This window comes from Narcine bancroftii, chromosome 1 (assembly GCF_036971445.1).
Source record: "Narcine bancroftii isolate sNarBan1 chromosome 1, sNarBan1.hap1, whole genome shotgun sequence".
NCBI lineage: Eukaryota > Metazoa > Chordata > Chondrichthyes > Torpediniformes > Narcinidae > Narcine > Narcine bancroftii.
This window is the reverse complement of record NC_091469.1, coordinates 410570218-410642306: the sequence shown is the minus strand read 5'-3', so window position 1 is coordinate 410642306 and position 72089 is coordinate 410570218. Positions and strand designations below refer to the sequence as shown.

At 38.9% G+C, this 72089-nt stretch overlaps 1 protein-coding gene across 4 annotated transcripts; it reads left to right on the top strand.

The window, feature by feature from the left end:
- The first annotated feature begins 21343 nt into the window (after window positions 1–21343).
- On the top strand, window positions 21344–71265 carry fam133b (family with sequence similarity 133 member B). Of its 4 annotated transcripts, XR_011350034.1 has the most exons (12): window positions 21344–21446; window positions 41910–42007; window positions 45544–45625; window positions 49169–49240; window positions 50557–50586; window positions 50720–50791; window positions 52623–52721; window positions 52807–52860; window positions 53337–53411; window positions 53613–53727; window positions 59973–60020; window positions 70658–70693. XR_011350034.1 is itself a non-coding variant. In XM_069913946.1 (11 exons), exons 1-11 carry the CDS (start codon window positions 21423–21425, stop codon window positions 70733–70735), a joined length of 732 nt encoding a protein of 243 aa, XP_069770047.1. In that variant the 5' UTR covers window positions 21344–21422; the 3' UTR covers window positions 70736–71265. The 4 variants fall into 4 exon arrangements, 3 of the variants coding, with proteins under 3 accessions (XP_069770047.1, XP_069770046.1, XP_069770048.1); XM_069913946.1 differs by lacking the exon at window positions 53613–53727 and having other exon boundaries at window positions 70658–71265; XM_069913945.1 differs by lacking the exons at window positions 53613–53727; window positions 70658–70693 and adding an exon at window positions 60383–60504.
- Window positions 71266–72089: the final 824 nt, after the last annotated feature.

Here is a 72089-nt window from a genome sequence, read left to right as displayed (position 1 = left end):
CTGCCTATGGGACTGTGCTCTTTCCCCTGCCCCTCACCCCCTCCCCATCATTTTGTTCGGATGCCTGTCGACATTTTGCTCATACCTTGATGAAGGGCTCAAGCCTGAAAACATTGGTTATGTATCTTTATCTTTGCCATATAAAGCACACATCTTTTTATTATCCCCTCTTTTCCTGTTATAGCCCTACCCTTGTTCTTTTCTTCCTCTCAAATAGACAAGATATGCTGATAAAGAGAAAAACAAGATGTAAGTTAAGGTGAAGAAATACCATGAATTCGACACAGCCACAGAATAGGTAATGACGGTGACCCACTTTCAGTTTTGTTGAAATCATTTACAAAGGCCAAGGTTGTTGGGCTGAGCTACATTTTAAATGTCCTGAAAATCTTTATGTTCCTCCTAATGTTCTTTATCTCATCAGAAAATTACATGTTTTGTGAGTTTTTTTGCCTTTATTATTTGGAAGCTGTTTCCTGGACTTAGGCTGCAAACAAGAAAGCATTAAAGAGCCATTGTCATTTATGTGGCTGATTTAGATTTGCCTTTATTTAGATAAGCACTGGATAACTGATTTAGAACAAAATATTTTTTTAACATCTAGTAAGTCTTCCTTTGAAATCGTGATGCAAAATCAGAAACATCATCCATTATGTGCAAGTATTACAGCACATGACATTGCTTCTCTTCCCTATTAAGGATTGTTTTATTTGTTGTTCATGTGGAGTGGATAGCCTGACCATTTTTTACTGCACATCCCTAATTGCCCTCAATGAAACCATTTCAATTCAGAGGGTCTCACATCTAAATGAAATGGACTTTTCTAATAATCCAGTGGTTTCTTGTTACCATGAATGATTGTAGAGATAGAATTGTTTGATTAACTCTGTGGTGTGCTGTCGGTCAGAAGTAAACACAAAACCAAAAGACTGTACAACAGGCTTTATTCGATGTAAACTTCCACAGAGCCAGCTGAGAGATTATGCTCAGGCTTATAACCCAAAGGGTGATTGACACCTGATTGGGCGGGGCTTGAGCTATTCAGGTCGCCAGATTGGCAGCCGGCCAGGTGTTGTCTTGTCCCCATGCTCTTCTGCAGGTACAGAGGTTGCCCCCTACAGTAGGCCAGTGGTGCACCACCACAAACTCAGAAGAATTAACCAAACAAGATCAAAGATGTATTACTAGTGAAATTTCTCTCCACAGTTGCTGCTTAATCTGAATGAGTGAATGATGTTATATTCAAATCCAACTTCCTAGGTACTTTAAACATGCTAATAATGTCTTGTACTTTCTGTTTTTATTTCAGATTTCCACCATCTGAAATGTATTTATCATTACGTTATGAATCATTTAACCTTTACAGTACCATCTCAGCTAGAAAGTTTATCAAATTTTTCAAATTGGACAACAATAAGTAACTTCTGGAATAGATTTTGTTAGTCTATAGCAATTTCAGCTACATTTATTTTTCAAAATGATTTGAAAAAAGATAGCGAAGAGTTTCAAAATATTGATGAGTGGCCTGGTATATTATTGTTCTGCTCTATCGCTATATCCTATGGTTTGGTCTGTTGATTGTTTGACAATTTAGCTTTGAGAACTCCCATTCTCACCCATCTATCCTGTTGTTTCTTTTGCCTCCACTACCTGCTTAATCATACTTACAATCTGGGCAAAAACTGTTCCCGTTTCCAGTCAATATTTCAGCATTTTTAAATTTGACAACCTATGATAATTCGCCATCATCTCCACTGAATCATCACTACCAGAATATCCAAAATGAAAAAGCTATTTTAGCAGATACTGCACTGCAATTGAGAAGGAAGCATAAAACACTGGTCAACAATTTTTTTCAGAAGACTTGCTTCCTGGGGAAAAAAATCAACTTCAAGCTAAACACAAATATAATTTTAGGTTTGATGGATCACATAAGAAGTTGGAGAAACATTAAATTAACTTTTATTGAATTGATCATGTTTAATTGTATAATGATACTGACACATTGGATAAGTTCAATTGACCTTAAAATGTTTTGTCACTGATTTCCATTTGCACTTAGCATCTGATGCCTCTCGTGTCAGTGTTGAACAATAGTCGGCCAGCATCGATATGGATCCCATTGCCCTGATAGCACTTTTCCATGGTTGCAATGACCTGGCGAATCCTTTCACCATGTTCGTCACTGATTGCACCAAGATCATCAGGGAAGAGGTTCAAAAGCAAATGCAGAAAATGAATTTTTAATGACATATTGCACATTATAGTTTTGAATGCTTAAAACATGTTGTCAATCAGCTGTATGTAGTTTGGTGCTCTGTAGTTGCCAAGAAAATTCTCAATAACATCGTTAAATGCCTTCCAAGCATGCCCAGGTTTAAGACATTTGCCTGCACTTGCACTGAGTGCTTGGACTGACCAAAACAGCTTGCTTTGTTAGGAATATAAAAGACTTAAAATATGACAGGAAATCACAAAAATTGGTTATATCTAAAAAGAAACAGGATGTGATAGGAAAATTTTAAGTGGATTTTCATGATCAGCAACCCAAAATTCATAAAATGCACCCAAAAATATTCAGGAAGCAAAATCTTCATTGTCCAGTGAAATTAGCATTTGAAACTTTTCACTATGATGTACTGCATTTCCCTTATGTTTGCAAAGCTCTTCTTACAGTAAGGAAAGGTGGTAAAGTTATAAATGGACTCGGTGACAACAATGCATAATTTTTGATAAATGTCTCTAAATACAGTGGAGAATTGGATGGTGAGGGCAGAGTAAGACTGCTGAGCCTTTCCTCTAATTACACTCTGTAACATTTGTTTCTTGGCCATTTCAAATCTCAGCAACTTTCTCAAAATGTTGAAAATATTTATCAATATCATCCTCATTAAATGGAGGAACTAATTTCACCTCTAGTAATCATAAACCTCTCATGAGGATGAGAAGATTGATATTCTCCTTCTCTCCTGCCTCTGCTTTTTAGCTTCCTCTCTTTGTAATCTAAATTTTTCTCTCTCTAGCTCGTGTTGTCTACTGTTGTTCTCTCTCTCACGCTCAATTCTAATTTTTTCAAACTCCATCTCTCTCAGCTGTAACTGCTGCTCAAGAGATTTACTCTCAGGAAACTGTTTTAACACCTCCTCTTCAAAATATTCACTTTTACATAATAGTCAGTCATAATTCTTAGGATCTCAATTTTCCTCATTGACACTTTTAACTCAGTAAGTTTCCATTCTTCAGTGATAAACAACAACTCCCCCTTTTTTGCCCTTTTCAAATCTGAAAAGTTTGGTGATTCCAAAAACTTTTTAATATCGACTGCTGTTGTTTATCCACACACACATTAAGCCTTTTAATTTTGGTAAAATCATGGATGATCCCCCTATTTATGTTACAAGCTTACAAAACCTTGCTGGTACTAACACAGGAACAACAATGGAAGATTCACCAGACAATGGGAAATTCAAAATAACAGTTTTTATTAAACTATTAATAATATAACAATCTTACTTATCTCTAAACTTAATGTACCATTCCTGGATGGTTGTGGTGCAGTTCTGATAACATGGTAGTTTGCCATTTGGATGGAATAATTGTACAGGTACCCGATAGTAAACATCCTTCTTCGACTGATAGTCCATGGTTTTAGATCTTCTGAAATGACTTCAGATTCAGGCCACCCATTAACAGTGAAGTATTAGATCTTGCTTAATGCTGCCTCTTTTCGGGTTTCCTTTACAATCATCTGGGCTGTAATGGGCAGTTATTGAAGTTGTTTTTGGATGATGGCTGTGTGGTGGTACATCACCGGCCTACTGCAGGGGGCAACACCTGCAGCAGAGTAAGGGGACAGGACAACATCTGACCGACTGTCAATCAGTCGGCCTGAATGGATCAAGCCCCACCCGGTCGGGTGTCAATCACCCTCTGGGATATAAGCCTGCGCTGGCCTCCCGAGGCCTCACTCAGAGTTGCTGCAGCCACAGCCAGCCTGGCTCTGTGGAAGTCTTTCTGGATTAAAGCCTGTTGTAGTCTTTATCTTTGTGTGTGTCTGATTCTGGCTAACAGTGCACCACAGGCTGCTGCCTCTGCTGTCCATTTAATAATTTCTTCTCGTTGTTCTGTCTCGGGCAGTAGCATGGCTGTTGAGTGTTCCTGGTTTATGTTCTATATCATAATTAAATGCTGCTAGTAGCATGGCCCATCTTTGAATTCTGGCTGCAGCTAATACTGGTATACCTTTGTGTTTCCCCAGGATTAAACTAAGAGGCTTGTTCTCTGTGATCAGGGTGAATTTTTTTTCTGTAAAGATATTGGAATTTTTTACACCAAAAATTATTGCCTATCCTTTTTCTAGTTTTTTTTTTAAACTTTATTTATTCATTAAAAAAAAACAAATAATATGACATATGCAGCAGTTAAACATGAACATGAACGTTTTTTTACATATAGAAAAAAAAGAAAAGGAACCCCCCCCCCCTTCAGCCAACTCTCCTAAGGAGAGCCATAAAAAAAAAGAAAGAATATTCAAAAAAGTTAAATATACATATTGAAATCTAGTCAATATAAATTGAAATGTAAATATTCTGAGTATAACAGCCACTTATTAATAAAAAAATTATAATAATCATGTGAAACATATGTATTTTTTCCATTATTAAACAATATTTCATCTCATTATGCCATCTATTGATACTAATCATATTTGTATCTTTCCACGTACTAGCAATACATTTTTTTGCTACGGATAAAGCTAAATATACAAAAGCAAGCTGGAACTTATCTAATCTCAAACCTTTCAAGGTTGCAAACTACCCAATAAAAATACTGTTGGATCTAAAACTATTTTAATCTTATACAGGTATTCTAAAAATGATTGAATTTTCTTCCAAAAAGATTGTATATGTATACATAACCAAACAGTATGAAAAAAAGTTCCAACCATATCACCACATCTAAAACACAAATCTGATTCATTAAAACCATATTTTTAAAATTTTTCAGGTGTCAAATATAATTGATGTAAAAAATTGTAATTAATCATTGCATAACATGCATTTATCAATCTAGTTACACTATCATAACAGATATCTAACCAATTATCTTCAGAAAAAATAAAACCAATATCCTCTTCCCATTTAATTTTAGAATTATCCCAACCCTTTTTATCCATACCATCCTGTAATATTTGATACATAGATGAAAATTAACCCTTCTCTGGTACCTTCATAAGAGAAGTCTCAAATTTAGTCATTTTAGGTAAAATCCTATCTCTACCAAACATACATTTTACCAAAGATCGAATTTGATAATAAAGAAATAAAGAGATCTTATCAGTACCAAAATCTTCCCTCATCTGATTAAAAGATAAAAACTTACCCTCTTTAAAACAATTCCCAAATTTTTCACACCTTTAAATCTCCAATGCAATAAACTTTGATTATATATTGAAAAAGAAATAAGTTGATTATTATACAATGGAGTCAAAGCCAATAATTTACCCCTAGAGCCTATCATTTTATTTTTCTTTATTCATAACTTAATTAAATGTTTTAGTATAGGCACATTATATTGTTGTAACAAATTTATATTCCACCTAAACAAAAATTGATGTATTTCAAATTCAAAAATACTTGCCATCTCAATTTTAGCCCAACTCAGAGGCCATACCAATGAACTAATAAATTTAAGTTGGGCTGCTTCATAATAATTTTGAAAATGTGGTAAACATAGTCCCCATAACTCATATTTCCAAGTTAATTTATTCAAAGCTACTCTCAAAAATTTACCCCTCCATAAAAACTCCCTAACCATTTTAGTCAGATTTCGAAAAAAAAAAATTTATCAAGTAAATATAGAATAGATTGAAACAAATATTGTACACGCGGAAAGATATTCATCTTAATTGTATTTATCCTTCCCATTAAATTAATAGGTAAATCTTTCCATTTAATCAAATCAGTTTTAATTTTTTTCATTAACTGAGCATAATTTAATTTATATAAAGATTGATAATTAACATTCAAAATTATACCCAGATATTTAATTCAATCAGTCCACTTCAAATTAATAATATTCTTATAAACTGAATAATTTCCTTCACTTACCGGTAATATTTCACTTTTTTCCCAATTAACTTTATATCCAGAAAGACATCCATATTATATTAAACATTCCTTCAAATGCAAAAGTGACTGAGCTGGATTAGTTAAATACACCAATACATCATCAGCAAATAAATTAATTTTATACTCCTCGTCTAAAACTTTCATACCTTGTATCTGTGTATTTTGTCTTATCAACTGTGCTAAAGGTTCAATCACTAACACAAACAAAGCTGGTGATAAAGGACAACCTTGACGAGTTGATCGAGTTAACTTAAAAGATTCCGAAATCAAACCATTTGTCAATACTCTAGCTACCGGTTTACTATATAGAGCCCTAATCCAACCAATAAAAGAAGGACCAAACTTAAATTTCTCCAAAACGTTAAACAAAAAATACCATTCAACTCTATCAAATGCTTTTTCTGCATCTAAGGATATCACCATCGGGTGTTCTGAAGATTGTCAAAATCTATTAATCAAACTAATCACACGCAAAATGTTATCTGAAGCATATCTATTCTTTATAAAACCTGTTTGATCAATATGAATCAACTTTGGTAAAAATTTAGCCAATCTATTCACTAATATTTTAGCTATTATTTTATAATCTACATTTAACAACGAAATTGGTCTATATGAAGATACTTTCAAAGGATCTCTATCTTTTTTAGGAATTACTGTAATTAAAGCACTAGAGCAAGACTCAGGTAATTCATAATGTTCTCCAACTTGATGTAATACATCCCCAAACACTGTAGATAAATCATCATTAAAAAATTTATAAAATTCAACCGAAAATCCATCATCACCAGGCGATTTACCGTTTGGCATTTCCAACATAGCCATTTTAATTTCTGAATCAGTAAATAGTTCTTCTAACTCCTGTATATCTCCATCCACTAATATCGGTAAATTCAACTGTGATTAAAAAAAAGATCAATCGATCAGATGTATATAACTTTTTATAAAATGAATAAAATTCATCATTAATCTCACAAGGTTTATAAGTAATAAGAGAATTTTGTCTAACAGCATTAATAATCCTTGATATCTGTTCTTTCTTTAATTCCCACGCTAATACCTTATGTGCTTTCTCTCTCTATTCATAATACCGTTGTTTAGTCCTATTAATCACACATTCAAATTGATAAGATTGCAAAGTATTATATTTTAATTTCAGCCTAGATAATTCTATTTTCTGATCTTCTGTAGCACCTTTCTGAAATTCATTTTCTAACTCATCGATCTGTTTCTCTAATTCAAGACGTGATTTAATTGATTCCTTTTTATTTTAGAAGTATAACTAATTATTTGTCCTCTCAAATAGTCTTTCATAGCATCCCATAATACAAATTTACTTTGAACAGAATAGGAATTTTCGTTCAAAAAAATTAATTTGTTTTTTCAAAAAATCAATAAATTCCATATTTTTTAACAACATTGTATTAAATATCCAACGATAAGCTATTTGAGTTTTCTCAGAAGTTTCATATGTAAAATATAATAGAAAATGATCTGAAATTACCCTACTTTTATATTCCACTTGTTGTATTTTCCCTTGTAAATGTGCCGATAATAAAAAGAAGTCAATCCTTGAAAAAGATTCATGTCTAAATGAATAAAAGGAAAAATATTTTTCTGTTGGATTATGATGTTTCCAAATATCTACTCAATTAAGATCTTTCATCAACGCTTGGACCTGAATTGCAATCTTGGATTTTTTAACTTTCTTCGGAGATTTATTAATAAAGGTTCCAAAACACAATTAAAATCACCACCAACTAAAATATTATCATTAGCCTGACCCGAACATAAAAATGCATCTGAAATAAATATTTCATCATCTGCATTCGGGGCATAAATATTAAGTAAAGTCCAAAATTCACTAAAAATCTTACAATTCAATTTAAGAATACATCCTGCCTTTTCCTCCATTGATTGTAATTCAAAAGATAAATTTTTATGTATCAAAATTGCTACACCTTTAGCTCTAGAATTAAATGAAGAAGAATATACATGCCTAACCCAGTCCCTTTTTAATTTCATGCTTTCCTTCACATTCAAATGTGTTTCTTGTAAAAAGGCAATATCAATTTTCATTTTCTTAATATACGCCAAGACTCGCTTACGCTTAATCGTACTATTTAATCCTCGAACATTAAAAGTAGCAAACCTCAACTTTGACATATCTACTATTATTACTAAATATCAATAATATATTTATATAAAAACTCAAATCAATGTATATAGGACCTCCAATAGAAAAAAATCACAAATTAAAAAATAATAAATAAATAAAAAAAAGAAACCCCCCTGCAAAAAAAAACTACCAGAAGGTAGTAATCCCCTAAACAAAAATTGGGTGTGGGTCACCCACCAGTGGCTGATGACTAGTAAAGAACCTAGTGCAAATCTCTCCCTCCCCAGCCAAACTGTCAATAACATCAAAATATCATAATAACAAAAGAAATAAATAGAATAAGAAAATTCTTCTTTTCATCCAGAAGATTCCAATCTCGAAGATCCCATTTCAGAAGGAGGTAGACTCTTTCCATTTCCCGTTTTTCCCATTTCTTCCGTTTCCAGAGCAACCAGATTTTTCTTTAGGAGATAATGGTGGACTACATCTTTGTCCTCTTATAGATATAAGAGGACAATAATGAATCAGCAAAAATCATTACTTCACGATCAGTTTCAAAAAACTGAAATTGATAGTCTCCATAAAGCACCTTCAACACTGCAGAGTAATAACCATATAACCATTTAACCATATAACCAGTTACAGCACAGAACAAGCCAGTTCGGCCCTACTAGTCCATGCCGTAGCAAATCCCCACCCTCCTAGTCCCACTGACCAGCACCCGGTCCATACCCCTCTAGTCCCCTCCTATCCATGTAACGATCCAGTCTTTCCTTAAATGTAACCAATGAGATGAGTTATCGTTCGCACCGCTGTAAGCTGCTAAGGATGGCTGAAAGTAGGTAGAAAGATCAGTCAGGTGAGTGGAAGGAGAGGTGATTTTAGGCAGAAAGGCCGATGCATCATTTGGTTTAGTCTTCTGCATTCTGGTTTTCTGTGATTGGCAAATGTCTAAGGTAGCATGCCTAGGGGGAACAGACATCAAGGTTTGTAGTTATTATGTTCAAAGGAGCACAAGGCACTGAGAGTGAACAGGAAGCTGCAGCAGAGAAATGGGAAGGGAAATGTTAAAATGGCCTTTATTAAAAGAGAATAAGAGTACAATTATACAGGATTTGTTAAGACCACATCTGGAGTATTGTGCTGGTGGTTCCCACGTCACAAAGGCACTAAAGATCCTGGAAATTCAGATCTGGAGCTCTGGCTGCTGATGGTTTGGACTGGATTCTGTGTGGCAGCAGGGTCTGGAGGAGCGCTGGAGGCAAATACATGGACACACGGTAACTCTGAAGGGACTCTTGCTTCTCTTTCTCTGTAAGAGACGCTTCAGGCAATTTCTGCTGATAGCAAATTTGCCTGCCTTAAGCCAGATGAAAACAAATTTCATGTAATATTGCACTGTCTTTATTACTTGACAATAATTTTAATTTTGAGATTTTATGACATAATTTAAATGGCTACCAGATGGTGAAATGTGGTGAATTGTATTCTCTCATTTTTTATTGTCATTTATTTGGTCCAATGTTATAAGTTGAATTGTTACATGCAAATCCAAATTTCTCTTGCTTTCCTTGCTATTAGTTGTATGTTATTGATTTGATATCTTTGCACACATTTCTCTTCCTAATCTTTGGTTGCTCCAGATGTGCTTAACTTCATCTGTGCATTTCATGACTACTCATCTACTTCTTTGCCCAATCTCATTTGTTACTGTTTTGGTCCAGGTCTTCGTCCCTCCCTCTCACCACATCTGCAAGTTCATTAATTGAGTAAAAGGCATGAGATCTGAGAGACATCAACAGAAGCCTATGCTTCCATCCCACTTCTAGCCGTAAGGTTTCACCTTCAGGTGTATTAATCTATCTCTTCTAACCACCATCAGTTTATTTGACAGTGAATAAGGAGACAAGGGAATGAGTGAACAAGATGAAATTCATGGAATGATGGAGGGTATCATTTCAGATAAGCCTCACATTGTACTTGACAGACTTGAAAGAGAAGGGTATAGAATTACAGAATGGAAAGCCAATTTTTTCCCCACTTTTTCTTCAGAATGAGGTGAACAATGACACCCTGCTCCTGAATACATGGGGAAAATAGTTGTGGGGAATGGAACTCAGATGCAAGCTGACATTTTTTTTCTTCATTCAAAGAAAACTAATTGATTTATTTTGAAAAAAATGCCTGGAAGCATTATAATTTCTGAACTTGTCATTGAACTAGAATATGTATTGAATTAAATTTTGTGATGCATTGTGATGGGAAGGCAGTTAAATTTCAAGCAATGATCCAAGAGTAGCTATCATAACTATTAAAAAAATGCAAATTCAAAACAATATTGATGTAATCTGCAGTAAGCAAGAAATCTACAGATGCTCTGGCCTCGCGCAGTGCACAAGTGTGCTGGAGAAACTCAGCAGGTTGTGTTGCATCTATACAAAACAAAAGTCAGTTGAAGTTTTGGGGCTCAGCATTTTGCAATTTGTTAAGAGTGGAAAACTTCATGTGTAAATGTGAGAAAATATTTTGAACTCAGAAATAATTTTGAAATCAAAATAAAGCCAATCACTCAACACTTGGTAATTTGGAATAGGTAATGAGGAAATTGTTTGAATGGTTCCTATACGTCATATCCCTTCAGCCAGTCTCCAGCAATCCGCACTAGGCAGTGCTGCTGTTCCAACAGCTCTGGCAGCACCACTATTTTTGGAGATTTAACCTCCATTCAAACCATAACCATATAACCAGTTACAGCACAGAACAGGCCAGTTCGGCCCTACTAGTCCATGCCGTAGCAAATCCCCACCCTCCTAGTCCCACTGACCAGCACCCGGTCCATACCCCTCTAATCCCCTCCTATCCATGTAACGATCCAGTTTTTCCTTAAATGTAACCAATGATCCCACCTCGACCACGTCTGCCGGAAGCTCATTCCACATCCCCACCACCCTCTGCGTAAAGAAATTTCCCCTCATGTTCCCCTTATAATTTTTCCCCTTCAATCTTAAACCATGTCCTCTATTTTGAATCTCCCCCTTTCTTAATTGAAAAAGCCTATCCACATTTACTCTTGTCTGTCCCTTTTAAAATCTTAAACACCTCTATCAAGTCCCCTCTCAATCTTCTATGCTCCAGAGAAAAAAGCCCCAGTCTGCACAACCTTTCCCTGTAACTCAGACCCTGAAATCCTGTCAACATTCTCGTGAACCTTCTCTGCACTCTCTCTATTTTGTTTATATCTTTCCTATAATTTGGTGACCAAAACTGTACACAAAACTCCAAATTTGGCCTCACCAATGCCTTGTACAATTTCATCATAACTTCCCTACTCTTGAATTCAATACTCCGATTTATGAAGGCCAACATTCCAAATGCCTTCTTCACCACACCATCTACCTGAGTATCAGCCTTGAGGGTACTATTTACCATAACTCCTAAATCCCTTTGTTGCTCTGCACTCCTCAATTGTCTACCATTCAATGTATATGACCTATTTAAATTTGCCTTTCCAAAATGTAGCACCTCACATTTATCTGTATTAAATTCCATCAGCCATTTCTCAGCCCACTCCTCCAGCCTTCCTAAATCACCTTTTAATCTATGGTAATCTACCTCACTGTCCACAACACCACCAATCTTTGTGTCATCCGCAAACTTGCTTATCCAATTTTCCACCCCTACTTCCAGATCGTTAATAACAAACAATAGTGGACCCAGGACCGATCCCTGAGGAACTCCACTAGTCACCGGCCTCCAATTAGACAAACAATTTTCTACCACTACTCTCTGACACCTCCCATCCAACCATTGCTGAATCCATTTCACTACCTCCTCATTTATACCTAATGCCTCCACCTTTTTTCCTAACCTCCTGTGGGGAACTTTGTCAAAAGCTTTACTAAAGTCCAAATAGACAACATCCACAGCTTTCCCTTCATCAACCTTTTTTGTAACCCCCTCGAAAAACTCAATCAGGTTTGTCAAGCATGATCTACCCCTAACAAAACCATGCTGATTACTCCCTGTACCTCCAAATATTTGTACCTCCAAATATTTGTAAATACCATCCCTCAGAACACTTTCCATCAACTTACCCACCACAGACGTTAGACTCACGGGCCTATAATCCCAGGTTTACATTTGGACCCTTTCTTAAACAGCGGAACCACATGCGCCACCCTCCAATCCTTTGGCACTACCCCCATGACCAGTGACATTCTAAATATCTCTGTTAATGGCCCCACTATCTGTCCACAAGCCTCCCTGAGTGTCCTTAGGAATATTTTGTCCAGTCCCGGAGATTTATCTACCTTTATCTTTTTCAACACAGCCATCACTACCTCCTCGGTTATCCTTATATGCTTCGTGACCTCCCCACTATTTTTCTTTATTTCAACTGGTTCAACAATTTTTTCCCTAGTGAATACCAAGGCAAAGAAATCATTCAAAATTTCCCCCATTTCCTCAGACTTCTCACTCAGCCTACCCTCGCTATCTACAAGGGGTCCAATTTTATCTCTCACTAATCTTTTATTTTTAATGTACTTATAGAAACCCTTTGGATTTATTTTTACTCCGTCAGCCAAAGCCTCTTCATGCCTTTTTTTGGCCTTTCTAATTTCTTTCTTAAGATTCCTTCTACACTCCTTGTAGTCCTCCTTCAACTTCTCAGCTCCCTGCTCTTTATACCTCTTGTACACCTCCCTTTTTTTCCTAACCAAATTTCAAATATTCCTCGAAAACCAAGCCTCCCTATGACTTCCAGCCTTTCCTTTGATCCACACTGGGACATAACTACTCTGTACCCTCAAAATTTCTTTTTTGAATATCCTCCATTTTTCATTAACATCCTTACCTGAAAATATCCTGTCCCACTCAATAATCCCCAAATCCCTTCTTATTCCTTCGAAATTTGCTCTTTTCCAATCCAGAACCTCAACTTTAGGCCTCTCCTTGCTCTTCCCTAAAACTACCCTAAAACTAATAGAATTATGATCACTGGACCCAATTGATTCTCCAACATTAATGTCCGCTACCTGACCTAGCTTGTTCCCTAACAGGAGATCAGTATTACACCGTCCCAAGTTGGTTCTTCTACTAACTGATTTAGAAAACAATCCTGAGCACATTTAACGAACTCCAGCCCATCCGGCCCTCTAACCGTATGGGTATCCCAATCAATGTGTGGGAAGTTAAAATCTCCAATGATCACTACCTTATGATTTTCACACATATACGTTATCTCCCTACAAATTTGTTCCTCTAATTTTCTTGATCCATTTGGTGGTCTGTAATACACCCCTATTAGCACCCTCTTGCCTCCTCCACCCCTCAATTCCACCCAAACAGCCTCACTAGTCGATCCCTCCATACCATCCTACCACCTCACGGCAGTAACGTCCTCCTTAACAAGCAGAGCAACTCCTCCTCCTTTTTTACCCCCTGATCTATCACATCTAAAACAAATGTATCCTGGAATATTAAGTTGCCAGTCCTGCCCCTCCTGTAGCCAGGTCTCACTAATTGCCACAATATCGTGACCCCAAGTATCTATCCATGCTCTCAGCTCATCTATCTTGTTCACTACGTTTCTTGCATTAAAATATATGCATTTCAGAGAATGACCCTCACATATATTCTCTTTTTTAACCTTCTACCCTAATCTCCATCCTACCTTTGTTATCTTTTTTATTCCTATCTAGGTGGCCATACTCCCTAATGAAAAGTATACTTATAACCTTTATGCCACAAAACTTATTTAACTGGATTGAATCGACATCGACGTTGAATGACCTCTTGACTCAAATCAGGATAAAAAAAAAGACTCTGCTATTCTGAATCAATAATGGGGTTTGTCGTTGTCTCGCATTATGTACTGCAAGTCAAAGTATTGCTTCTTTGTCCAAATAATTCAAACATTGAATTATTATGGTCTCGATGGTTGACCAGCTAAGGGTGTTCATCTTAAAGCTCTATGGGCTCTTTCCAGTACCAATCCCCCAGAGAAAAATTCTTGCCCTAATATTTGCAGAATCCAGTCTTTAAAGAAACGAAGAAGATCTTGTCCTTCTATTCTTTCTTTGGCTTGGCTTCGCGGACGAAGATTTATGGAGGGGGTAAAAGTCCACGTCAGCTGCAGGCTCGTTTGTGGCTGACAAGTCCGATGCGGGACAGGCAGACACGGTTGCAGCGGCTGCAGGGGAAAATTGGTTGGTTGGGGTTGGGTGTTGGGTTTTTCCTCCTTTGCCTTTTGTCAGTGAGGTGGGCTCTGCGGTCTTCTTCAAAGGAGGTTGCTGCCCGCCGAACTGTGTGGCGCCAAGATGCACGGTTTGAGGCGATATCAGCCCACTGGCGGTGGTCAATGTGGCAGGCACCAAGAGATTTCTTTAGGCAGTCCTTGTACCTTTTCTTTGGTGCACCTCTGTCACGGTGGCCAGTGGAGAGCTCGCCATATAACACGATCTTGGGAAGGCGATGGTCCTCCATTCTGGAGACGTGACCCACCCAGCGCAGATGAATCTTCAGCAGCGTAGACTCAATGCTGTCGACCTCTGCCATCTCGAGTACTTCGACGTTAGGGATGAAAGCGCTCCAATGGATGTTGAGGATGGAGCGGAGACAACGCTGGTGGAAGCGTTCTAGGAGCCGTAGGTGATGCCGGTAGTGGACCCATGATTCGGAGCCGAACAGGAGTGTGGGTATGACAACGGCTCTGTATACGCTTATCTTTGTGAGGTTTTTCAGTTGGTTGTTTTTCCAGACTCTTTTGTGTAGTCTTCCAAAGGCGCTATTTGCCTTGGCGAGTCTGTTGTCTATCTCATTGTCGATCCTTGCATCTGATGAAATGGTGCAGCCGAGATAGGTAAACTGGTTGACCGTTTTGAGTTTTGTGTGCCCGATGGAGATGTGGAGGGTCTGGTAGTCATGGTGGGGAGCTGGCTGATGGAGGACCTCCGTTTTCTTCAGGCTGACTTCCAGGCCAAACTTCCTGTCCTTCTATACCTTCTGGCAAACCAACAATTTTCACATTATTCCTTCTGCTTTGATTCTCCAAGTAATCTATTTTTCTTTCTAGCTCCTTCTCACATTCTCCTAGTTATATGATTGATTTTTCCACCTTCAACACTTTTTCTGTGTTAGAAGTCACTTGTTGTTTACAGTCCAAAAAAGCAGTCTGAAATTTTTTTAATTCTTCAGAAGATGCATCCACACGTGCCTTAACCCTATTTAATTCTGAACTCATACCAGCATTCATTTGAACCATTTCATTCATTTGAAATGTCAACAAATCCATTCCAGGTTTTATAACAGCTTGAACAATAGCATTCAATTGCATACATTGTGATTCAGTAAAGCTCAGCTCTGCTCTCTCTGACATAGTGGCAGAACAAAGTAACTGCAGCTCCTGCTGCAACTCAACAGAAGGCATTTAAAATGTTTTACTGCGGGTCTGGACTCCCAGTGACGGCACCCCGACTTCCTCAGGGGGTCGCCGCTGGTCTCCCCCCGCATCTCGTTGTTTTTTCATAAATTTGCTGCCTGATGCATTTCCAACAATGGAGTCGTCTTCCTGCGTGCTCCCTCCGTTGAAATCGAAAGGCTTTCCAAATCGAGATCCAATTCTTGTTAACACGCACTTTCTTCCGGAGAACGGGTAATTCCAGTGCCATCCTTCATTTGGTGAGCACTAGAGTTTTTTCTTCAGCCCCCACAGGTGTTCTTTGGGGTTTAGACAATGAAGAGATTGAGCCTGGGGCTGTATCAAGTCATCTAGGCCCCAAATCTTCAGCACTTCGAAAATGTAACTTCTTCTGAACTTGAGGTTTAGTCTTTTTACCATTAGTGGCCATAATATTTCCTTAATACTTAAACTAAAATTTAAAAAGTTTAAACTTGAAAACAAAGGGTTAAAAAACAGGTATTTAAAAGTCTGGCCAGAGAGGTCGAAATTACATGTCTAGACTCTACGCCATCTTGCCACGCCCCCCTTCTTTTTCTAGTTGGGCATAATTGCATTTGCTTGTGGTTAATGTTCATGAAGCCTACACTTGGTTGCTCACCTTTTTCTGTGATTTGGGATAGTACCATTCCTAGATCCACTGGTGAAGCATCCACATCTTATGTAACTTCTTTACTAGGGTCGTAGTGGATCATCACCTTATTTGTTGACATTAGTATTTCCTTTAGTTTTTAGTTCCTGTGTTCCAATACCATATTTGATCTTTCTTGAGTAATTGGTTCAGTGGACTGCATAGTGTAGACATATTAGGGATATGTTTTTGGTAATGATTAACAAGTCCTAGAAAGGACTGGCTGTCTAATGTTTCACATGGAATAAGGGAAACAGAAAGAAACTATGCGGTGACCTGAAAGAAAGAGGTTATCATCTGGAGAACCCTGACGGAGCAAGTTTCGTCAGCAAGATACTGAGGTGACTGATAGAAGTACATCAATTGTGGATGTCCTGGAACAACACACCTCTCTCTGAAAATGAACAAGAACCTTCCTGAGTGGTAACCATTTACATTTCAAGCACCAAAGCCTGGTGAACTTAATAAATGTTAAATTCTGTGCACAGTATAAGAATTGCCTGCAACCAGTGAACTTGGAGGAATGAGAAGTGAGATTGGACTGTGAACCAAAGAACTTTACTGAATTTACACACACATCACATACATGTGTGCTTAGAGTTAGAAGGGGGTTAAATTAGGTTGTTAAGTTAATAATAGATAAGTTAAAGCTTGATTCTGTTTTCATGTTTAAAGATAAGTAAAATCAACTTTTGTTTAAGTAACCTTCTGTCTTGGTGAATATCTACTGCTGCTGGGTTTATGGGTCCTCTGGGCTCCTAACAGTAACAAATCTAGTTTTGTAAATTTTTGCCCTCCATTTAGTGCTTGGAACAATTTGTCTGCCTTGGGTATTGGGTGTTCGGATATTTTGAGTGATGGATTGATGGTGATTTTGTAATCACTGTTTGCTTTTCGTATGGGTACAATGGGCACTGCCCAATCACTGTATTGTATTGGTTCTAATATGCCTTCATGTTTTAGTCTGTTTAATTCAGCCTCAATTTTTCCTTTCATAGCAAATGGGAATATTTTGACTTTGAAGAATTTTGGTTCTGCGATATCTTTTTATTGCAGTTTGGTTCAAACACCTTTGATTTTTCCCAATTCTTGTTGGAAAACCATTGCGTGGTTGTGGAGGATTTGGTTGAGTTCTGGCTGGGAGTTATCTGTGTGGTTTACATTTAGTATTGAACCGATTTCCAGCCAGTCGTGGGGAATGTGTCGTAGCCAGTTTCTTCTGAAGAGTGCTTGTCCCTGGGTATCTACAATGTAGAGAGAGAGTGTTTTTGGTTGCTGTTGTTTGTATTGTACTTGGACCGTACTTTTTCCAAACACTTTGATTCTGTCTCCTGTAAAAGATCTCAGAATTATTTCAGTTGTTTTTATTGAGAGGCACGGTAGCAAGCGTCCCTTTACATGTAACAGAATTAGGGACACCTCTGCCCCTGTGTCTAACTTCATCTTCAGGGGGCTGTCCGTTTATTTTTAGCTGTATAAAGATTCCTGTGTTTCCTCCATTTATTCCTCAGATGTGTAATATCTCAGGAGCTGAAATTTCAGGAGTTTGAAGGTCAGCCGTTGGGCTGTTATCATTGTCATTGCTAGGTTGCCTCTCTCTTTCTGCAATTGTTTTGACTTTAGCTGCCTGTTTATTTGCAGGCTGCCTGTGCTTTAGAAGCAGACATTTAGCTTTGATATGTCCTTCCCTTTAGATTTGTAATGGTTGCATTTAGATTTTTAGAAGAAATAGTTTTCTGGTCAGTGATTGTATTTCCCACAATGGAAGCATTGTTGGCAGGAAGACCTCCTGACTAGTAGGTCTGGTTGACCCAAATCCAAGCTTTTATCTGCCATTTCAGAGCTGCAGGCAGTTCTGTATGCAATCTGTAACATTAACGTCTTGATCCATTCCTAATAATTTTTGCCTTGCTTGGCGATTTGCCAGACCCATCATTAATCTGTCTCGCAGTGCCTAATTTAGAAACTGTTTGAAATGACAGTGCTCCGCCAGTTTGGCAATGATGCCAGATATTTACTTATTGTTTCTCCTGGTCCTTGTCTCCTTTCATAGAATCGTTGCCTTTCTTCCATAACTGGTGGTTTAGGGCTTAAGTGATTCTTTAGAGCTGTGCATAATTTGTTGAATGTCTTTGTGCCTGGATCCTCTGGGGACAGCAAGGTCTTAAAGAGGTTGAATATTTTTCTGCCCATTATAATGAGGAAGAGGGCACATTTGTGATTTACTGGACCTTCCACAATATTGAGGGCTACTCAGTAGTGGTTAAATCATTCTACGTAGTTATCCCAACTCTCTTCTATTTCATTGAATTCCCTGAACTTTCCCTCTGCCATCTTGGTGGGCTTTCATCTTGATCTTTTGGAGGAATTTTTTTGGGGTTGTTAAGTAGTTGTTTTCTACCTTTCTTCTGTTGTTTTCTTTCTCACCGTTGGTGCATGGAATATGTGTAGGGTTCGTTTCATTCCTCGTCGCCAATGTTGTGTAGGCACTCACACAATTAAGACTCGGAGACGTGATGCTTTCTCATCCTTTACTTCTATTAGACTAACCAGGCTACTGACACACAGGGTTATATATTTGGAAGGGTGACATCATGACATTGGCATCATGTTGTCCAGCAGAGGGCAACACATATTACCTGGTGAAACATAAGGTGAGTAAACTGTGTCCTCATTACTGCCAATTGTTACTTGGGAACCACTGAAAGTAGGAAGTCATCAGAACGTACATTGGGTGGGGAACTTCATATTGATCACCTAGGTGGTAGGGTGAGCTCCAGGATAACAGTACAGAACTTCCTCATGAGGGTATACCAGGGCTAGCTATAGAAAACAGAAATTATGTGCATTCAGTCCTTCAAGCCTGCTATAACATTCAGTACATTGAATACCATATTCTCACTCTCTCCCAAACACTCTCAATGTTTTTATGTTGAAGTATCTATGTCCTTCATAAAAGCATTTAGTAACTTGGTCTGCATAGCTTTCCAGAATAGAGAAATTCCACAGATTAATCTGCCTCCAAAAGAGCTATCTCCTTCCTTTCATCTTAAATCTTGCCCTACTTGTGATTCATCATTTTAGACAAACTTAGCCAGGATAACTATCCTCCCACATCCAGTCTATAGCCCTATCAAAATGTTATATGTTTCAATGAGATTTCATTTTAAATTGATCAGACTTTCTGCAAGGTGGTTGATTCTTCTAACATGTGAGCCTGTGTCCTTACAGACAGTGCCAGATTCAAACCCGGATCTCTGGCACTCAAATAGCATTGCACTAACTGCTATGCCAACAATGCTGCATTTTTCTATTTACAAATGGTTCATCAATAACCATTCCATAAAAAGATCAGCAAAGGAGCAACCCATCACTGCATACGGCAAGACCTAGAGAACATAAATCAGGAGTGGCCAATATATGGCTCGCGAGTCACATGTGGCTCTGACATATAATGTGCAGCTCTCAGAAATATGTTGGCTGAGATAGGAAACATATGAGCCAGTGCTCTCACCTAGGCCCTGGCCACCTGCCAATCCCAACTCCTGTTGCCCCAGCCACCTTCCCAACTGATATCTCAACACCTTAAACACTGACTTACCACCCAATTCCTCCCACCCTTTCAAAATCTCCAGACTTGCCACCTGGTCCCAACGGCCACCCACTCATCCAAGCTCCCGATCCCCAAATTGTGCAGGTACTTAACACAGTCAAAAATAGTAGGCATGTAATAGTCAACCCCTAAATTTTACTCTAAAAATTTGTCCACAAAATTCAACTATTACATGTGTCTAAATGGTATATGTACTTTTTAATTATTGAAATGAATACAAATTAGCAATTTAAAAACTACATGCATGAATAAATAAATCATGTACATATATGTTGTAATATTCAAATAAAATATTTGTAACAAAATGTCCATATAAGGGTAAAAAAACTTCATAATTACTTCTGAAGAACAGAGCACCAAACTACATACAGCAGATTGACAACATGTTTTAAGCATTTAAAACTATAAAGATCAAGTTCAACAGGATGTTTGAAACTGGGCTTTAAAATGGACTTTTCAGACTCGAGCTTAAACTATAAATGTTTGGACTTTAACACGCACAATAGACAGAGACATTGAAACAACAGTAAGAGAATGCAAAGTATGTCAGTCAATGCAGCCAAAAATGCCACTAACCAAAGCTAACCCAAGGAAATAGCCATCAGAATGTGAAGTCAATGAGGACACCAAAAGCTACCATTGTGCTGCCATCAAAGGTGGCCTACTCTGTCAATTAAACAAAGTGTACTCGGAGATTATAGTGGAGGAGCCAGACATGCTGTCTGCAAGGTATTATTATTTAAGTCTGAGAATTATAATCCTGCACATTATTATTCAGCGACCTTTGCCAGCAAATATTGTCATTCATTTAACACCTGGGAACTAAACATTATGCAGAAGTGTCTGCAGCATTTAGATTTCAAAAGTAATCCATATTTTGTGGAGCATTTGGAATGCCTAGAGGATGTGGTTTTAATTTTTCTCCTTGGTAAATCGATGAAGCTATTTACATCGAATTAGTCTGCGGGGAGGAAATTAAGGGTCGACTTTTTCGAATCCCAAACGCTCCCGAAACTTTACAGTCGAGGGTGAGGAATAACAAATGCAAAACCAGTGAACTGTCAGACACTGAGTCGGGCAATGAGAATTTCACTCTATATCCGAAGTGCCCAACAAATCAAATCACTTGGACGCGAGTGGATAATGGTGCATTGACAGTAACAACTAACTCCGGAAATTCAAGCTGGGAACGGGAAGGCGTCGCGAGACTGGCAGCATCCCATCTGCTCGCGCGAAAAGGCAAACGCCACGCAGGCGCACGACACGGGGAGGAGAACGAATTGGGGGCACTGCGCAGGCGCGCGACACGGGGAGGAGAAACAATTGGGGGAATCGCGCAGGCGCGTTAGCGTTGATTCTGACGGCCGGTTCCTCCCCCCCCCCAAAAAGAGATTGGACTTGTTCGCGCATGCGCGTGAGGTCAAGCCGGGTTGTCTGGGAGCTGAAGTGGTGCGTGTGTGGCTGCGGGTATGGGGAAACGGGATAATCGAGTGGTGAGTATCGACGAGTTCTGGCCTCCCAGTGCCTTCTGAATGGACGGCCACGGTGCAATACAGTGGATGATGCGGAGGGACTGGTCGTGCCGCCCGCTGCTGCTGGGCCCGCAGGAGCCCACCTGAATTCAGCCAGTCTCTGCAAATATAATAGGGTTAATGTTTCCCAATTCTGACTCTAAATTGTTGTCGGTCTTAGAATTGATATCAGTAGTCGACCTGAAATTATAGGGGAAGAGGCATTATTCTCTTAAGATTAGTGATGACCGTGAATCTTCTGGTGAGAATGGCCCGAACAGAGATAATAGAATGGCTTCGTTGTTTAGACAGAGAGGGGAAAAGCACTATGTTAGTAGTGCATTTGTTATTAGGGATTGGGGGAAACAAGTGGACATTTCTGCTGATGCAGGATTTAATTTTGGGATTTGTGCTGCTTCCCTGGGATGTTACTGAATGACGAGTTCACTATTTACATCCAGTCATATTTGACAGGAATATCAGCCAGCACCACCAGGCTGTGAACAGCTTCTTCCCCTGGGCAGTGAGAATGCTGAACATCCAAAGGAACTGCTCTCACTAACCATCACACTTACCAACTCCCATTTTCATGAAAGACTATTTATTTATTTGTATAGATGAAATACTTGTCCTACATAAGTATTGTTTGTCTCTGTGTGTTATTTCTGGTTGCATGTCTGCACGTTTTATATCAAGGATTGGAGAAGGTTATTTTGTCGGGTTGTCCATGTACAATCAGATGATAATAAACTTGACACCAGTGCTAATTGGGAAGCCCCGAAATCCTGAAAACAGATTCTATACCTCAGAAGAATGTTCTTAAAGATCTGTAAAGGCCCATGATTACTACTGGATTAAAAAGATTAAAGATGCAGACTGATGGAAAGTATTCAAAGTGAAATATGAAAATGATGGAAACACTTAACTTTGGTTACAGTTGCTCGTGAATACAGGAGAAAAGTAATGTGAATAAATACATTGCTAGAATAATGTTGGTGGGAGAGAGCATTTGTTCTTGGGATATTAGAGTGAAACAGGATATTAGAAGCACTTCTGTGAGAGGTTGGACATGTGTGGATAGATCAGAGAAAGAAGAATGGCAAGGTTAGTGTAGCAGTTAGTGCAAAACTATTACAACGCCGGTGACCTGGGTTTGAATCTGGCGCTGTCTGTAAGGAGTTTATGCATTCTTCCCATGATCTGTATGGTTTCATCTGGGTGCTTGTTTCCTTCCACCCTCAAATATGCAAATGGGTTGGTAGGTTAATTTGTTGTAATTAGGTGTCATGGGCTGGAAAGGCCTTCTTCTCTGCTGTATCTTTAAAATTAAAGAAAAAGAATTGAGGGAAAAAATCCACAAAATCATGAATGGCGCAGACAGAATAGTTGAAGAGAATCTGTTCTGATTGAAGAATGGTGGGAGGGGTCAAATACAGAGGGATGATACATAGAATGGAAGAGGAAAAGAAACCCAAAGTCATATGAGGAGGGGGGAAAATACACAGCAAGTGGTTAGGATCAGCAATGCATTGCCAGAGGTTGTAGTGGAACCAGATTAAATTCTAATATTCAAGAAGGGCACTGGCTAAGTCATTGCATGGAGGACAAATAGCTTGGCTAAAGGATGAGATGGATCGCTCTTACAAAGAGTAGGACAGGCCAAATAGTCTCCTGCCATGCTGTATTTATTCTGCAATTTAAGCACAGAGATGAAGCTGCAGCACTAAATATTCACATGATTCCAGGTGTGGGGCCTTCTAGGACACAAAGATGAAATGCTGTGATGGTTTTTGTCCAGCATGTTCATGATTACTTCCTTTCTGAGCCCTTTGGTATTTTCAGTTCAAATTCTACTAATATTTGAAGGGCTTTGTATCCTATATTAATCACTCTATGTATGCCATTCTGGTTCTGTACTTGGGCAATTAAAAAAATGTGTGGCAGGTTTTGGTTTGCCTATAATTAGTAGAACACATCTACATTTATTGCAGGATACTTGTATCATAGGTAAGGTGCTTAAACAATTTCTTTTGAGAATGTGGTGCTGAACTATAATCTTGAACGACACTAGTCTAACTCTTTGATTCCAAGGTCATTTCTTAGAACAGTGAAAAGTGAACAATATTGGTCAGAGGGAGACGTGGCCATGCTGAGGATCTAGACAGACAGGTTGGAAGAGCTCTCTGTGATGATTGATTAAAAGACCGATTTTAAAGTTGTCAAAATAAAAATTTCTTATGTTTAAAAACATAAACTTGATGGGTAAGAAGAACAAGACCCAAAAAAATAAAACTTAAGAAGCTGAAAAGTCGCTGAGATTGACTGAAAGCCAACAAGGGAGTGGTGAAGAAGGTGTAGTCACAATGTTGACACAAACCCAAGGAAGTGGGGCATCGACAAAGGAATTTCAAAAAATGATGGATGGAGATTCTGAGTGGGAGATTCTGAATGGAAGATTCTCCAAGCTGGAAAATGTACTAAAGAAGTTGGCAGAAAATATAACAGTGTTGGTAATGGCTATTGATGACCTGAACAATAGGGTGGGCCATGTTGAAAACAACCTGACAATGACTCAAGAACATCTAAAAACCCTGAAGGAAGATACAAAGAAGTGGAGAGCAGAGGGTATGAGACGTGAATTGATTAAGTTAGAATGGCAAATGTTACTTAAAGGATTAACTGTAGAAAGGCAATGGCAAGCATTTAAGGATCATCTGGATGAAATACAGCATTTGTTCATCCCGGTTTGGAAAAAGAATAACTCAAGGAGGGTAGTACATCCTTGGATAACAAGGGAAATCAGGGAGAGTATCAAGTGTAAAGACTAGCCAGGAAAGACAGAATACCAGAGGATTGGGAGAAATTCAGAGTTCTACAGAGGAAGACAAAGGGATTAATCAGGAAAGGCAAAAGAGATTATGAGAGAAAGTTGGCAGGGAATGTAAAAAATGACTGTAAAAGTTTTTATAGATATGTGAAGAGAAAGAGACTAGTAAAGACAAATGTAGGTCCCCTGCAGTCAGAAACAGGTGAATTGGTCATGGGGAAAAAGGACATGGCAGACCAATTAAATAACTAGTTCGGTCTTCACTAGGGAAAATATGAATAATCTTTAGGAAATAATAGGGGACCATGGGGCTAATGTGACAGAAGGACTGGGGAAAATAAGTGCAAGTTATGAGGTTGTGTTGGATAAATTGAAGGGATTAAAGGCAGACAAGTCCCCAGGGCCAGATGGTCTGTATCCCAGAGGGCTAAAGGAAGTAGCCAATGAAATAGTGGATGCATGTTTCAAAACTCTTTAGATTCTGGAGTAGTTCCTGAGGACTGGAGGGTGGCTAATGTAACTCCACTTTTTAAAAAGGGAGGGAAAGAGAAATCAGGGAATTATAGACCAGTTAGCTTGACATCGGTAGTGGGGAAAATGTTAGAGTCAGTTATTAAAGATGTGATTGCGGCACATCTGGAATGAGATGAATTCATTGGTCAGAGCAGCATGGTTTTATGAAGGGAAAATCGTGTCTGACTAATCTTACTGAATTTTTTGAGGATGTAACTAGTAGAGTGGATAGGGGAGAACCAGTAGGTGTGATTTACCTGGATTTTCAGAAGGCTTTTGATGAGGTCCCACACAGGAGATTACTATACAAACTTAAGGTACACGGTATAGGGGATATGGTGTTGAGGTGGATAGAGAATTGGTTGACAGATAGGAAGCAAAGAGTAGGAATAAACGGGTACTTTTCGGAATGGCAGTCACTTACTAGTGGGGTACCACAAGGCTCAGTGCTCGGACCCCAGTTATTTACGATATAGATTAATGATTTAGATGAGGAAATAGAAAACAGCACTTCCAAGTTTGCAGACGACACGAAGCTGGGTGGGATTGTAAGCTGTGTAGAGGCTGTTAAGAGTGTGCAGGGTGACTTGGACATGTTGGGTGAGTGGGCAAATGCATGGCAGATGCAATATAATGTGGATAAGTGTGTGGTTATCCACTTTGGAGGAAAGAATGGGAGGGCTGAGTACTATCTTAATGGTATCCAATTAGGAAAAGGGGAGATGCAAAGAGACCTGGGTGTTGTTGTGCATCAGTCATTAAAAGTGGGCATGCAGGTGCAGCAAGCAGTAAAAAAGGTGAATGGTATGTTGGCATTTATATCAAGAGGATTCGAGGACAGGAGCAGAGAGGTATTGACGCAGTTGTATAGGGCCTTGGTGAGACCTCACCTGGAGTATTGTGTTCAGTTTTGGTCTCCTTATCTGAGGAAGGACACCATTGCCATGGAGAGAGTGCAGAAAAGGTTGACCAGATTGATATCAGGGATGGTGGGGCTTGCATATGAAGAAAGACTAGAATGACTGGGCTTGTACTCGCTGGAGTTTAGATGATTAAGAGAAGTATTAATAGAAACATTCAAAATTCTTAAGGGATTTGACAGGCGAGATGCAGGAAGATTGTTCCCAATGTTGAACAAGTCTAGAACCAGGGGGTCACAGTTTAAGGATAAAGGGGAAGTCCTTTAGGATTGAGATGAGGAAGAATTTTTTCACTCAGAGGGTGGTGCATTTATGGAATTCTCTGCCACAGGAAGTGATTGAGGAAGAGAGAGTTAATTTAGTACTTGTGACTAGGGGGATCAGGGGGTATGGAGAGAGAGCTGGAACAGGGTACTGAGTGAATGATCAGCCATGATCAAAATGAATGGTGGCGTAGGCTTGAAGGGCCAAACGGCCTACTCCTACACCTATTTTCTATGTTTTTAGATAAACAATTGCTGCTGGATAAAATTGACCACATGGAAAATTTTAGCAGGAGTAATAATGCCCAATTTGTTGGGCAGAAAGAAGGGACAGAGGGGAATGACCCAGTAAAATCCTTTGAAGATTGAATTCCAGAAGTGTTCTGAGGTGGAAAATTCAAGGAAAAATTACTTATAAGAAGAGCCCATTAGATCCTCAGCCCCAGGAGAGCGAATGACCAAAGACCACGACTGGTCCTGGTAAGATTTTTAAGTTACTGGGGTTGGGAGGCAACATTGAGAGCAGCAGTGGAGTATGCCATGATAAAATGTGACCCAGTTGAGAAGGAAGGAGGAAAGGTACTTTTTTTTTTCAGGTCCTAAGTGCTACTTTGGTAAAACGAAAAAAAAGGATTTGACTAAGTAAAAAGACTATTAAGAATACAGAGTATAAAATATGCAATGTTGTACCCAGCGAAGATTTTGTAAAACTAAAAGAAGTAGAACAATTTTTACAAAATTGGTGAAGGGGACCCAAAAGAAAAATCAGAAAGATCAAGAATAAAGATAAAGTGAACTGTAAATGATTAAAAAAAGATAAAAAGTAAAATGATAGTTATATTTTTGAAGTATCTTTTGCCAGTTATTTAAAGTAATATTGAAAGGTATATGGAGAGCCCAACAGAGAGTAAATACTTGGTGGGGTAGTAGCAGGGGAATTCTTTCTTTGGCTTGGCTTCGCGGACGAAGATTTATGGAGGGGGTAAATGTCCACGTCAGCTGCAGGCTCGTATGTGGCTGACAAGTCCGATGCGGGATAGGAAGACACGGTTGCAGGGGAAAATTGGTTGGTTGGGTGCTGGGTTTTTCCTCCTTTTGTCTTTTATCAGTGAGGTGGGCGCTGCGGTCTTCTTCAAAGGAGGTTGCTGCCCGCTGAACTGTGAGGCGCCAAGATGCACGGTTTGAGGCGATATCATCCCACTGGCGGTGGTCAATGTGGCAGGCACCAAGAGATTTCTTTAGGCAGTCCTTGTACCTCTTCTTTGGTGCACCTCTGTCACGGTGGCCAGTGGAGAGCTCGCCATATAACACGATCTTGGGAAGGCGATGGTCCTCCATTCTGGAGACGTGACCCACCCAGCGCAGCTGGATCTTCAGCAGCGTGGACTCGATGCTGTCGGCCTCTGCCATCTCGAGTACTTCGATGTTAGGGATGAAGGCGCTCCAATGAATGTTGAGGATGGAGCGGAGACAACGCTGGTGGAAGCGTTCTAGGAGCCGTAGGTGATGCCAGTAGAGGACCCATGATTCGGAGCTGAACAGGAGTGTGGGTATGACAACGGTTCTGTATACGCTTATCTTTGTGAGGTTTTTCAGTTGGTTGTTTTTCCAGACTCTTTTGTGTAGTCTTCCAAAGGTGCTATTTGCCTTGGCGAGTCTGTTGTCTATCTCGTTGTCGATCCTTGCATCTGATGAAATGGTGCAGCCGAGATAGGTAAACTGGTTGACCGTTTTGAGTTTTGTGTGCCCGATGGAGATGTGGGGGGGCTGGTAGTCATGGTGGGGAGCTGGCTGATGAGGACCTCAGTTTTCTTCAGGCTGACTTCCAGGCCAAACATTTTGGCAGTTTCCGCAAAACAGGACGTCAAGCGCTGAAGAGCTGGCTCTGAATGGGCAACTAAAGCAGCATCGTCTGCAAAGAGTAGTTCACGGACAAGTTTCTCTTGTGTCTTGGTGTGAGCTTGCAGGCGCCTCAGATTGAAGAGACTGCCATCCGTGCGGTACCGGATGTAAACAGCGTCTTCATTGTTGAGGTCTTTCATGGCTTGGTTCAGCATCATGCTGAAGAAGATTGGAATTAATGGCACTGGAAAGGGAGGGAACATTCTTGCATGTGAATATCCTTCTTCCCCAGCCTGTTATTGATCTATTAACTGGGCAGCTTGGCCAGCGCTATTATAGGGCTACTGGTCTTGTACTGCTCCAGTTTTCAACCGCGCTGGTTCGCTGTGTTAAGGGACATGTTACAGTGTGTTATGCTGCTGTTTACTACCGCACACGCCACAATATAACCAAAAGAAAATCAATGATGCTTTTAAATAATATACAAATCACATTTGATAGGGAATTCTATTGAAATAGATGAATTTCTCTTGGCAATTGAGTTGCCAAAACTGGAAGATAGAGATCAGAAGGAATTAGATGCTCCCTTCACTAGAGAAAATATCTAAAAAGCCCTGAATACATTAGAGGCAAATAAGTCACCAGGAGAGTATGGTTTCCCACCCAAGTTTTATAGACAATTTAAATTCCTCTTGATACCTCTTATTATGGAAGTATTGGACCGGGCAGTTGAAACCAAGACCCTTACAGAATCTTTCTCAATCCTTATTACAGTATTACCTAAAAAAAAAACAGACCCTCAAAAACCATCTTCATACATACCTATCTCCTTGTTAAATACGGATTACAAAATTTTGGCAGAAACACTAGCCAATAGACCTACTAATACCTACTAGGTACTAGGTACTAGGCAAAATCTTCGCTAGGATTCTACTAAATAGAATAATACCTAGTGTCGCTGAGAATATTCTCCCAGAATCACAGTGCGGCTTTCGCGCAAACAGAGGAACCACTGACATGGTCTTTGCCCTCAGACAGCTCCAAGAAAAGTGCAGAGAACAAAACAAAGGACTCTACATCACCTTTGTTGACCTCACCAAAGCCTTCGACACCGTGAGCAGGAAAGGGCTTTGGCAAATACTAGAGCGCATCGGATGTCCCCCAAAGTTCCTCAACATGATTATCCAACTGCATGAAAACCAACAAGGTCGGGTCAGATACAGCAATGAGCTCTCTGAACCCTTCTCCATTAACAATGGCGTGAAGCAAGGCTGTGTTCTCGCACCAACCCTCTTTTCAATCTTCTTCAGCATGATGCTGAACCAAGCCATGAAAGACCCCAACAATGAAGACGCTGTTTACATCCGGTACCGCACGGATGGCAGTCTCTTCAACCTGAGGCGCCTGCAAGCTCACACCAAGACACAAGAGAAACTTGTCCGTGAACTACTCTTTGCAGATGATGCTGCTTTAGTTGCCCATTCAGAGCCAGCTCTTCAGCGCTTGACGTCTTGCTTTGCGGAAACTGCCAAAATGTTTGGCCTGGAAGTCAGCCTGAAGAAAACTGAGGTCCTCCATCAGCCAGCTCCCCACCATGACTACCAGCCCCCCCACATCTCCATCGGGCACACAAAACTCAAAACGGTCAACCAGTTTACCTATCTCGGCTGCACCATTTCATCAGATGCAAGGATCGACAATGAGATAGACAACAGACTCGCCAAGGCAAATAGCGCCTTTGGAAGACTACACAAAAGAGTCTGGAAAAACAACCAACTGAAAAACCTCACAAAGATAAGCGTATACAGAGCCGTTGTCATACCCACACTCCTGTTCGGCTCCGAATTATGGGTCCTCTACCGGCACCACCTACGGCTCCTAGAACGCTTCCACCAGCGTTGTCTCCGCTCCATCCTCAACATCCATTGGAGCGCTCACACCCCTAACGTCGAGGTACTCGAGATGGCAGAGGTCGACAGCATCGAGTCCACGCTGCTGAAGATCCAGCTGCGCTGGATGGGTCACGTCTCCAGAATGGAGGACCATCGCCTTCCCAAGATCGTATTATATGGCGAGCTCTCCACTGGCCACCAAGACAGAGGTGCACCAAAGAAAAGGTACAAGGACTGCCTAAAGAAATCTCTTGGTGCCTGCCACATTGACCACCGCCAGTGGGCTGATAACGCCTCAAACCGTGCATCTTGGCGCCTCACAGTTTGGCGGGCAGTAGCCTCCTTTGAAGAAGACTGCAGAGCCCACCTCACTGACAAAAGGCAAAGGAGGAAAAACCCAACACCCAACCCCAACCAACCAATTTTCCCTTGCAACCGCTGCAATCGTGTCTGCCTGTCCCGCATCGGACTGGTCAGCCACAAACGAGCCTGCAGCTGATGTGGACTTTTTACCCCCTCCATAAATCTTCGTCCGCGAAGCCAAGCCAAAGAAAAAAGATATAGGAATACCTACCTAAATTGATAAATTCAGACTAGGTGGGCTTTGTTTTTTTTTTAAAAAAGGCACTTTACAGATAACTTGAGGAGACTATTTAATGTAATTAATTTGGCTAAATTTAAAGAAAATGGAAGTGTATTTGTATTGTTAGATGCAGAAAAGATGTTTGATCGACTAGAATGGCTTTTCCTATTTAAAGTCCGAGAAGTTTGGAATGGGCCAATCATTTTTGATTGAATAAAAACTCTTTATCATAAACACAAACTAAAATTATAATCACTGGCCAAATATTGTTAATGTTTCCTTTGAATAGATCTAGCAGATTTGGGGTGGTGGTGGGGGGGGGGTGGGTGGTGGTGTCTGCTGTCTCCAGGCCTCTTTGTCTTGGCAATTGAACCAGTAGCAGAAATCATTAGGAGAGATCCAGATATAAAGGGATTCAGAGCTGACCAGGAAGAGCATAAAATTAATTTATTTGCTGATGATATGCTGTTATACTTATCAGACGCGGCTGAATCTTTGATCAAATTATCGACTACACTGGGAAAAATATGGACGAATATCAGGTTATAAAATAAATTTGAAAAAAATCAAAATATGACACATTACAAACATACAAAGTGGAGAAAAATATTATGAAAACAAAAGAAAGATATTATGAATTAGGAGAGAAAACCCATAAAATATTAACTTGGCAACTTAAAACAGAACAAGCAAAAAGAACTATATTGGCAACAAGGAAAGATTTCCTATAACCCAATAGAGATTAATGAAAATTTTAGAAAATTCTATAAACAGTTATATCAAATGAAAATTCAGGGAAAAATTACAAAATAGATGAATTTTTATCAAACATCGAATTACCCCAATTACAATTAGAAGATCAAAATAAACTACTAGAACCCCTGACAATTGCAGAAATACAAGATGCATTAATGACAATACTGAATAATAAAACACCAGGTGAAGATGGATTCCCTACAGAATTTTATAAAATATTTCGTAATCTATTAATTCCTCCCGTTTTAGAAGTAATGAAACCGGTAGAAGAAACCCAGAATTTACCAAACTCGTGTTAAACAGCAATAATTACAGTAATCCGAAAAATGGGAAAAGATCCATTTTCTCTGGTGTCATACAGACCAATATTTTTGCTAAATACAGATTATAAATTAATTGCAAAAATACTAGCAAATAGATTGACAGGTTATATACCAAAATTAGTAAAATTAGACTAGACAAGATTTGTAAAATATAGAAGAGCGGCAGATAATGTTTGTAAATTCATTAATTTAATCCATATAGCACAAATAAATAAAACACCAACTATGGCAGAAACTCGAGATGCCGAGAAAGCTTTTGACAGGGTAGAATGGAATTATCTATTTTCTTCTTGGCTTCGCAGACGAAGATTTATGGAGGGGGTAAAAAGTCCACGTCAGCTGCAGGCTCGTTTGTGGCTGACCAGTCCAATGCGGGACAGGCAGACACGATTGCAGCGGTTGCAGGGGAAAATTGGTGGGTTGGGGTTGGGTGTTGGGTTTTTCCTCCTTTGCCTTTTGTCAGTGAGGTAGGCTCTGCGGTCTTCTTCAAAGGAGGTTGCTGCCCGCCAAACTGTGAGGCGCCAAGATGCACGGTTTGAGGCGATATCAGCCCACTGGCGGTGGTCAATGTGGCAGGCACCAAGAGATTTCTTTAGGCAGTCCTTGTACCTTTTCTTTGGTGCACCTCTGTCACGGTGGCCAGTGGAGAGCTTGCCATATAACACGATCTTGGGAAGGCGATGGTCCTCCATTCTGGAGACGTGACCCATCCAGCGCAGCTGGATCTTCAGCAGCGTGGACTCGATGCTGTCGACCTCTGCCATCTCGAGTACTTCGACGTTAGGGATGTAAGCGCTCCAATGGATGTTGAGGATGGAGCGGAGACAACGCTGGTGGAAGCGTTCTAGGAGCCGTAGGTGGTGCCGGTAGAGGACCCATGATTCGGAGCCGAACAGGAGTGTGGGTATGACAACGGCTCTGTATACGCTTATCTTTGTGAGGTTTTTCAGTTGGTTGTTTTTCCAGACTCTTTTGTGTAGTCTTCCAAAGGCGCTATTTGCCTTGGCGAGTCTGTTGTCTATCTCATTGTCGATCCTTGCATCTGATGAAATGGTGCAGCCGAGATATGTAAACTGGTTGACCGTTTTGAGTTTTGTGTGCCCGATGGAGATGTGGGGGGGCGGGTAATCATGGTGGGGAGCTGGCTGATGGAGGACCTCAGTTTTCTTCAGGCTGACTTCCAGGCCAAACATTTTGGCAGTTTCCGCAAAGCAGGACGTCAAGCGCTGAAGAGCTGGCTCTGAATGGGCAGCTAAAGCGGCATCGTCTGCAAAGAGTAGTTCACGGACAAGTTTCTCTTGTGTCTTGATGTGAGTTTGCAGGCGCCTCAGATTGAAGAGACTGCCATCCGTGCGGTACCGGATGTAAACAGCGTCTTCATTGTTGGGGTCTTTCATGGCTTGGTTCAGCATCATGCTGAAGAAGATTGAAAAGAGGGTTGGTGCCAGAACACAGCCTTGCTTCACGCCATTGTTAATGGAGAAGGGTTCAGAGAGCTCATTGCTGTATCTGACCCGACCTTGTTGGTTTTCGTGCAGTTGGATAATCATGTTGAGGAACTTTGGGGGACATCCGATGCGCTCTAGTATTTGCCAAAGCCCTTTCCTGCTCACGGTGTCGAAGGCTTTGGTGAGGTCAACAAAGGTGATGTAGAGTCCTTTGTTTTGTTCTCTGCATTTTTCTTGGAGCTGTCTGAATTTAAAATAATTCAAATTACCCAAAAAATTTATTAATTGGATTAGAGCATTATATAATGGACCACGTAATAACAAATGGGTACGTTTCAGATCACTTCAAATTGAGTAGGTCAACCAGACAGGGATGTCCACTATCACCTTCCCTGTTTGCTTTGACCATAGAGCCATTAGCAGAATTGATAAGAAAATAACCTAAGCTAAAAGGAATAAAAGTAAAAGATGAAGAATTTAAAATGAGCTTATTTGCAGATGACATTATAGTATATTTAACAGACCCAAATAAATCAATAGAAAAGCTAAATATAAAATTGAAAGAATATGAAGAAATATCATGATAAAAAGTTAATACCAATAAAAGTGAAGTGATACTGATGAACAACCTTGATTATATAAAATATAAAAAAATAATTCCCTTTTAAATGGCAATTACAGGCTATACGCTACCTCGGTTACAAGATAGATAACAATTTAAATCATTTATATAAATTAAACTACCAACCATTATTTAAAAAAACTACAAGATTTATAAAAATGGAAACATTTATCAATTACTTTAATACAAAGAATAAACTGCATCAAAATGAATATTTCCACCGGTACAATATCTATTTCAAATATTACCGATTCCCTTGACAGAATTTTTTTTTAAATCTGAAAATTTTTATGGATGGGTGAGAGATCAAGAGTAGCTTTGGAAAAATTAACACAGATATATAAACAAGGAGGACTACAATTACCAAATTTCAAAAATTACTATAGTGCAGCACAACTAAGATGCCTATCAGAATTTTATCAGACCAGAGAAAAACCAGACTGGCTCAAGATAGAATTATATAAATTAGGAGAAAAAGTACCGGGACATATACTACATAAATGGGATGAAAAACTTGCCAATGCAACAACTTACCAATATTACATCATATACTAAAAACAAGGAAGAAAATACATCTGGAACGAAAGATGATAAATTATCAAATGCCAAAAATGCTACTAACACTTTTACAATAGATAATTTATTTTTTAGAGAATATGCGAGAAAAGGAATTAAAGTAATAAAAGATTGCTTTTGGGAAATAATTTATTAACATTCGAACAGTTAAAAGACAAATACGGAATATCACATAGCACAATATTTTCATACGATCAGTTAAAAACGTATTTAAAAGAAAAGCTGGGAACAAGCTTAAGATTACCTGAAGATAACTGCTATGAATACTTAATTACAGACACAGTGATAGTGAAAAGAATTATTACAAATATGTACAGAAAATTGCAAGACAAGGAAAATGATGAAACAATATATAAACCCAAACAAGGTTGGGAAAAAGATTTAAATATATGAATAAAGAATGAAACATGGGTGAAACTATGCACAGGAACAATGAATAATACAATAAATACTCGATTTTGTATGATACAATATAATTGGCTACATAGATTATACATGATACCACAAAAGTTAAAAGAAAAAATGGAATCCAAAAATGTTAGACAGATGTTTCCATTGTAAACAAGAAATTGGACATGTACAAGAGTAAAAATTTTTTTTGGGAGGATTTAAACTTAATATTAAATAGAATTACAAAAAGTAAGATAACAAAAGATCCAGAAATCTTTCTGTTAAATAACATAAAAGACAGAATTAGGCTTAAAATTAGAGAAAACTTAAAAGAGATTTATTATGATTGCACTCGTAGCACCAAAAAAATGCATAATGACAACTTAGAAAACAGAAACAACCTTAAAAATTGGTACATAGAAATGAATAAGTGTGCTCCATTAGAAAAGATTACCTACAATCTAAGGGACAAATGTGCTTTATTTGAACAAATTTGGAAACCATACATAGAGTATACTAGAAACCACCAATTTAAAATCTCCACCTCTTAAAATAATAAATGACAAATATAAAAATACTTAAAATATAAAATTTAAGATGACACAACCTCTTTCTTATGTAATGTATTCTTTTACTGTTTATTTTTCTTTTTTTTTTACTTTGTTATAGGGGGTTGGGAGGGTGGTAGGAAAAAGGGGAAAATGCCACTGTGTATATTTTAATGATGAATGTATATATTGTTATTGTAGTAGTTCACAGTGAAATATTAAATAAATAAACAAGAAAAATTTGGAAAAATATGAAATTTTATGCCATTAACAAATTTTGATTGAGAGATGTCAAAAAGGAAGCCAATTCAAGTGGAAACTAGATGGAATTAAATATTTAGGAATAATAGTAGATAATTACAAAATTTATATAAACTTAATTATCTCCCTCCTGCTTGGAAAAAAAAGGAAGATTTACAAAGATGGAGAGAGCTGCCTATAACATTAATTGGAAGGGTAAATTATGTGAAAAAGTAAATGATGCCAAGTCTGCAATACCTTTTCCAATCATTGCCGATGTCTTTGCTGAAGATCCTCTTTAAGATGCTTAATAGTCAAATAAGAAAATTTCTTTGGAATAATAAAATACCTAGGATCGCCATGGAAAGACTGACATGGGAATATAGGTTGGGAGGATTAAGATTACCGGATTTAAAAAAATATTATTTAGCATCCCAGGTCAGGTTCTTCTCATCCTTTTTCAAAGAAGAGAACTCTCCCTCATGGATCCAAATAGGTCTACATACAATGAGAGAGGGGGCAGAGAAGGATTTCATTTATAAAGGGAATGTAAAATTAATAACAAAAAAAACAGCATTCTAATACATATGATTAAAATTTGGTATGAGATTAATGAAAGTATTGGGGGGAAAAAGTGGGGAAAGCACCAAAAGTACCATTGTGTAAGAATGAACTATTGCCCGTGAACTTGGGCAATAGAATTTTAAATATTTAGTATGATAAAGGATTGCTATGAACGAGGAGTACATGTGTCCTTCAAGCAACTAAAACACAAATATAATCTGTCAAATGGAACCTTCTGCTTTCTTCAGTTAAGGTCCTTCCTACGAGAGAGATGGGGCCATACAATGGTCCCACTCTCAAGCCATGAAGTGGAGGGAATTCATCGATTGGGAAATGCACCTAAATTCATAACCAGAATTTATTCTGCTCTCCAAGGCGAAAGCGTTAAGCCAGGCCTACAAAGGTTGAGGTAGGGTGGGAGTCAGATCTAGGTGTTAAAATACCAGAGGAGTGTTGGTTTGACTAGAGTTTGGGCAGAATGACATCAAGGATTAATGCGAGATATGAATTTGGCTCAGTATAATTTTCTATATCAATTATATCTTTGCCACAAAAACTACATAAATCAAAATCTTTAGATGTGACATTGAAACTGGAGCCTTCATACATTTCACATGGTCATGTGTGAAGATAAGATCACACACAACCTCACTCACAACCCAGAACTGCAATAAACTAAATTTCAAATTTGTTTTCTTAAGGTGGCCCTGGCTATGGCCAAGAATTGTATAGCAATCACCTGGAAATCTGACTCTCCCTACTTATTGCTCGATTGGCCAGGGAGATGTGTAGTTATATACCCATGGAGAAAATTACGTACAACTTAAAAAATAAATATGACACTTTTATTAAGATATGGCAACCATACTTAGATTATATAGGGGTCCTACTGTTAAAAACTTGACCCTTCAATGCATGTAAAGATGTGATATCCCACAAAAAAAGAATTAAGAAAGAAATGAGAGCTCCAACAGTACAAAGTTATATATAGGTGTGGGGGGGGGAGGGGTGCGGGGAGGGAAAAAAGGGGACATTTATTGTTTGTTTTTAGTTTGTAAACATTTAAAATGTATTTGAAATGTATAAAAGTTTAAAAGAATATGTGGAAAAAATGAAAACTAAAAACAACAATATTGGTCAGGGTTCCTGATCTTGCCCTTTTCTCTGAAAACTTCTCCAGCCCTAGCTGCAGTTGTCGCTGTGCAACTCCATTGGATTTTTTGTACATTTCTTCTGCAGAACTTCTATAGTGTGATTTGCCTGATATTTCAAAACCTTCTCTCAAGTCAGTACTGTGATGGAATGGTCTCCACTGGCCTAGATGAGTGCAGTTCTAACAATATTCAGGAACCTTAATCCCATCCAGGCCAATGCAGCAATCCAGTTCACCACACTCAACATTCAAACCCTCCAGCACCGGTTGTCATTTATTTCAGTGCGTGCCATCGACAAAATGCACTGCGGTTCTTTGCCTGGAACTCTGCAAGCAACATTTTTACCTTGGCAGCATTACTTGCTTGTCATTAGTTACATATGGTGCATTATGAGACTATGGTGCCACAATACAAAATATCAACATTTGATCCACTATTACTACTTTACCTTTGGAAGGGCTCAGGCCTATAGTATCGACTGTCTTTTTACTTTCTATAGATGCTGCCTGACCCAAGACTCCAGCATTTTTGTGTATTGCACAAGACCAAAGGATCTGCAGGTTTTCATGTTTATCTTTATCTTTGGCAAATCTGCTTTTAAGCATCTTGGCAATTCACACAGCATTGTCAACGGAATAATCGAACAATAAAGGGCAGATGTTAGGGAAGATGTTAGGTCAGACTTCATGTAGATGGGACCATAACAATCCCTGTGGTGTGACAAAAATTCAAGGAAGCAGTTCAGGTGAATAGACCAGGTGATCTTGTAATCATGGATCTAATATAAAATTGGAGAAAAATAGAAGAAAATATAAGATCTGTCAGTTACCCATTCAAATCTAAATGGCATTTGGGCAGATATATGAATAAAAGGGCCTTGGAGAGATACAGTACAAAAGCAGACAAATATGTTTAGCGCAGAACTCCAATTGATTGGAGTTGATTATTTGGATTGAAGGGTCTGTTCCAGAACAGACTTTATTTTGGCTGGAGGAGTATGCAAAATTTTGAAAATGCATATATTCTTGAAAATAATGTAGAAGGATAGTTTTTTTAAGTACTTTAATTTCAAAGGGAAAACTGCTCTTTTGTGGCTGTCTCCAACAAGCATATTGTGGAAAGGAGTCCGAGAAGAGATGATAATTCAAGCAATCATTGAGACTGTAAAAGCTTGTTTAAATGATTCGACCATGGAGACCTGGCAAGTTCTGGGAACATGGCAGATGGTATTGGGGAGGGGGCATTTTGGCATTATTTTCTCTCCAGTCACCATACATTGCAGAGGATCAGGATTAACTGGGTGTTGACCAGAGATTCCTGGTTATGGCTTGTTTTGCAGGAAAATTGGCAATCTGTATCAGTCATACAGCAGAAACAAGGAAAAAATCCTGTGGAGAATATGATGCTGGGCAATCATAGAACATTACAGCACCATTTAGGCTCTTCAGCCCTCGAAGTTGTTCTGACCCATATTCCTTAATAAAAGTACTAAGCCCTCCCCACCTTGTAACCCTATATTTTTCTTCAATCTATATGCCTGTCTGAAGTCTTTAAAGTTGTTTCAGCCTCCATCACCATTCCTTGCAAGGCATTCCAGGCACCTACAACTGTTTTTATTTAAAAAAAAACTTACCCCTTGTTTCTTCCCTAAACTTCCCTCCCTTCATTTTGTACCATGTCCTCTGGTATTTCTAATCCTGCTCTGGGAAACAGGAGCTGGCTGTCCACCCTATTTATACCTCTCATAATCTTGTAGACCTCTATTAAGTTTTCTCTCATCTTTCTATGCTCCAAAGAAAAAAGTCCCAGTTTAGCTAACCTTGCCTCATAAAACTTATTTTCCAGTCCAGGTAACTGTCACATTTGTGGCCCGAAATGTGAAGTTAATAAAACATTAAACACAAGTTTTATCAGGTAAACTTCTCAGTGTCTTTTTATTTTCCCATTTTCCTTTGTTCTCCTGCTTGTGTTCTTATCTCTCTCTCATACCACGTGACTTCCGGTACATCTCATACATATTCATTATCATGACATCCCTCCTTTAATCAGAAATAAACTTTACCTTCACTTACCAATATCCCTCGGAAACATACAAACATCGTAACTAATGGTAATACTATAACTCCTACAGCACTCATACATGCACTGTATGATACAAGATTAAATACTGTCCCAAAGTTCTTATTAAAACTATGGCACAAAGTCTTCGTATCGTTTGGGCACTCTCCGGTTTCGTTTTGGCCTGCCTGCGATATTGTCGTCGCTTCTCGGTTGTTCACTCTCGGCGTCGGAAATACTGCTCGCCACAGCTTCTGGCGCTCTAGTCACTTCATCAGGAGTGCTGGTAACTGCCTCTGGAACATCATCAGGTCTCTCAGTTTCAGCATCTCGTATTGGCCTTTCAACCTCTTCGCTCGATGTATCTCTGGACTGGTACCTTTTTACACCTGATACATTTCTCTTATACAGGACTCCAGTCGGAGACTTGACTGTCACCATACTGCCACTTCTGGATACGACAGTATAGGGTTGATGGTAATAAGGTGTGTCCACCTCACTGACAAAAGGCAAAGGAGGAAAAACCCAACCCCAACCAACCAATTTTCCCTTGCAACCGCTGCAATCGTGTCTGCCTGTCCCGCATCGGACTGGTCAGCCACAAACGAGCCTGCAGCTGACGTGGACTTTTTACCCCCTCCATAAATCTTCGTCCGCGAAGCCAAGCCAAAGAAGAAGAAAGAAAGAAGAAGCTTACCACCAGTTTCATGCCTCACTAGAACATTATCTGGCATGATGTCTGAGTACTTCGCTCCACGTTTCGAATCTGTGTACAGCTTTGCTGCACCTTTCTTTTCAGCATCGTGGTCCCTCATCTCCTGGTCGTCTCGGATTTCCTTTATTTCTGGCATTTTTGTGCGGATTTTTCTCCCAAAAAATGCTTCTGCAGGACTTTTTCCAGTGGTTGCGTGAGGCGTTGCTCGATAGACAGCCACATAAGATAGCAATGCTTCTCGCTAATTTTGTCCTTCTGCGTGTGCAATCCTCAATCGTTTTTCAATGGACTGATTTTGTCTCTCTACTTCTCCGTTGGCTTGCGGCCATTTCGGAGTTACTTTATGATGTAACAGGTAATCCATATCTTGCGAATATCTCTGCTAACGCTTGTATTGTTTTTTCAGTGGTTGTGGACATCAACACCACGTACTCATAGTATCTGCTGTAGTAATCTATCACTACCATAATTGATTCACCCGTCGGTAAAGGTCCAAGAAAATCAACAGCTACATCGATCCATGGTCCTGTCGGGAGTTGCGTACTCCGGATCAGTTCTGGCGGATTACTCCTACTTGTGATTTGACATCCGTGACAAGTTTTAACAAATTTCTCTGCGTCCTTATCACAACTTGGCCACCATACCTTGGTTCTGAGGTTTTGCTTGATACCAATAATGCCTAGGTGTCCTTCATGCGCTAAGGATATGATCTTCGGTCTCAATCTTTGCGGTATCACCAATCTGCAACCTCTCAATACACACTGTCCGATGCAACAAAGTTTGTCTCTAATGGGAATGTAAACCTTGTGAATACACTTGTCCCATTATCCACTCTGTATGCATTCTTTTACTTCCATGAGTTCTGGATCATGTTCGGATTCTCTCTTGACTTCCTTCGTAGTCACAGCTTTCGGTGTCGCCTGAATAGCTACGAAGCGTACAAAGCTCTCTGTTTCTGTTCCCAATTCTGACTTGGATTGTGGACCTCCATCCTTCACCAATCTGGACAGCGGATCTGCAATGTTTGCTTTCCCTGCAATGTGGATTACTTTATATTTGTAGGGTTGTAGTCTGAGTACCCATCTCTCTATTCTGGCACATGGTTTGGATCTAGGTGCATAGATCACCTCTAATGGCTTATGATCTGTGATGAGTTCAAATTCAATGCCGTATAAATATGCATGGAACCTCTCACAGGCCCATACAAGTCCGAGTGCTTCTTTCTCTGTCTGAGAGTATCTTCTTTCCACATCTGATAACGATCTGCTGGCATAGGCAATGATTCTTGGTCCTCCATCATGCATCTGGACCAACACGGCTCCTAAACCAACCGGGCTGGCATCCGCTATGACTTTGGTTGATGCCGCCGGATCGTAATATCCAAGAGTTTTTGCATCTGTCAGGCTTTGCTTCAGCGCTGTGAACGCTTTCTTCTGCTCAGATCCAAAATGAAATGATACACCTTTCCTGGTTAGTTTCCTTAGTGGTTCTGCCACTGTAGCGAAATTAGGAATGAACTTTGCACAAAAATTGACCAATCCTAGGAAACTCCTCACCTCTGTTGCGTTCTGAGGTGCACGTGCCTCTGCAATAGCTTTCACCTTGGCCTCTGCAGGGTTTAGTCCTTCCCGTGTAAGTCTGTGTCCCATGAAGTCCATTTCTGACACACCGAACTGGCACTTGTTTCCATTCACGGTAAGGCCTGCCTCCTGTAGTCTAGATAGTACACGCCTTAACCGTTTGTCATGCTCTTCCTTCGTTGGTGCATGGACTATGATGTCGTCAGAAATGTTGGCAACTCCAGGAATGCCTTGAATCACTCGATGGATTTCATACTGGTAGATCTCAGAAGCTGCATTAATTCCAAATGATAGTCTCTTGTAACGATACAATCCACAGTGAGTCACAAATGTTGTCACATCTCGGGAACCTGGATCCAGCTCTAATTGATGATAGCCCCATTTCAGATCAATTTTTGAGAATACCTTGCTGGTAGTTAGTTCTTGAAGTATTTCCTCCACCGTTGGTATAGGGTGTCGTTCTCGAACTATAGCTTCATTGGCCATTCTCATGTCAACACATAGTCTTATGTCACAAAGGAAGATTTTAAAAAAAGCCTTTCATCCCTCTACCAATCCAGTTCTGAATGAACAAATGGCAAGGTAACAATTTTATAATACTCCGTTTGTCTGGTTTTTTTTCATCCTTTAGGCCTTTGTCAATCCAGTAGCTCTTGCAAGGGCTCGTGGCTCTGCTCCATCATCAGGACCTTCTATACAAGATTACTTAAGTCGTCCAAGACCTACTTGGTAAGGGGCACAGCTATATTTTCTGAATTTTATCCTTGCTTATATATTTAATTTGTGGTAATGTAGTTTGTGTAACACCTAGTGGTATTTAATGTCAACAAATTGTATGAAGTTCAAATATGCATATAAAAATATATAATGTTTTAATTTGTACCCATTTTTATTTAATCTCACCAGACTCTTGAGTCATTTGGGTTGACTTCCAACCAAAATGGGGTGGGGACTTCGGTGCTCATCACTAAGAGTGACTTGGTCACACTACTCACTACTGGCTGAGTGCTGAAGGACATTACTGTTAAACTAGGTCTATGGCAGGTAACGATAACCAAGAAGAGGAGAAAAAAAAAAACTTGTTCTCACCAATCTACCTGTCACAGATACATCTTTCCTCTATAGTATCAGAAGGAATGACAATTGCATTATCTTTATAGAAATGAAATTGTCTTTACAATGGAAAAAAACATTTCTTTATATTGTTTGAAATTACCACTGGTAAATGAGGCAGACTGAACAGATCCAGCAATGCAGGATCCAGCAATGAGCATCCATGAAGTGCTGCTGACCATCAGCTGCATAATTGCACTCAACTACAATATGCAACCTCATAGCCTGATATATTTCCTGATGTATTTCCCGCTGTCCCATCACTTGGAAACCAGGGGATCACCCCGAGCTCAATGAAGAGTACAGGAGGGCATGGCACACCCCAAAATAAGAAATCAATCTAGTCAAACTACAAGACAGGACTATTTGCACAGCCAGCAAAGAGCATGTATTGGATAGAGCTGATTATTAAACAACTCACTGGAGGAGTAGGCTCCTCAAACATACCCATTCTCATGCTGGGAGAGCCCATTTCATCAGTTCAAATGAGAAAATTGAAGGATTTTCAGGAATCTTCAGCCAGAAGTGGTGATCTATCTTGGCTTCTCCAGAGCTCAGTCTCCAACCAATATTATTCACTCCATGTGACATCAAGAAACTGCCAAAAGCAATGTATCCTGGAAAGGCAATGGGGCCTGACAACATTTTAGCAATAATGCTGAAGATTTGTGTTCCAAATCTTGGCTCAGCAGCTACAACACTGGCATCTACCTGACAATGTCATTAAAATGCAGAGGTATGCCCTGTCCAGGAGTGGTCTGTCCACAAAAAATCAGGACAAATCCAACCCAGCCAAATATTACTCCATTAGTCTACTCTCTCCAATTGGCAAAATAATGCAAGGGATCATTGATGGTTTAACGAAGTGGCACTTGGTTAGCTACAACCTTCTCACAGAAACTCAGTATGGGGTTTGCCAAAATTCTGTGCCCTCCTGATCTCTATCATTGGTGACTCCTGATAACGAAGAGTCCACAACCATATGCCGCAAGGTTTTGCATTAACATAATAAAATCACACACTATAGATATCCTGTGAATTACCATTACCCAGAAACTGGAGTAGTTATATGTCCAATATGGCTGTAAGTCAAAGGTCACTCCTCAAATTCTGTTCACCCTCTTCAAGGCTCAATAAAAAATATGCTATACAAGTGCACTGTTTGACCTGCTGAGTTTCTCCAGCATTGTGTTTGTACTTCAACCAAGGTGTCTGCAATTAGAAAAAAATGACATACAATCTAAAAGACAAGTATACATTATTTGAACAAATTTGGGAACCATACATAAAATATCTTAGAGAATGCTGACCTCAAACTTCCATCTCTTAAAATGATATGAATATGAGCACGATAAGTAATATATAAAAGTGGATGATACGACTTCTTTGCTTTTTGTTATTTCTTTGTTTTATGTGTTTTATTATTTATTGGTTTTGAAGGGAGAGGGGAGGGATGAAGGGGAACGGGGGGGGGGAATAGGAAATGTCACTGTGTATATATTAATGATGAACATTTGTAAATATTGTTATTGATATGATTCATGGTGCTAAAAATTAAAAAACCCCAAGGTGTCTACAGACTTTCATGTTTTACTTCAAGGCTCAAGTCAGGATTGTGATGCATAACTTTTCCACTTCCCTGGATTGAGTATAGTTTTAACAAAGCTCGACATCATACTGGACAAAACAGCCCACTTCATAGGAATCCCATTCATAATAATTCACTCACTTCGCTACCGACACTTTAGATAGCTTCTTCCAACCCATGACCTTTATCAGAATAATAAAAGCAAGGGATCACCAATTTTAACTTTTCTCCCTAGGTCCATTCTTATCCTTGTCTATAAACATAGAGTTATGATCAAGTGTTTTTTTTTTTCATGAGCTGCTGTCAGAACTGAATTGATTCTCATCATCATGAAGAAAAATCCCCAAGCATTTGACATATCCATTTCAAAATATTGATTTCAAAATTCCCTAGAGTTTGGAGAAACCTGTTTGGACTCTTACTAAAATGTTTCTTGTTTTTACTTTTTCACTTGCAAGTAATATTTAAATCTGATTTCAAAGGAAAATCCAAATCTCAAGAAAATGTCACTTTTTGAATATTTTTAATATTGCTATTGTGACAGATTACGTTGTATTTTATATTGTATATAGATAGGTTTTTGGGAGATAAATTGTGGCAGGTTTTTTTTTAGTGCTGGTCACATACAAACACTTCAAAACAGATCTCATTTAAAATACTGGAACTCTGCTCAAGCCGGATAGGCTGGGTCCGAGGGCCTTTGCAAGAGCTTTGGCGAGTGCCTATAGAGACTTCTCCAATGGATTCTTTTTTTGAAAAGCAACAGATGAAAGAATTCGGAGGATGGGGTTCGGAGCTGCAGGTTGCTTTTCTAGGAGGGTCATGTGGTTTTGCAATCAGAGCAAAAAAACTCTGTGTGTGAGAGAGAATTCAATTCAGCAGCAGGAGCTGGGAATGGAACAGAACAAGCTGGCAAGCTTGTGGAAAACCCCCATTTTGAAGACTGGTTGGTGCTTAGTTCAGCCTGGTCAAAGCCCTTGTGGTCCATACGAGAGGAGAGGACTGGCTGCCTAATGTTTCACTTGAAATAAGAGAAATGAAAAGAAACTCTGTTGTGACCTGAAAGAAAGAGATGATAATTTGGAAAACCCTGATGGGACAAGTTTCTTCGGCAAGACACTGACGTGGCTGATTAGAAGGGATCAGTTTGTGTCCAGCAAACAACAAATCTCTCTCTGAAAACTGATAAGAACCTTCCTGAGTGGTAGCCATTTCCTTTTCAAACACTAAAGCCTGCTGAAATTCATAAATGTTAAATTCTGTGCACAGTATAAGAATTGCCTGCAACCAGTGAACTTGGAGGAATGAGAAGTGAGATTGGACTGAATCAAAGAACTTTTCTGAACAGACATACACTTGCACTTAGAATTAGGAGGTTAAGTAAGCTAATAGTTTTCATGTTTAAAGATGATTAAGAGCAATTTTTGTTTAAGTAACCATTTGACGTGGTGAATATCTATTGCTGCTGTTTTTTGGGGACCTCTCGGCTAGTAACACTATTGTTAACATTTATTAAATGAAAAGGTAGTAATGAATGAAGAAATGACATTTCATATTCTTTCAGGGAAGAATTAAAAGAGCAGCTGGAAAGGAAGAAAGAAAAAGGTTCCAAAGCCCTTGCTGATTTTGAAGAGAAAATGAACGAAGTTTGTTTATACTTTATTATTTCAATGCTTCACAATCAACCACATTTTGTTTGATCATAAATTTGTTCACATTGTTTGTTTTCAAATCATTATGGTACTTTTCATATAATGGTGTAAATTTAAATAATGGGGTTGCAGATCTTGCTGCCAGTTTTTCACTGCAGTGCAGGAGAATCTGAGCAAGACTTGATTCCATTGATGGACAGTGTTAACAGATGCAACACTATTTGTCTTTCAATACATTGTAGATGTTGACTCACGATTATATGTATATAAAAGTCCAGGATTTTAAGGCTGTTCAATGAGTTCTGGTTTATCCTTTGACCTGGGTTAGATATGTCACAGGAAAAGCCAAACTTTATGGCTCTTTTTAAAAAAAAAAAATCTGTGATTAGGAAAATGATAAGCTGCCTTCTTGAATCACTGCAGTCTGGTATGGTGAAGAAATTTCTACAAGTTTAGGAATTTGAGGCTTTTGACCCAGTGATGTATTTCCTAGTAGCCTATTAACTGTATATTCTGCCTCAATGCTCTCCATTTTTGTTGTTTTTGGTATGTCTATAATCCCTGACTCCACTTCATTCCTCCAATGTTACTTAAGAATTATTTAAAATTGTCCTTTAATTTGAAAATAGAAGACTTTGTTCTTGGATTAAAACATTGTAAATTGACTCGAGTTGCATCTGGATTATTTATAATGCTGCAGGTTTTTGAAGTGTTTACATATGGATCTGGATAATTAAAGTGAAAGCTTAAGAAAATGTTTTCCAATTTTGTCTGTAAAATTAACAATATGGGAAAATTGCTTCTTTGTTCTGAGTAGCAGATTTTAGTCAATAGTGGACAAATGACACAAGCAATTCACCCAAAGACTTTTAGCTGCTCCACTGTAACCTGTAACAACTGGAACTGCATTTAACTGCATTCAGGGCTGGCACTACCATTAGGCCAAATAGGCAGCTGCCTAGGGCGCAGACCCCAGGGGGTGCTATTAGGATGGCCAGATGTCCGCTGTAGGGGCCAAATATGCAAAAGTGTACTTGCCTTATTAGTTCGTATCCTGGGGTCCGTTGGCTGGGCGTGACCATCTTTATTGTGCACACACGCAAGATGCCAGCTGGCACATGCACAGTGGGTTGGTGTTCTCGAGTTGATTGGCACATGCGCGGTGGGTTCGTGTATGGTAGTTAAGTTGGTGCATGCGCAATAGTTAAGGCCATGAATTCGAAGGCTTCACGGTTCCACCCCAGCTAGATCAGGCACTAGGAAACAACTGGCATTGAAGCCACATAGTAAGCTTCAGAATGATTGTCCCCGCCTTACATTTGCACGAGTGCTCTGTGTTCCTGAACTAAAATAACCGAACAGGAAAAGTAGGTTTTATTTCTGTTTAGTATTTTTGCTAGTATAACCATTGCAGAAACAACAATCGATAATGATCAGTGTTTTGGAATATGTATTAAAAATGCGCAGGGAAATTATCCCACTTTATGATATGCAAAAAGGTGGGAATTAAGTTTTGGAGATTAGAATTTGAGGTTTTAAATCTTCTCTTAGTAAGGATTGTGTGCAAGGGTATATGTTTAACTTCTGCAAACATTGCTAATTATTCTCAAAGTTCAAACTTATTAAAAACTTGCATATGGTCAACAATGATGAAGCAGAGACTAGATGGATTGGCAACTATATCAATTGAACATGTCCAGGCATTTGCACTTGATCTGATTGGTTTGGTGACATAATTTACAAAGGAAAAGACTTGCAAAGTGAGATTTTGACGTGCCTGAAATTCACAAAATTATTTCCTCTGAAAAGGAGGTTACGTTTTTAACCCTGTCTCTTTTTGTTTGTTTCTCTGTCTGACTGTAAGTGAAATATTGTCCTAACATGACGGATTGGTTATGCCAAGTAACCTTAAAAGGTATATGGACTTAAAGGTGTGTGAAGTAAAAGGTTTTAATGTGCGTTGTCCTTGGTGGTATGCATTCTACCGAGTGCCCTTTAGTGCTTCATTTTGGAAAGAATAATCAAAGCAAGACATATGTGGTAAACGGGAGGGCGTTGAAGAATGCAGTGGAGCAGAAAGATCTAGGAATAACGGTGCATTGTTCCCTGAAGGTAGGAGCGCATGTGGATAGGGTGGTGAAGAAGGCCTTTAGTATGCTTGCCTATATAAATCAGTGCATAGAATATAGGAGTTGGGAAGTAATGATGAAACTGTACAAGGCATTGGTGAGGCCAAATTTAGAGTACTGTGTGCAGTTCTGGTCACCGATTTATAGGAAGGATATTAACAAGATAGAGAGAGTGCAGAGAAGATTGACAAAAATGTTGCCTGGGTTTCAGCATCTGGAATACAAGGAGAGATTGAGCAAATTAGGTCTTTATTCCTTGGAATGTAGAAGGCTGAGAAGGGATTTGATAGAGATGTTTAAGGTAATGAGAGGGATAGATAGTTGATGTGGAAAGGCTTTTCCCATTGAGAGTAGGAGAGATGGATACAAGAGGTCATGGTTGAGAGTTGACAGGCAAAGATTTAGGAGTAACATGAGGGGGAACTTCTTTACTCAGAGAGTGGTTACTGTGTGGAATGGGCTTCTGGGAAAGGTGATGGAGGCAGTGTCAATTTTATCATTTAAGAAAGAGTTGGATAAGTGTATGGATGGGAGGGGGATGGAGGGATATGGGCAGAGTGCTGGTAAGTGGGATTAGAGGAGGGTACTTGGATCAGCGTGGACTAGAAGGGCCAAATTGGCTTGTTTCCGTGCTGTAATTGTTATATGGTTATAATTCAAAATAATTTGTGTGCAAATATATTTTCTTTTGTATTTGAGAAAGATGATCAAAGATTGATGTATTACTTATTCTTGTAATTTAAAATAAATTTAGTAGTTTCAAGTTCTGAGCTTTTCATTTTCTTTCTACAAAACATCTATTTATTTTTGGGGGCTGCAGTAGTTGGCCTTGCCTCGGCCTCAAAATAGTCTGGCACTGGCCCTGGCTGCAGCCATGCAAGGATGAAAAGGGCCTGTCTGGGGTCAACATCACCTAAAACAATAAAACTGAATGATTCTCAATTCAGTGCAGAATGAACTTTAATGTGTAGGTTAGAACAGATACATTGATAACATATTTTACAGAAAATCAAGAAAAATGGTATGAACAAAATTAAGGACAAAGTAACTAAAAAAAAAAATCAAACCACATTTTTTTATCCCCAAAAATAAATAAATTTGAGAGAATAACATGCCACATTTGCAAAAAGTTGATTTCCAAACCAGTTAAGTTTCATAAGATAGTTGAAGATGTCATTGCATTTAAAGGCAATGTTACTACTGTATTTTTTTCAGTTAAAGTGAGAATTTTTTTCTTTATTGTAATGAATGCATACAGTAATGAGGAGAGGTCTTTTGAATTACTGATATATGAAAAAAAATGTGTTTTAATGTTAGTTTGCAAAGAAATTTTGGACAATGATCTATCCTCAATTAGTAGCCATTTTACAAATGTCTTGTATAATTTACTTGATTTTATTTGTTTCAGAAATGGAGACGAGAACTTGAGAAAAATAGGGAGAAAATACTTGGAAGTGATAGTTCATCTAAAAGGAAAGAGGTAATGTTATCAAAATGGTTAAAGCTAGACACCTAAAGGATGGATTAGCATAATACTATTGCTATGTTTGCAACCAAAAATGAAATTCTCTTCTACTGCGACTTCATTAAAATTTCACTAATCTCATCTACATTCTTACATGGTACAGTGCCCTCCATAATGTTTGGGATAAAGACACTTTTTTCCTTTATTTGCTCCTGTGCTTCACAGTTTTAACAATTCACATGTAATCAAAGTGCACATTCCAGATTTTATTCAAGGTTATTTGTAGACATTTTGGATTGATCATGTAGAAATTTCAGGGAAACATAATGTTTGGAACATTTGGCTTTATAGGTGTTTGTGAATACTCAGATATGTTTCATTGGTGTAGGTATAAGAGCTAGGCTTGCTTCTAAACTTTTGATCACGTTAGGAATCTGTAGTTGCCATTTATCAATACGATGTCCAGAGCTGTGCCAATGAAAGTCAAGAAGTCATTATGAGGCTGGAAAACTAGAATAAAACAGTAAAACACATCCCCCAAACCTTAGGATTACAAAAATTAACTGTGTGGAATATCATTAAGAAAAATGAGGATACTGGTGAGCTCAGTAATCATCAAGTGACTGACTGGTAGGCCAAGGAAGACCTCCACTCCTGATGATGGTCATCATAATAATGAAAAATTCCCAAACCCCTTTCCGACAGATCAGCAACACTCTTCAGGAAGTAGGAGTGGATGTGTCGCTGACTACTGTCTGCAGAAGACCTCATGAATAGAAATATAGACTTCCTTAGGAAGCTGAGGGTATCCAAGGACTTTTTTTCCCATAATGAGTAGATGAAATCTGGAATGTGATATCTGAAAGAGTATTGGCGGCAGAAATGCTCAAGGTTTAAGCAGTATGTACACAAGGATTGAAATAAAGTTATGAAAGAATATAAGATCATATGAAAAATGAAAAAAAAAGCATAGATGGTAATTGAGGGTTCAGCTGATGGTCCTATTTCCATGCTCTACATTTCTGGCTCTATAACTGTTGAGCCTGGGTTACTGCTCTAATTTTTTTTGTTATTGTGTAATATGCTTTTTAATGTTTTGCTCCTTTAATAAAGGTGTCATTATAAATATACCTTATTAACTTGAGTACTCAGATGTTTTCTGTTTGAACCTACGATTGCTTACTTGCTTTCACATTTGTCATTTTCTCAATAGCAGTTAATATGCTTCACACAAAAAACAAATGCCTTAATGTGAAATGTGGATATTCTAATTTGAAGTGTTCTTGGAACACATTTTGCATTCAGTAATCCTTGTTCTTCATCCCATTTAGAAAAAAAGAAAGGAAAAGAAGAAAAGTAGGGTGAGCAAATTTTCAAAGAAACATTTTCCACCCAAAAAGTTAATTTTGTCCATTCCTGTTTAAGTTTTAATGTTTTATTTCTTTCAAATGAATGATAAATCTCACAAGCTGTACTTTATTGTCTTTGGTCAAGCCGTCTTCATCTTCTTCCTCCTCTTCATCAAGTTCTGATTCTTCCAGTAGCTCTTCGGACACTGAGAGTAAGGTATGTGAAAACAGTTTTAAATCCAATCCAATTTTTCTTTATTCAAGTGAACACTAAGGGAGGAAAAGGTTAATATTGATGCTTTCTCTATCAACGACACAGGATGTAGGTCCATTACCCATGGTTAAGATCCATGGTTTTCGTGCATGTTGATAACCCTGTGAATATGAAGTTCATGTTTGCTGCAGAGTCGCAAACATTCCAGAGGAATGGTATAATTTGAAACACAAGCTTAAGCTTGATTTTATTTTGTTTTTGAGATTTTTTTTAAATTTAAAAAAAATCCAACCCTGATCTTTGCTTCTTTAAACATAGGGCCTATCGCCTCTTATATATCTCATTTAAAATCTCTCCTAGGATTAAAAATTTTATAATGAAATCATCAGTTTGAAAGGTTGAACGTGAAATAAAATTATTAGGAACATTCATTAGCAATTTTTGCTAATCGCATTCTTATCCCCAAAGTGTTTCCTGGTGTAATTACCATTTAATTCCATGCCTGCTGTGTTGCAGTGATGATGTTCTATTCAAATTTGAGATTTTTTGATGCCCAAAATTAATATTTAAATGCATAAGGAATTAAGATTTAGATTTTAATGTCTGAAAAATGGATAAAAATAATTATAGGAAAATAGTGGTTTTACTTTGGCTTAATTTTCCACTTTTTTTTAAAATAGTCTTAGCATTCCAGTAAAACTATTATAAGGAATAGAGCCATTTATTCGAAAAAGAAAACATACCTGGAAAATTATTGAGACTTTTTAGATGTTATGTAATGAAGAGCAAATTTCCAGTAATTTCTAAGTGTGATAATGATCTCCTTGAGCTCCCTAATAGTTGGTGTGATGAATTTGTGTTTACATTTAATCTTGTTGCATTATTAGATCTATGGACAGAGCATTGAGCTTCTTTTGTCAAGCTATGACTGAACTGCTCTGGGGAAATTTGAAGTCGTTACAAGGATTTTATTGTTAAAATAAAATAAATCCAGATCAACAATCTTTAACTTTTATTCCGAAGTTTCAATCAATTGAGTAATTACATTTGATATGAAATATTAGTATACACTTTTATAATGCAAATCCAATTCTATTTACAATACAACTCCAATTATCCAAAATGGTCGGGACTGGGCCTATGTCAGATAAATGTTTTTTTTTGGAGAATCGGTCATTTTTTGAAAACAGCCAGTAGCAACAGCAAATCACTTGAAACAGTGTTTAAACAACAACAAACACAAAGGGAAGGCTTTTTAACCATGAAAATAATAATTAATTCTCACCACTGGCTACTGCCAATCACTGACACCTCCCCACGAGGTCCCTGCTCCTGCCCGGGAGCCCAATGGCCCTGTTGCTGTCAGGATGCCGCTCTCCTTGATGATGCTAAGACGAGGGATTCTTATGACCATTTGCGGCTGGGAGACAGTGGCATGTAGTTTGAGAGGGAGAGTTGGAGAGAAAAATGGAATGAGAGAGAGGAGGGAGTTACCTGAAACGAGGAGAATTGTCATTCTAATTTCACGTCAAGTGAATTTTTTTTAATTTTTGAGATCTGTTCGGCTCCGAAAACATTTTGAATAAATAAGGATTTTGAAGAATCCTTTTTCAGATCATTGGAGTTGCACTGTATTTTTATCAATGTCAAAAATTGATCATGATGTACTTCCATTAAATTTAAGCAAAATAGTCTATTATGACTTGACGTTTTAATATGGCTACAAACTGCAAATGGAAAGGGTTGACATGGTGCAACTATGTTAACGAGTTAATAATTTTAAAGATAATAAGTTAATATTTATAAAGCAATGAGGTTGTAATGTCTGTTGCAGGATGAAAAGAAACATGTGAAAAAGAAACGGAAGAGAAAGCATAGCACTGTGCGAAAATCCTCGGATGACTCCCAAATAAATTGTGATGTGGATAGTAAGGTAGAATTGAATGCTGAACAAATGCTTAATTTTTATGGAACCAATTTTATTAAAATTCATTCAAACTTGTTATGTTTCTCATGAGGAAACTTCAAAGAAGAAAAAGAAGAAGATCAAAGAAGAATCTGAAAAGGAACGGGTGAGTACAACTTTAATTCATTCATTCTACCTCTTCCTGTTAATTGTGTGTAAATTAATATATATAACACACACACACACACACACACACACACACCCATATATTATATACACACACACATATATATATAGAACAAAGTGTAATTTATGCCAGCAAATTTTGTGCCATTGAATCATAAAATTTAGTTCACAGTTTGTTCAAGAACAAAAAGAAAAAAAAAAATCACCTGCCAGTTTCTCACATTTGTTTCCTCAAACACCCATGTCTTAAAATGGTGAGGCAAAATCCCAATGAGATTTATTTCACTGGTGGAAATTGTGTTGAATAAATGATCCTCTCAATAGTCCACTCTTTAAATTAATGAAATGGCATCTCTGAGGGGCTAACTGTTCTTAAAATCATTTATACACGCTTTTATTAATAGTTTAATGTTTTCTTTTGATTTGCTCTCCATTTGTAAATTTGTGTTCAATTAGGATAAAAAAAAGAAAAAACGCAATCACACACAGCGAAGATTGTCAGAGGAATTTGGCTCAGCTGAAGAGAATGAGGTTAGTGAATTAGCATGTTAAGTAGCCACATTTTCTTAGATTTTATAGTTCTCAATGTTTTTTTTATCTGCAAGTGATTCTTTTTTTTTCAGTCTGGGAAAAGTATCTATCAGCTCATGTAGAGAAAATGGTTGCTATCATATTGACCATAATTTTGGGATTTGCCATTGTTTTGAAAATTTTCTCTTTTTTTTGTTATAGAAATTTCCACAGCTAAAGTTTTAACCTTTTCTCATGAGCAATCCCAAAAAGGAATCGACCATACTTCTTTAAATAAATTTCAGAGGACACTTTCAGTAATCCCCTTCTCTCAGAGGTGAATGTTTTTACATTCAGTGTGTGAATTGCGCTGATCTTCCAAATAGACAGAGGAATATATACATGTATAAATATATCTCTCTGCCTTGGATAAAGATCTTCCATGACAGCTAGAGTATTACTCCTCTTTAATCTGAAAAACTGTCAATTGTATGTTTACTTGCATTCTTCTTCAGTTAATTTGTTAATTAGTGATGAATGGGACTAAGGATTATGATGTAAAAAGTAGGTACATTATTACAGTCTTAGTAAAACTGACTTTGTGGATTAGCATGGCAAAGAAACACAGGTTCTTCAGTCAACATAAAAATACCAAGCAGAATTTCCATCATTTAGATTTCAAATTTTTTGTCAGAGTACATACATGACATCGCATACAACACTGTGGTCATGGCAGAATTACTACTTATTGGTTGTGCAAAAAATAAACTGTACACAGCATAAAACATGTAAACAAACAAAAAACTGTAAACAAACAGAGAGAACAAAAAATAAATCAATAATATGCACAAGAAAGAGACCTTAAATGAGTCTATGATTCAATTTGTCCTTGAGGAGTCCGAATGTGGCAGGGTAGCAGCTGTTCCTGAACCTGGTGGTGCGAGTCTTGTGAGACCTATATCTCTTTCTCAATGGCAGCAGTGAGAACAGAGTGTGGGCTGGGTGTGAGGGTCTTTGATGATTGCTTCTGCTCTCCAACGGCAGTGTCCCTGTAGATATACTCAATAGTGGGGAGAGTTTTGCCTGGGATGTCCTGGGCTATGTTCACTTCCAGACCAGACCATGATGCAGCCGGTCAGCATGCTTTCTACCACACCTCTGTAGAAAATTATCGGTGTTTCAGATGTCTTATCAAATCTTCACAAACTCCTGAGGAAGTAAAGATGCTGATGTGCTTTCTTCACAATGCCATTGGTGTGCTGGGTCCAGGAAAGATCTTCCAAGATAGAGATACCCAAGAACTTAAATTTGCTCACCCTCTCCACCTCTGATCCCCCAGTGATCATTGGATTGTATACCTCTAGCTTTCCTGAAGTCAACAATCAGCTCCATAGTTTTTATGACATTGGGTCCAAGGTTGTTGTTGCATCATTCAGCCAAGTTTTCAATCTCCATCCTGCATGCTGACTCATCCCCTTTGTACACCCCACTACCGTGGTATCGTCGGCAAATTTGTAGATGGTGTTATTGTCGTACCAAGCCACACAGTCGTAGGTGTTAAGTGAGTAGATGTTTATAGTGCAAACTTGACCTGTAAAGTTACCTTCTCCATTTTAACCCTTCTTTTGAGACATTTCTGATCTATTTAATCTGATTCCTGCCCCTACATTCACATTTTTCATACACTTTTCCATGTAATTATCATGTATTTTAAATGAATGATTGAATTATTGATCCAGCGAGAAATTTCTACGTCTACACTTGTTTGAAAATGTTTCCTTCCATTTTCTTATTCTGAGGTTCTGATGATTGTTATTTTGCATATCTTAGTTTGACTGTATGAATAAGGATTTAGACCAAAAGACCAATGTTCTATCTTGTGCCCAACCAAATATTTAATCTAGTTAAGAATTTAATCACTGGGGAATATCTGCACTTTTGGATATTCCAAATGTGGAGTGAATAATTAAATAAATGCCTTCTCTGTCCATGGTGGGTTTCAAAGAACAGGAACATGGAGGCAGATATTCTCAAAGATTTAACTGTATAGATGGACATTTGAAATAGCATGGCATAGAAATCGATCGACACAATGCTAAAAAATGTGATTAGTACTGGGTTCTTGATGTCCAATGTAGAAAATAGACCTGTAGTGCCTATTTTTGCATTGTATAACTAATTTTAATATGTCACCATTTATCCTTTGTTCAAGACATCAAGAGAATTTCAGTAATTTATCTCATTGCTCTTCTATGTTTTATCTTGTACATGGCTTAACTGGGTATTTCCATTGATTCTTGCTGATATTGACAGCTTCTAATGAAACCTAAATTTATTTTTCCCTGTTTTGTCATCATCTATTTATTTCATCCAGTCCTGGTTCACATTGAAGTAATGTTTCAGAATTTTTTTCTCATTTTTGTTATACAATGGTTTTTGATTGATTGGAACCTGTAAAGATAGAATTAATTTTTTCTACCCTTTTTTCTTGATTGCCACAAGATTTTTTTGGTTTTAATTGTCCTTTCAATTAGTTTTGTTTAATTTATATTTGTCAGTAGTGAGTGCTTTGTAAATGAACATTTTCCCAATTGTTTGCATAACAAAATATGTTTAGTTTTGTAAATTTCAGTAATTTCCTGCAGTGCCTTGTTTGAACCGAAGTGTCAGTGCAGCTGTAATACTGTATTGAATCCAATAAAATCATGTGTAAGCAAGTGGTTGGAATAGGTATTTGAAGAAATTGTTCGAATGGAGCTTAAATCTCCAAAAATAGTGGTGCTGCCAGAGCTGTTGGAACAACAGCACTGCCCAGTTCAACTACTGCGGATTGCTGGAGACTGGCTGAAGGGATACAATGTATAGGAACCATTCAAACAATTTCCTCAATACCTATTCCAAATTACCAAGTGTTGAGTGATTGGCTTTATTTTGATTTCAAAATTATTTCTGAGTTCAAAATATTTTCCCACATTTACACATGAAGTTTTCCACTCTTAACAAATTGCAAAATGCTTAGCCCCAAAACTTCAACTGACTTTTGTTTTGCACAGATGCAACACAACCTGCTGAGTTTCTCCAGCACACTTGTGCACTGCGCGAGGCCAGAGCATCTGTAGATTTCTTGCTTACTGCAGATTACATCAATATTGTTTTGAATTTGCATTTTTTTAATAGTTATGATAGCTACTCTTGGATCATTGCTTGAAATTTAACTGCCTTCCCATCACAATGCATCACAAAATTTAATTCAATACATATTCTAATTCATTGACAAGTTCAGAAATTATAATGCTTCCAGGCATTTTTTTTAAATAAATCAATTAGTTCCCTTTGAATGAAGAAAAAAAATGTCAGCTTGCATCTGAGTTCCATTCCCCACAACTATTTTCCCCATGCATTCAGGAGCAGGGTGTCATTGTTCACCTCATTCTGAAGAAAAAGTGGGGAAAAAATTGGCTTTCCATTCTGTAATTCTATACCCTTCTCTTTCAAGTTTGTCAAGTACAATGTGAGGCTTATCTGAAATGATACCCTCCATCATTCCATGAATTTCATCTTGTTCACTCATTCCCTTGTCTCCTTATTCACTGTCAAATAAACTGATGGTGGTTAGAAGAGATAGATTAATACACCTGAAGGTGAAACCTTATGGCTAGAAGTGGGATGGAAGCATAGGCTTCTGTTGATGTCTCTCAGATCTCATGCCTTTTACTCAATTAATGAACTTGCAGATGTGGTGAGAGGGAGGGACGAAGACCTGGACCAAAACAGTAACAACTGAGATTGGGCAAAGAAGCAGATGAGTAGTCATGAAATTCACAGATGAAGTTAAGCACATCTGGAGCAACCAAAGATTAGGAAGAGAAATGTGTACAAAGATATCAAATCAATAGCAAGGAAAGCAAGAGAAATTTGGATTTGCATGTAACAATTCAACTTATAACATTGGACCAAATAAATGACAATAAAAAATGAGAGAATACAATTCACCACATTCCACCATCTGGTAGCCATTTAAATTATGCCATAAAATCTCAAAATTAAAATTATTGTCAAGTAATAAAGACAGTGCAATATTACATGAAATTTGTTTTCATCTGGCTTAAGGCAGGCAAATTTGCTATCAGCAGAAATTGCCTGAAGCGTCTCTTACAGAGAAAGAGAAGCAAGAGTCCCTTCAGAGTTACCGTGTGTCCATGTATTTGCCTCCAGCGCTCCTCCAGACCCTGCTGCCACACAGAATCCAGTCCAAACCATCAGCAGCCAGAGCTCCAGATCTGAATTTCCAGGATCTTTAGTGCCTTTGTGACGTGGGAACCACCAGCACAATACTCCAGATGTGGTCTTAACAAATCCTGTATAATTGTACTCTTATTCTCTTTTAATAAAGGCCATTTTAACATTTCCCTTCCCATTTCTCTGCTGCAGCTTCCTGTTCACTCTCAGTGCCTTGTGCTCCTTTGAACATAATAACTACAAACCTTGATGTCTGTTCCCCCTAGGCATGCTACCTTAGATATTTGCCAATCACAGAAAACCAGAATGCAGAAGACTAAACCAAATGATGCATCGGCCTTTCTTCCTAAAATCACCTTCTCCTTCCACTCGCCTGACTGATCTTTCTACCTACTTTCAGCCATCCTTAGCAGCTTACAGCGGTGCGAACGATAACTCATCTCCAGGCATGCTCCACTTTGCCATTTGTTTACGTTAAATGTTTTTACAGCACCAACAAGAAACTGACAGGGTTACATTAGCATTACATTTATATTATTGGGTTAATCTTGTAGAGCCACAGGCTAATGATCCAGAAATATTCTGATCCATTGCGGCAGCTGGAAATTTTAATTAAACTCTGGAATGGAATACTAAATTTATTCTATGTCAGTAATAGACATAGTATTATGATTAAATTAGAAAGCCGTCCTATACACTCATGTTATTTAGGAACAGAAAACAAGTTTTTTTTCTCTTTTCTGATATTACTAAGTGCCTAACAATCGATCCATTATTTCTGAAGTACAATTACTTGTAATTAAGCAATTTTATGGCACATTTCCAGGCAATAAAATTGCGTAAACAACAAATGATCTAATCTGTTTTTGATGGCATACATTTCAGTTTCTCCGCAGCTGGGCAGCATAAAGTAAGATTTCCAATGTCTGAAAAAAAATCTTTCAAAATGTTAATTCATATTTCCAAATGTATTATTTTCCAAGATCTCTAATCATTTAAAGGAAACATTTTTCTTAACCCAAATAATCTGACATGTTTTCAAAATGCCTATGCATGAAATTGATTAGCTGTTCATATCCTCCAGATAATTCTGATATTTCGTATGGGTAATTTTTGAATTGTGATGTGGTCAATTTTGCAGACAATAGGGTATCATAAATAATAAGATGCATGACAGCATTTGTATCATGTTATTTAGGTGATAACTGTTGGCTACTCTCTTTTCTGAATAAAGCCATTCTCTAATCTTGCTCCATAAAAGGAGATCTTTGTTTATTCCTGATTTTTATGGGTTTTTTTTGGTACAAAACATGAACAACTTTTTAAACTATTATTTCACCTTTATTTAATTTTTGAAGTGAGAATAATCTCCAATAAATTGGACATTCAAAACCTTAAAACTTTTTGGTTAATCAGAAGTCTGAAGGTAGAGATTGTCAAAAAAAGCAAGTATGTTTATAATTGAACATGTTTAGTAACTGACTAGTCTGTATGATGACTGTGCATCTCAAATACTTCATAAAAAATAATGGCTTTTGGGGGAAAATGTCACCCACACAGTAGAGCAAATATTGACAAAAAGATTTAGAAGGTGGAAGAGCCAAGCACATTTAAAGAAAAGTGTCTAAACAACTCAAAACAAAAGGCAGTACTTCATTTGAAGACTATCTGATTGCAGTCAGTCATCACCTAATTTCTTTCAACTGAAGAATGGCTTGAAAGCATTATCTTGTATTGAAACAAAAGTGAGATTCAATAAGTCTGTGTTTACTGCTGAAAGAAATCTAAAACTTGCCAATAGTAAATATCAGGTTTAACAATTTTGTCATCTGAGTGCTATTGGTTTCACGTAACCCAATGCTACCTGTTGATTGGTTGAGTGGTCAGTATCTAAACTGGCTCCTCCACCAATTGCAGAGGGTGGCTAGACAACCTGCAGTTTGAAAAACAAGACCTGTCAAAGGGTGGACCAACCCTCTTATAGGGTCAACGCCCATCTAGAAAATGCGTGCTGTGAAGTGCGGAAAGGGTATCCCTTTCATCGAAGCTTAGTCTGGCCATTCACTTTAACAGAACTTCCCCCGGCCATCTTGGTCCTCACCATGCCACTGGATCTGGGAGGAAATGTTGAGAAGGTGGGTCTGGACCTCACCAAAATCCATTCATACACATGCTGTTCCTTTCTGAGGTGTGGGGTATCTTCCTATCAAACCCCCACAAACTGACTGAAAGGAACCATCATCATCCTATGGGAATGATAGCTAGAAGTTATTTATAATCAAAACTAATTTTTTTTTTGAGTTGAGTAGATATTTGATTTAATGAGCACCTTCTCTTTTTAAGGCACAGTCAAGAAAAAAGAAAAATAGTGAAGAAAAAGACAAAACAGCAGTAAGTATTGAAGCCTATTCTGAAAGCTATAGTGCAATAAAATTGAAATCAGTGATTCCTCATTTGAGACCGTTAGTTTATTGATACTAATTTTTTCAATTTTTTAAATTCTCCTTTTAAGTATTGTTAGGTCTGCTTTGTTCATGAATGAGTGAGTCAAACACCAGACTGAGTCGAAATCAAGGTTCTTTGTTCTTTATTGCCGGATTGTAACACTTGCAACTAACAGTGTTAGTTGGAGAAGGCGCATTCTGCCGTTATCAGCAAGTGGTGTTTTTTATATACCTTAGGATACGTACTTAGTAAATTATCATACCATGACATTGTCCAATGAATAAATTGTTGCTGTCCCTCTCTGCTAGCTTCCTGCACATCAATTTGTCATCCCCACTCTTATCTTGAGAGTACAAGGTCACAATTGCATCTTGTTACGGCCCAGCACTGGGTGACTCCCTCTACATTCCCAGCTCATGATGTTTTTACCTAACAGTATGTAGATGTTCAAATATTGAAATCAAATGTGATACTGTTGTATTTCTCAATATGATTACAATTCCTACAAAATGTAATTGTTTTTGTAACTTGATTGTTCAGCAAGTGTGTATTCTCTCAAATGATGTATGGAAGAAATGATCTTGATTTTGATGAGAATGTGAACAGAGTACAGTAGAATCCCCATGATCCAGAATTCAACTAATCAGAAACTCAAACAACCGGCAAAAAAGAAATTTGAAAGAAAGAAAAAGAAATGGAGAGATAAAATTCATATAAATAAGATTGAGCAGATGAGCCCTGTGGGGGAGCACTGAGACTTCGTAGGACTCACACAGGTTTGCATCACTGAACTAGCAAAGCCCCTCAATGCGCGTTCATTCTTTCGCTGTCACCACTTGCGTGGAGATGAGCCGGGTTGGCAGCACAAGGAAGGTGTGCCAAGGACATGGAGATGAGTCGCTTTGTCAGTGCAAGGAAGGTGAGCTGAGGGCCTGACTGGGACAGTTGCATGGAGGTGAATTGTGTTGTCAGTATGAGGAAGGTGGTAGAGTGTGCTTAGAGCCTGACTGGGACACTTGAGATGGGAATAGTAGAGTGGAGATAGGATCTGGAGGGGGAAGGTGGCAGCGGTTTGGAGACTTTTCTGTCAAGGGTCAGATTTTTAGACTGGCGAATAAGAGACCCGACTTTTGAGGGGGTTAATTATAACTGGCACGGTTAGCGTAAAGCCTTGCACAACACTGTTACAGCATCAGCATTTGGGGTTTGAATTTAAATTTTTCTAAGTTACGGGAATTACCTGAGGCATTGGAAGAGTGACTCTCAGTCAACTGGAAAATTTGCATATCTAACATCTGTGATACCCGCATGTGCCGGATATCATAATGGTTTGTTTGATTGAGTTGCCCATACACACCTTTGTTATAACTTCATATTTTAAGGTTGAGATTGCAATTACTCCAATTTTAAATTGCAATGCAGTTATGTAAACTGTTTAATTGATATATCACCATGCTCATTGAACGACTAGTTTCTCTTTCCTGTTCATATTTTTATAATTCTTCTTTTCCTTATCTACCAAAGCTAGCTCATGTACTTCCCACAATCATAATTTACCCATAAGAATACTCCTACGTTCTTTCTACTCTCAAGACGTGCTTGATTTCAGCCCTCTTTTACATGACATGCTGCCTTTTTCCTGACCAGATCCCCTATATTTCTTATCATCCAGTGTTCCCAAATCCTGTCAGCATTGCCCTTCCCATAAAAACCATAGAACTTTACAGTATAGGGACAGGACCTTCAGCCCTTCTAGTCTGTGCCAAATAATAGTCTGTGCCAAACTATTATTCTGCCTAGTTCCACTGCACCCAGTCCATAGCCCTCCATACTCCTTTCCGTGTAACTGTCCACATTCTTAAATATTAAAATTGAGCCCACATTCACCACCAGATGGTAGCTCGTTCCACACTCCCTCATGTTTCTCCCCCTAAACATTTTTCTGTTTCGCCCTTAACCCATGTCCTCTGGTGTGTATCTCACCCTTCTTCTTTTCTTTGGCTTGGCTTCGCAGATGAAGATTTATGGAGAGGGTAAAAGTCCACGTCAGCTGCAGGCTCGTTTGTGGCTGACAAGTCCGATGCGGGACAGGCAGACACGGTTGCAGCGGCTGCAGGGGAAAATTGGTTGATTGGGGTTGGGTGTTGGGTTTTTCCTCCTTTGCCTTTTGTCAGTGAGGTGGGCTCTGCGGTCTTCTTCAAAGGAGGTTGCTGCCCGCCAAACTGTGAGGCGCCAAGATGCACGGTTTGAGGCGATATCAGCCCACTGGCGGTGGTCAATGTGGCAGGCACCAAGAGATTTCTTTAGGCAGTCCTTGTACCTTTTCTTTGGTGCACCTCTGTCACGGTGGCCAGTGGAGAGCTCGCCATATAACACGATCTTGGGAAGGCGATGGTCCTCCATTCTGGAGACGTGACCCACCCAGCGCAGCTGGATCTTCAGCAGCGTGGATTCGATGCTGTCGACCTCTGCCATCTCGAGTACTTCGACGTTAGGGATGAAAGCGCTCCAATGGATGTTGAGGATGGAGCGGAGACAACGCTGGTGGAAGCGTTCTAGGAGCCGTAGGTGATGCCGGTAGTGGACCCATGATTCAGAGCCGAACAGGAGTGTGGGTATGACAATGGCTCTGTATACGCTTATCTTTGTGAGGTTTTTCAGTTGGTTGTTTTTCCAGACTCTTTTGTGTAGTCTTCCAAAGGCGTTATTTGCCTTGGCGAGTCTGTTGTCTATCTCATTGTCGATCCTTGCATCTGATGAAATGGTGCAGCCGAGATAGGTAAACTGGTTGACCGTTTTGAGTTTTGTGTGCCCGATGGAGATGTGGGGGGGCTGGTAGTCATGGTGGGGAGCTGGCTGATGGAGGACCTCAGTTTTCTTCAGGCTGACTTCCAGGCAAAACATTTTGGCAGTTTCCGCAAAGCAGGACGTCAAGCGCTGAAGAGCTGGCTCTGAATGGGCAACTAAAGCGGCATCGTCTGCAAAGAGTAGTTCACGGACAAGTTTCTCTTGTGTCTTGGTGTGAGCTTGCAGGCGCCTCAGATTGAAGAGACTGCCATCCGTGCGGTACCGGATGTAAACAGCGTCTTCATTGTTGGGGTCTTTCATGGCTTGGTTCAGCATCATGCTGAAGAAGATTGAAAAGAGGGTTGGTGCGAGAACACAGCCTTGCTTCATGCCATTGTTAATGGAGAAGGGTTCAGAGAGCTCATTGCTGTATCTGACCCGACCTTGTTGGTTTTCGTGCAGTTGGATAATCATGTTGAGGAACTTTGGGGGACATCCGATGCGCTCTAGTATTTGCCAAAGCCCTTTCCTGCTCACGGTGTCGAAGGCTTTGGTGAGGTCAACAAAGGTGATGTAGAGTCCTTTGTTTTGTTCTCTGCACTTTTCTTGGAGCTGTCTGAGGGCAAAGACCATGTCAGTAGTTCCTCTGTTTGCGCGAAAGCCGCACTGTGATTCTGGGAGAATATTCTCGGCGACACTAGGTATTATTCTATTTAGTAGAATCCTAGCGAAGATTTTTCCTGCAATGGAGGGCAGCGTGATTCCCCTGTAGTTTGAGCAGTCTGATTTCTCGCCTTTGTTTTTGTACAGGGTGATGATGGTGGCATCACGAAGGTCCTGAGGCAGTTTTCCTTGGTCCCAACAAAGCTTGAAAAACTCATGCAGTTTGGCATGCAGAGTTTTGCCGCCAGCCTTCCAGACCTCTGGGGGGATTCCATCCATACCTGCTGCTTTGCCACTTTTCAGTTGTTCGATTGCCTTATATGTCTCATCCTGGGTGAGGACCTCATCCAGCTCTAGCCTTAGGGGCTGTTGAGGGAGCTGGAGCAGGGCGGAATCTTGGACTGAGCGGTTGGCACTGAAAAGAGATTGGAAGTGTTCTGACCATCGGTTGAGGATGGAGATCTTGTCGCTGAGGAGGACTTTGCCGTCTGAGCTGCGCAGCGGGCTTTGGACTTGGGGTGAGGGGCCGTACACAGCCTTTAGAGCCGCGTAGAAACCCCTGAAGTCGCCAATGTCCGCGCTGAGCTGGGTTCGTTTGGCGAGGCTAGTCCACCACTCATTTTGGATCTCCCGGAGTTTGCGCTGAAGATGGCTGCATGCGTGACGGAAGGCTTGTTTCAACTCTGGACAGGACGGCTTTGTAAGGTGAGCCTGGTGGGCAGCTCGCTTCTCCCCCCTAAACATTTTTCTGTTTCGCCCTTAACCCATGTCCTCTGGTGTGTATCTCACCCACCCTCAGTGGAAAAAGCCTACTTATTTTTACTCTGTCTATACCTTTCATAATTTTAAATATTTCTATTAAATATCCCCTCCTTCTATGCTCCAGGGAATAAAGTCCAAACTGTTTAACCTTTTCCTGCAATTCAGTTCCTGAAGTTCAGGCAACATCCTAGAAAATCTTCTCTGCATTCTTTCAATCATGTTGATATCTTGCCTGTAGTTGGTGACCAAAACTGTACCCAATACTCTAAATTTAATCTCACCAATGTCTTAAACAACTTAACCATAACATCCCAACTCCAAAACTCAATACTTATGAGGGGCAATATGCCAAAAGCTCTCAACCCAATCTACCTGTGACACCACTTTCAGGGAATTATGTATCTCTATTCCCAGATTCCTTTGTTCTATTGCACTCCTTAGGCCCTAACATTTATCATGTACATCCTTTCTTGGTTTGTCCTTCCAAAATACACCTCATACTTGTCTGCAAACTTGCTGATCCAATTTACCACATTATCATCCAGATCATTGACATAGATGACAAACAATATTGGTTCCAGCACTGATCTCTGAGGCACACCATAAGTCACAGGCCTCCAGTCTGAGAAGCAATCATCTACTACCCCTGTCTGGCTTCTCCCTTATTATCAATGTGGAATCCAGTATACAACCTTACCATGAATACCGAGCATTGGAACCTTCCTGACCAACCTCCCATGTTGGACCTTGTTAAAGGCCTTATTGAAGTCCATGAGAACAGCATCTGAAACCTTTCTTTCATCAACTTTCCTGGTAATCTCAAAAAAACTATCATATTGATTTAACGCGATCTACCTACCACACACAAAGCTATGTTGACCATTCCTAATCAGTCCCTGGCTATCTAAATACTTGCATCTCCAATCTCTTAGAACACCTTTCAATAATTTAACTACTACTGACATCAAACTCACTGGCCTATAATTTCCTGAGGTACTTTTGGAGTCTTTATTAAACAATGGAACAATGTGAGTTACCCTCCAATCCCCATGGCTAAGGACATTTTAAATATTTCTGCGATAGCCCATGCAATTTCTATACTAGCCCTCCCTCAAGGTCTGAGAGAATATCTTGATGATTTATCCACACTTATTTGCTTTAAGACAGCAAGCGCATCCTCTTTAATCTGTATAGGGTCCATCCATGATCTCACTACTTGCTCTTTCTTTTTCAATCTGTTTATTGAGTTGTATCGAACATGTATACAAGAGGAGACTTGCATTACATATATTTATAAGTGTGTAAGAAAAGAACATGCTAGTATTTAACAAATATATATTAACCATAATTTTCTTCTCTTGTAAAACTGAAAAAAGAGAGGAAAAAATTTATTTTTATTGCAAGATTCCCTCAAACTTAAAAAAAAAAAGAAAGAAAAAGGGACTGGGCAGTCCATTCTGAGAGTAAAGTAGTAAAACAAAGGGTTTCCTGTTTAAAACCAAAATTACCAAAAGGAACTGGGTGAGAATACAATATAAAATTGTAATTCTTAAGCTATATGGAAATAATGAATAAATGGTCGCCAAACTTCTTCAAATTTAAAAGATATATCAAATGTCTGACTCCTAATTTTCTCCAAAACTTAAACATGACATGATACCAGAGAACCATTGAAGTAAAGTGGGAGAGTTAGGATCCTTCTATTTAAGTAATATGGCTTTTCTTGCCAATAACGTTGAAAAGGCAATTATTTGCTGTGCAGAGACAGGCATATGACCAGTCTCTGCTGGTATGATTCTAAAAATTGTTGTTAATAGATTTGGTTGTAATTCTAATCCTAGAACATTTTGTTAAGGTTTCAAAGACATCTTTCTGGAAATTATGAGTAGCTACTTCAACTTTGCATCTATCACATTGAGAAAAATACGGGCCAATTTATCTTTAGACATATGTGTTCGATGTACCACCTTGAACTAAATCAAGGAATGACAGGCACAAATTAAGTATTTACTAGTCAAAAAATATGATTCAATTGACTGTCCAGAAGCAATTCTTGGGATTCCAATTCTCAAGGACCCTTAATTTTATCATTGGATATCTGTCACTAGTTAAATGGCCAATTATATATTGTAGCTGTTACCCTTTTACAGGTATACCCACTTCAAAAAGGGTTATCTATCATATTAGATGGGTAAGTAGAAGGATAATTTGGAAGTAAAGTACAGTGCCTAACCGTTTATCTGGAATTCAGAAAACTAACAACCTCTAAAAACCGGCACTTTTTTCGGTAGATGACATCTGCTCATCAAAGATGGAGTTTGGCGCCAAACATGACCCAACATAATCTTCACTCAACTCCTGTGTATTCCATCGTGGTCTACTACTTTATAAGTGCTACTGAATCGCCATATACTGATGCCCATCCAGTGGTGCGACGCTTTCAGTTGAACTGTCACTACCATTAATCTCCCATGCAGATGAAACTGCTGTGCCAGCACAGGGAAACAAAAGGGGCCATTCCCCTGGCATTGGTATTGCAGGGGAAAGAGAGAGAAAGACGGCAACGTGTCTCAGGCGGGTGGAGGGGGAGACGGCAGCATGACCCAAGTGGATGGGGGGGGTGGGTGAGATGGTAGTGCAACTTGGGCGGGGCTGGAGAGATGGCAGTGTGACTCAGGTGAGTGGGGGGGGGGGGAGAGACAGCGTGACTTCGACGGCAGGGGAGAGAAGGCAGCACAACTTCAGCGGTGGGGAGAAACAGCAGCACAACTCAGGTGGGTGAGGGGGAGAGACAGCAGTGCGACTTGGGCAGATGAGGGCAGGGGAGAGACGGCAGCATGACTCGGGCAGGCGAGGGAGAGGGAGAGATGGCAGCACAACTCGAGCGGGCAAGGGACGTGGAGAGACGGTCGTGCGACTCGAGCAGGCAAGGGGAGGGAGAGACAGCAGCTCGACTTGGGAGGGAGAGAAGGCAGCACGACTTGGACGGGCAATGGGGAGGGAGCGACGGCAGCGCGACTTGGCCGGGAGAGGGAGAGATGGCAGTGCAACTCAGGAGGGGGAGGGAGAGACAGCAGCGTGACTCGGGCGGATGAAGGGGAGGGGGAAATGGCAGCGTGGCTTGGGTGAGTGGGTTTAAAGGGACCAAAATCAGAATGATTACCAAAATCTGAAAGATTCCAAACAACTGCAGGTGTCTGGTTCCATCAATCCTGGATAAATGGTTAGGCACCTATATGCAGAAAGTCCCTAATTTGCAAGTACCAAAAAAAAATTGTGCCATGCTCAAGTCATATTTGTCTGCTGTTAGTCCAGAGGACCCCAAACACCAGCAGCAATAGATATGCACCACAACACAGGGTTACTTAAACAAAAGTAGTTTTTAATTGAACAATTGTACAAGAAAACAGAATTAAACTTTAACTTGTTACTTAACCTACTTACTTAACCTACCTAACCTACTTAATCCTCCCTCTAATACTAAACACAGGTGTGTGTAATGTGTATTTAAGATTAGAAAAGTTATTTGGATCACAATGGAATCTCACTGGTTGCAGGCATTTCTTGTACTATGCACAGAAGGTAGCATTAACAAAGTTCACCAGTCTTTGGTGCTTAACAAGTTACCACTCAGGAGGGTTCTTGTTGGTCTTCAGAGAGAGATTCCTTTTGTTCCAGGACATCCACACCTGATTCCTGTTTAATCAGTCTTGCTGACGAAACCTGCCCCCTTCAGGGTTCTCCAGATGATCCTCCTTCCAGGTCACTTTTCAGACAGCCAGTCTTCTCCTTTGACCAGGCAGTCTTCCAAATGATTTCCTGCTTTGTCCTTCTGGAACTGATTTCTGTCTCCTTTCTCTCTGTTTCACCCTCTCTCTCTCCGAGATCAAAACTGTTCTGTCTCTGCCTGCAAAAATCACATGCTCTTCCAGGCAAGCTGTATGCTGCAACTTTGTTGCTCTTTTTGCAAAAAGCATTCTGTAAAAGTCCTGCAAATATTCTGTGCTTTCAAATGTTTGTGTGCAACCTGCTCTAACAATTCCTCCCAAACCACCTCTAAATACTCTGTCACACTGCTAACTGATGGAAAGTCATTAAACAGTCTGCAATAAGGTCTGAAAAGGTTATTATTCCTCTAGTTTTCCATATTGAAAAATCCTGTTCAACTGCTTGTTTCCCTACTTCCCGAGATCCTGCGTCAGTTTCTTGAATAAATACTGATGCAAAAAACCCATTTAAGATCTCCCCCAGTTTCCATACATAGATGACCACTCTGATCTTCAAGTGGACCAATTTTGTCCCATGCTATCCTTTAGCTCTTAATATACCTGTAGAAACCCTTAGTATTTTTCTTTGCATTGTTTGCCAAAACAACCTTGTCTTCTTTTAGCCTTCTTGAACATCTTAGCCCCAAACTCTCCCTATTTCACTTTTGAAAGTCTCCCACTTGCCATCCCTTCACCTGTTATAGTTCTTATTAACCAACCTGTATATGCTGCTGTCTAATGCCATTAAAATTAACTTTAACTTGTAGACCAGTACTATCTCCATAACTATTTTGGTCAGTGGTCCTGGTGCACCCCCACTGATACTTTTTTACTTGCCATTCTTCAGTAACCCATTAGCAGGTTGAGTGTTGCCCCCCCCCCCCCCATATATCCATCTAAAAATTGCTTGGGAAAAAAACTTTCTTTGACGTACTTATTACTGCTCTATCCAATCCCTTAGCCTTATAATAATCCAAGTCAATATTGGGGGAATTAAAAGCACGAACAATAATATTCTTATTATTCCAACAGCTATTTTGATCTAACTGTATATTTGTTCCTCTAATTCCTGCTGACCATTGTGTGTGTGTGTGTGTGGGTGTGTGTGTGTGGGTGGGGGGGGGGGTTGGTGTGGGGAGAGAAGGAGGTGCTTTTAAATATCACCCCATTGAATAAAAGTCTCAATTTGTCTCAACACTGATACACCTGAACCGACTTTGATTTTCCTATTAATTATCCTCTTGTTAAGCAGCCTTTTTGTATAATATTTTATAAATCTCGTCTTAAAATTCATCTTGAAAACAAAAGTTATATTATTACATCATGTGAGTATATTTCCAAAGAGGACAGTGACATCTTTGAACATTTGAACTTTAGAACTTGATTAAAGATTGACAAAAATGTTGCCTGGGTTGATGTGAAAAGGCTTTACCCATTGAGAGTAGGAGAGATGGATACAAGAGGTCATGGTTGAGAGTTGACGGGCAAAGATTTAGGAGTAACATGAGGGGGAACTTCTTTACTCAGAGAGTGGTTACTGTGTGGAATGGGCTTCTGGGAAAGGTGATGGAGGCAGTGTCAATTTTTATCATTTAAGAAAGAGTTGGATAAGTATATGGATGGGAGGGGGATGGAGGGATATGGGTAGAGTGCTGGTAAGTGGGATTAGAAGAGGGTACTTGGATCAGTGCGGACTAGAAGGGCCAAATTGACTTGTTTCCGTGCTGTAATTGTTGTATGGTTATAAACCCTGGACTCAGTGTCCCAGATTTCAGAGTCTACCAACAAGCACATATTCTCTTGTTTTCTGGTTCATACTGGTATTCATTCTGTAGTTTACCCATGGACCCAATCTGGATAAATTTGATTGGAGTTCAAAGGGTTAACTAATTAAATGCCACGGTTCGCATATCAATTAGCACAATGCTGTTACAGTGCCAGCAATCGGAACCAGGTTTGAATCCCGCGCTGTCTGTAAGGAGTTTGTATATTTTCTCCATGTCTGCATGGGTTTTCCATGGGGGCTTCAGTTTCCTCCCACTGTTTAAAACATACCAGGGGTTATAGGTTAATTGGGTGTTCTTGGGCAGCATGGGCTCGTGGGCCAAAATGACCTCTTACTGTTCTGTATGTCTAAATTTAATTTAAATATTTTTTTAAAATACATTAAAAAAATAGTATTGCTTATGTGCAGATACAGTTGAAAGCACATTATTCAACAGGGATTCTTTAATCTGTATTCCATGCATATTGAAGAGGCTTCCCTCCCAAAGATGACCCAGTTCAGTATATTATCAAAAAATTATGATAAAACTCATCCATTTTGCCAAAATGTTTTTTTATAAGTCAGATTTTAGAGTTGTATGGATGCAAATGAGAGTTTGGATAATTATTTTGGCAGAAATGAGAGCATGCTCAGGACAATTTTTTTTAAAGGCCTTTTTCATGCCATTTTGGACAACTTTTCCTTTTCCATTACTTTCTAAAAATCCAGATAGAAGATAGGTGCTCTGCCATTTGAAACAATGCAGGGGATTAAAGTAACAATCTGGATTATGTGACTTTATAAGAGTGAAACTGATATTTTTTTCAATTTTATTAAAGGAGAAATTGATGAAAAAGAAGAAGAAGCCCAAGAAACATGGAAAAAAGAAAAAAGTTCTGGGTTTAGAGTCAGCATGAGATGAGAATGATTAAAAGTATTTTTAAAATATGGAACCATAGGTTCTTGAATTCTGCAAGCTGCATGGCAAAGACTAAGAATTGAGGTAGAAAGGACTACTTGCATGATATTCTGCACTGCTTTCATTTTCAAACATTTGTAATTTTCAAAGTTGTTTTTATTTATCAAAGGTGATGAACAAATGTATCTTTTTGTAGGGTTCAAGATTATCCACAGTAAACATTTTTGATAGTCCCTTGTTAGCTTGTTCAAAATGTGTGATGATCCAACTGTATTGCCATATGTAGGAGCCAAAATATAACTGATAATTTCCCCATTTATTAGCTGTTCCACTTTACCATGGAGGAATTGATGCTTGTTAATCCATACTAGAGTTATTTTTGTATAATTTCTTGATACTTTTATTTCAACAGTCCTAAATTTTAGTTTGAAATTTGTTTCTAAATGGAAAATAGTATGATTCCTACCAAAGTATTGATCCAAGAGTTTTATAACTTTGTAAAATATGTAAAATAAATCTGAAAATATCCATATTATTTATCTGCATTATCTGTCATCAAATGGATTCGAGGAGGAGAGCGTATAATATAAATCACTGAATTATCTAAGTGGTTATTGAATTGTTTATTGTCATGTGTACTGAGATACAGTGGAAAAACTTAGTTTTGCTTTCCAACCTTGATCAACCATTGCAGTAGTCACAGCAGGTAGTGCAAAAATAAACAAGTGTTACAATAAAACAAAAGTACAGAGTGTAGTATCAAAGAGAAAAAGGAAAAAGTGCAGGTAAAAGTAAACAGAGGTCCATTCAAGAGTCAGCAGGAGAGAAACTGTCTTGAATCTAGATATCTGTCTTTTCATATGTGATGAGGGCGGCTGTGATCTTTAATCTGTTAGCTGTTTTGCCAAGTCAGTGGGAGGTAAAAATAGAATTGATTTCACAACTCTGCAGTTTCTTATGGGAACTGCTCCATCAGAGACCGTATCAAGCTCTGATGTATCTGGACAAAAATGGTTCATTGATAACATTTGGAAAGGAACACTGGGAACATGCTGACTTTTCTTGGGCTTCAGAGAATTTCCAGGCATTAGTGTGTTTTTTTGGCCATACAGTCCATGTGATCGAGCCAGGTTCTTAAGTGTTATTTGCTAAAGCTATCTATCAATCCAAACCAAGGTTTGTGCTCCATCCCATTTTCTAAAGTTGAAGACCAGTTCCTTTGTTTTGTTAATACTGAAGGAAAGGTTGTTGACTGATGTTATAGGAACATAGGAAGTAGGAAAAGTAGGCTAAAAATGGCCCATCGAGCCTGCTCCACCATTCAATAAGATCATGGCTGATCTAATTTATGA

What these genes read in the sequence shown, in the direction of transcription:
- fam133b (XM_069913945.1), top strand. Translation starts at nt 21,423, where the DNA reads ATGGGGAAACGGGATAATCGAGTG. An exon ending in CTTCGGACACTGAGAGTAAG is followed by an intron (nt 50,792 to 52,622) that starts GTATGTGAAAAC and finishes TGTCTGTTGCAG; the next exon opens with GATGAAAAGAAACATGTGAA. An exon ending in ATTGTGATGTGGATAGTAAG is followed by an intron (nt 52,722 to 52,806) that starts GTAGAATTGAAT and finishes GTTTCTCATGAG; the next exon opens with GAAACTTCAAAGAAGAAAAA.